The 72,089-nt window shown below is 45.6% G+C and overlaps 1 protein-coding gene across 1 annotated transcript; it reads left to right on the top strand.

Moving 5' to 3' along the window:
- Window positions 1-29,649: 29,649 nt before the first annotated feature.
- LOC115464378 (zinc finger protein 2 homolog) lies at window positions 29,650-63,429 on the top strand. The gene is made up of 8 exons (XM_030194764.1): window positions 29,650-29,804; window positions 31,091-31,248; window positions 49,824-49,937; window positions 50,076-50,189; window positions 51,279-51,407; window positions 53,002-53,109; window positions 61,946-62,644; window positions 62,804-63,429. The coding sequence occupies exons 1-8, from the start codon at window positions 29,650-29,652 to the stop codon at window positions 63,427-63,429; spliced, it is 2,103 nt and encodes a 700-aa protein (XP_030050624.1).
- The last annotated feature ends 8,660 nt before the right edge of the window (window positions 63,430-72,089 follow it).

Here is a 72,089-nt window from a genome sequence, read left to right as displayed (position 1 = left end):
GGCCGGGGGGGGGGGGGGGGGGTACGGTCTAACCTCCACCGCTCAGTCTTTCACAGGTTCTGCTCCAAGAATTCCACTCACACACCAGGTTTTGTAAAAACAGTTCAATATCACTAACAGAAACAGAATCTCGCTGACCCTATTTTTGTCCTATCTGACATAGCTCTTATGTCATTATCTTCTTCCCCCATGAGCCAGCATGTCTCCCTTTCTCTCCCTTCCTTCCTTCCCCTACCCTTAGGTCAGGAATACTCCCTCTCTCTTCTCTCTTTCCTGCCCTCCTCCCTAGGGGTCCACCAAGTGTCCCTCTCTCTTTTGTCTCCCTTATGGGGTCCAGCATCTCTCCCTTTTCCTTTTTTATCTTTATCTCCTCCTCCCCCCCCCTCAACAAACTCTCTCTTCCTTTTCCTTCCTCTACTCTCTTGTCCCAGCATCTCTCTTACTTTCTCCCCCCCCCCCCCCCCAGCCCCCATGGTCCTCCAAACTTCTACTTGTGTAACCTGAGATTTCAAAAATATATAGAAAAATAGAGGAAGGCTCACCTGGGGGTGCAGATGTAGCAGAAGACAGCTGCAGCTGTCTGGAGTTGGCCCTGGGTGGAGTTTGGTTGCCGAGGCCAGCACTGGGGCAGCTGTGGGCAGAGCTGGCATTTGGGAGGCCTGGAGAAGCGGAGAGGAGGAGGAGCTGCGCACCGGAATAGTACATTTAATATGAATCGAAGAAAATGTTTATTCACTCAATGTGTAAGTAATCTCTGGAATTCGTTGCCAGAGAATGTGGTAAAGTTGTTTAGCTTAACGGGGTTTAAAAAGAGTCTGGACGACTTCCTAAAGGAAAAGTCCATAGACCATTATTAAATTGACTTGGGGAAAATCCAGTGCTTATTTCTGGGATAAGCAGCATAAAATATATTGAACTTTTTCGGGATCTTGCCAGGTACTTGTAACCTGGATTGGCCACTGTTGGAAACAGGATGCGGGGCTTCATGAACCTTTGGTCTGTCCCAGTGTGGCAATACTTATGTACTTTTAAGTGCTCGTGGCTATGCAAGCCCATAGCACTCCAGGTTGATCAGGGCTCTGGGAGACAGCAGGAGGCAGAATCGGGCCTGGTAGGAGGAGCCCAGGCAGGCAAATGGCTGGAGCGCTGATTTGTGCCTCCTGGCAGGACTGTCCAGAGTCACACACACATGAGAGGGGAGGGCAAGTGGAATCCAGGGCAAGGAAAACCTGCTGCGGAAGAAGCAGATCACTAAGGGAGCAGGAGCCAATGCGTGAGATCAGAGCACAAATGTGTGTGAGCTGGAGAAGGGGTCTGAATGACTTGGCATGTCAATGAACCAGGTTTAAAGAGCTTAAACCTCTTTGAATATCATCCCTTTATCTTGTATACAGAGCTCAGAAATCCACTTTAGTTTTCTTTTATATGGAGACATTAACACAGAACTGTTTCCATACCATACAGTAAATTCATGAGGCCTGAGGCCTTCTACTGGTTTCTGAGGCTTTGGAAATGCTTAGCACAATAATTATATTTGTTTTATTTATGTATTTATCTGTTTCTATTTGTGTGTTTATATTCTGCCAACAACATCCTAGGCAGATCACAGTTTCACATAAATCTCCCTTCTCTATTAGCCCCTCCCCCACTGGTCCAGCATCTCCAATCATTAAGCATCCCTTTTCCTCCTTCCACAACCCCTTATGGTCCTCCCATGTCCAGCTAGTATGTGTTTCCCATCTTGCAGCCGCTGGAGCACGGACATGGTACCCTGTATCTAGAAACTGTGACAGTGGTGCTGGCACGTGAAACAGAACCGTGGCGTAGCCAGACCTGACATTTTGGGTGGGCCTGGAGCTAATATGGGTGGGCACTATGTATATAGATATGAGTAGCACTAAATGATGGATTTCTAAGTAGTCTGCTGAACAGCTGCCCTGCATCAATATAAACCACATATATACTTAATAGAAAAACAGATATTTGTTATATTATCCCATATCTTAAACTTGACCAGACATAAGTCTGCAATGATGGCAAACATCTCAATACATATGACAGGATCCTGCAATATAATTATTTTTTTTTGTTACATTTGTACCCTGTGCTTTTCCCACTCATGGCAGGCTCACTGTGGCTTACATGGGGCAATGGAGGGTTAAGTGACTTGCCCAGAGTCACAAGGAGCTGCCTGGGCCTGAAGTGGGAATTGAACTCAGTTCCTCAGGAGCAAAGTCCACCACCCTAACCACTAGGCCACTCCTCCACTCCATAGTATATAGTATATAGTATATAGTATATATCCTTCAAATTTTGCTTTATAACAAATGCCTGATTAAGTAAACTTTGAAGTCCTTATCTCCCATCTGATGCTGACAAGACAAAATGACCACAGTTTGGCACATATCCTTCAACTTTACATTATAATAAATATATATGCCTTATTAAGCTGTATTAATCAAACATTTAAAATTTGGTAAATACCTTTGAAGACTTCTTCCTTTTCTACCTACTGTGGCACTTGTAGCATACAGAACATAGAATGTTTCCTCTTATAGCTTTCCATAGGAAAAATTGATTTAAATTCTGGTAGCACCTCAATAATAGCATCACAAAATCCCTTCACCTCCAGGTACTTTGTAGTAACAGGAAAATCCTGCAAAGAAGCTTCTTAGAGCCTATGTTGCAAACCTTAACCAATTCTGAATACAAATACCAATAGCAGTACCTTTAAAAAGGCAGCAGTGAATACACACAACAGCAATAAGCATCCCATTGGAAAGGTCAGACAAGACAGAGTCCTAGATCCCCCACACAAACTACATGCCAAAAAAATCTCTCACCTGCTCGATCACATGCAGAACACAGACCAACCCTCATCAATTAGAGAATTAAGGACCAAAAATCAGAAACTGTCCTGTAACCCGGCATCAGCACCCCCTAGCCATCCCTGTAGCCCGGCATCAGCCTTTCCTTTTCCCTATCCCCCCTCCATCCCCACAGCAGCCCAGCATCAGTCCTTCCCTTCCCTACCATCCATCCGATAACTACTGTTTCTACTTACCACTGTCCGTGCGACACGCACGTCCCGTCCACTGCTGGCACAAGTGGTGTAACCGGTCGTCTGTATTGGCGCGCTAATGTGGAAGCACGTTACCACTCCTGTGAACACAATCGCCGGCCGGCCCATCCAGTACTCCCTGGATTCAATCAATTTTCATCTTCCCGAGTCGGCTCAGGCGTCCCTGAGTCGATGACTCCTTCTGGAGTGCTCCCGGTATTTCACTTATATATTTTCTCCCCTCCTAGGATTATCACTGTCTTTCCACTCTCACTCCAGTGTCCCAAATATCCACTACTCAGTATTGTGGAGTGTTGAAAGACTAGTGGTGTTTAGTATTTTTACCACCTGTCTAAACTATCTCTGTATATAAAAGGCAACACCAACGTTCTATGAAGCCTCCAGCCGGAAGTGTGAAGGGGGCGAGATATCCGGTTTCCCTATGAGTGTCTGCCCCGCCCTCTCTGTAACACAGTCAGTGAAGGAAAACAGCAGAGCACGAAATCAAATCGCTGGCTCTGTAACAGTGAAGGACTCAGAGGGGGGAGGGGAGAGAGGCCAGAGGGCAGGGACACACACACTCCCACATGCACACAGAAGAAAACATTGCTAGCCCCCGTTTCATTTGCATCAGAAACGGGGCTTTTTTACTAGTAACATATACAGTGGTGGAAATAAGTATTTGATCCCTTGCTGATTTTGTAAGTGTGCCCACTGACAAAGACATGAGCAGCCCATAATTGAAGGGTAGGTTATTGGTAACAGTGAGAGATAGCACATCACAAATTAAATCCGGAAAATCACATTGTGGAAAGTATATGAATTTATTTGCATTCTGCAGAGGGAAATAAGTATTTGATCCCCCACCAACCAGTAAGAGATCTGGCCCCTACAGACCAGGTAGATGCTCCAAATCAACTCGTTACCTGCATGACAGACAGCTGTCGGCAATGGTCACCTGTATGAAAGACACCTGTCCACAGACTCAGTGAATCAGTCAGACTCTAACCTCTACAAAATGGCCAAGAGCAAGGAGCTGTCTAAGGATGTCAGGGACAAGATCATACACCTGCACAAGGCTGGAATGGGCTACAAAACCATCAGTAAGACGCTGGGCGAGAAGGAGACAACTGTTGGTGCCATAGTAAGAAAATGGAAGAAGTACAAAATGACTGTCAATCGACAAAGATCTGGGGCTCCACGCAAAATCTCACCTCGTGGGGTATCCTTGATCATGAGGAAGGTTAGAAATCAGCCTACAACTACAAGGTGGGAACTTGTCAATGATCTCAAGGCAGCTGGGACCACTGTCACCACGAAAACCATTGGTAACACATTACAACATAACGGATTGCAATCCTGCAGTGCCCGCAAGGTCCCCCTGCTCCGGAAGGCACATGTGACGGCCCGTCTGAAGTTTGCCAGTGAACACCTGGATGATGCCGAGAGTGATTGGGAGAAGGTGCTGTGGTCAGATGAGACAAAAATTGAGCTCTTTGGCATGAACTCAACTCGCCGTGTTTGGAGGAAGAGAAATGCTGCCTATGACCCAAAGAACACCGTCCCCACTGTCAAGCATGGAGGTGGAAATGTTATGTTTTGGGGGTGTTTCTCTGCTAAGGGCACAGGACTACTTCACCGCATCAATGGGAGAATGGATGGGGCCATGTACCGTACAATTCTGAGTGACAACCTCCTTCCCTCCGCCAGGGCCTTAAAAATGGGTCGTGGCTGGTCTTCCAGCACGACAATGACCCAAAACATACAGCCAAGGCAACAAAGGAGTGGCTCAGGAAGAAGCACATTAGGGTCATGGAGTGGCCTAGCCAGTCACCAGACCTTAATCCCATTGAAAACTTATGGAGGGAGCTGAAGCTGCGAGTTGCCAAGCGACAGCCCAGAACTCTTAATGATTTAGAGATGATCTGCAAAGAGGAGTGGACCAAAATTCCTCCTGACATGTGTGCAAACCTCATCATCAACTACAGAAGACGTCTGACCGCTGTGCTTGCCAACAAGGGTTTTGCCACCAAGTATTAGGTCTTGTTTGCCAGAGGGATTAAATACTTATTTCCCTCTGCAGAATGCAAATAAATTCATATACTTTCCACAATGTGATTTTCCGGATTTAATTTGTGATGTGCTATCTCTCACTGTTACCAATAACCTACCCTTCAATTATGGGCTGCTCATGTCTTTGTCAGTGGGCAAACTTACAAAATCAGCAAGGGATCAAATACTTATTTCCACCACTGTAAGTTAACAGCTTTAGAGAGATAAAATACAAGGCTACACTTATGAGAAAGTAATTTCACTTATATATTTTCTCCCCTCCTAGGATTATCACTGTCTTTCCACTCTCACTCCAGTGTCCCAAATATCCACTACTCAGTATTGTGGAGTGTTGAAAGACTAGTGGTGTTTAGTATTTGTACCACCTCTCTAAACTATAACATATAATTTAACAGCTTTAGAGAGATAAAATACAAGGCTACACTTATGAGAAAGTAATGTTAAAAGATTTATGACTTACCACTAAGAAATCCTGACCTCTCCTTTAGAGTCGGAGGGCACCAAATGTTTTTAATTAAAATAAGGCTGCTTGTATCACCTCCCAAATTAGTTCTCACCAACCACCCGCAATTTAGAGAGAGATAAAAGACTATGAGGGCCAGCATATGAGAAAGGCAATTCTTTATTATTCTTACCAAGAGAAAGTACATTACAAATGCTAGTTTCTCATGGGGAGCACAGGGGACCCAAACATGTGGGCTAACTCTGCATCTGCCAAAATATTCTTCTAAGAGGTCAGTTTAAATACCTGTTTCAGACAATAGTTCCTTCTTCTGCAAGACTGTCTTTCTCAGGGCTTATCTGATTTCCAAAGTCTGGCAACATCTTACTATTTACACTAGTCTCCTTCCCAGGACTGTTTGTTGGGACCCCATAAATTCCAGGGACCATAAATCCCAGAGATCATGTAAGCTCTGTCAATTTGATAATTTCCAGAGCTGTACAGACTTTTATCAATCTCTAACCTTTTTAACCCTATAATGCATAACTTGTGCTCATAATTTCTTCATTAGGCATCTGCCCCCCAGCCCCCTACCCTTCCCTGTAGCCTAGTGTCAGCCCAGTCCTACCCCCTTACCCATAACCCCCCCTAGTATGGCATCCCCCGCCCCAAAGCACACCAGCATTAAATACAAAACATTTTGTTTTGGTTTTTTTTTTTACTGTCCTGGGCACTGCAGACCTCACCCCCCACCCAGAAATCTGCCCACATTAAATATAAAGCTTTTTAATATTATTATTATTTTAACCTAGGCACTGCAGAGACCAACCCCACCCAAAAACCCACCAACATAAAAAATACAGCTTTTTTTTAACTTGGACATTGAGCCCAACCCCAATCAAAAACACAACTTTAAAATTTATTGTTGGTGGGTTTCTCACTGTCTAGGGGTGAAAAAGGTATATTTAATGATTAAATATACCTTTTTTTCCACTCTAGGCAGTGAATAACCACACCACCAAGAAGCCCACCACTAGCATTACACTGTACAAAAATATATGCATATATATATATATATATATATATATATATATATATATATATATATATATACTAGAAAAGAAGGCCCGTTTCTCAGAGCAATGAAACGGGCGCTTGCTTGTTTTTTTTTTTTTGGGGGGGGGGGGTGACTCACATATGGAGAGCAGTGTGTGTGTGTGCGCAAGTGAAAGTTTGAGTCTGTTTGCCTCACCGGTATACAGGAGCTTTCCTGTGTCCCTTGCCGTCTCCCGAAGTGGAACCCTCTTTTGTCACGCTGCCACCTTCTTCCATGCGGGGTCCTCCTAAACGGACATGTCAGCGTGTAAGGTTTCCGTGTTAAAGCGTTGCATCGTTCTGCCGCGCTTTAAGACGGAGGCAAGAGAGGCTGACATGTCAGTGAATGCTGTCCGTGACGGAGGGAGGAGTGAGCGGCGGCGATGATGGTTGCTGGACACAGGGGTAGGGCAATCGATTTTGTCCTTCACGGAGGGTTGCGGGTTTTTGGATGTCATTTGTGAAGGTGCCTGTAGAGTTTTGCGGGTCCGGGTGGGTGGAGGTTGTTTGTGAGGGGGCGGGATTGTTTGGTGGGTCCGGGTGGGTGGAGGTTGTTTGTGAGGGGGGCGGGATTGTTTGGTGGGTCCATGTGGGTGGAGGTTGTTTGTGAGGGGGGCGGGATTGTTTGGTGGGTCCGGGTGGGTGGAGGTTGTTTGTGAGGGGTGTGGTATCGTTTGTTGAGTCTGAATGGGTGAAGTTTGTTTGTGAGGAGGGGCGGGAGTATGGTGTCCATCACGGAGGGAGGAGTGAGCGGCGGCGAGGATAGTTTATGGTCAGGGGGGTAGGGAATGTATTTTGTCCTTCACTGAGGCTTTGCGGGTTTTTGCAGGGTTTTTTTGAGGGAGGCTGGAGTGTTTTGTGGGTGGAGGTTGTTTGTGAGGGCTGCGATCTGTGCTGGAGGGTTGAGTAGTGGGTGCGGCGATGCGATTCGCTGTCATAGCCACGCCCTCGATTTCATCCCGTTTTGACGCGAGGGCGGGGCAGACAGTCATGGGGAAAAATTCCGATCTACACCACCATGCAAGCGGAAGTTGCAGCTTCATTAGAACGTTGGGGTTGCGAATTATGTGCGGAAGGGGCGTGGCTGAGGGCGGGTCTATGAGTGACAGTGAGTGGTGCATGAGTGACAGTGAGTGGTGCTGACAGCCTAGCCTACCAACAGTGCAGGGCTTCAGTGTTTCCCTGCCACAGAGTGAGCTTCAGAATGTTTCAGGTGAGAATTATATATATATACATATATATATATATATATATATATATAACCTGGGCAGCTGGGCCTGAGTTTTCAAAATTTGTGTGCACATCTTGGCAGGTACCTCAGACAGTACTGCAGACTGTGCTGTGCTCTGTGTGTTGGCTGGGTCCTGTTCCTGTTTGGGGCCACAGAGGCATGCTGAGGCCTTGAGGGCTCAACTAAAGGCTAAGTGGGCTCAGAGAAGGCCCAATAATGTCTTCTCCAGCTGAGCTGCAGCACTGGCGGCCGAAATTTCCTTGTGGCACCGGCCTGCGTGCTGTGGGGCATGGGGGGGGGTAAGATAAGGCAGGCATCCTGACTGACGGTCGGCGTTGGGGCAAGAGAAACAGAGCACTCAACAACTTCAGTGGCGGTGTGGCACCAGAGGGGCTGACTTCCCAACCAACATTAAAAATTAGGCTGGTTACCGGCCGCAGGTAGAACTTGAGATTTCTCCTGGGTTTTTTTGCTGCCGACTGCATGTGTGGCTGTGAGTTGAGTCAATGAGGATGGAGCTGTGGCAATTTCCTGAAAGACTGTGCACGTCCACTGCAGCCTAAGACTGTGTTGATTGGAGGATCAGAAGAAACTGGGTGGGCCTGAGCCAAGATTGGGTGGGCCTGGGCCCCTGAAAGAGAAAGAAAGCAGAGGGGATGTGAGGCAGCAAAGCCTCCTCAGTGTGCGAATGGGCTCAAAGCAGAGTCCTGCACTTTCTTTTTTTAACATGCCAGCGCTGCTACTGTATCATGTCTCAGCGAGATGTGGCGGCATTAGCGGTTGAGGCTGGAAAAGGCAAGAGATACCAAGTAACCCAGTTCCAAGGTGAAGATTGTGGGACAGTCCTGGATTTCTGATCAACCCATCATGGTGCATTGTGGGACCTTCTGCACTGATTTCAATGGGCAGGGTCAGGCACTACAAATCCCACAATGCTTTGGGATGTAAGTTCAAAACCAGAACCATCCTAAAATCTCCAGCCTGGAACTGGGTAAGTTGGCATCCCTGAAAGGGTGGAACTTGGGAGTGATTGGCAGTTGGCAGAAAATTGGCACCTACACTGACCAGTGTTTTGCCCTGCTAGCCACTGGCCTCCTCTTTGAAAATCTGATCAGGTCATCCAAATACAGGCCAGTTGACAACTTCTGTGAATCAGAGAGAGAGAGAGACCGCCTTTTCAAACCATCATTTTTTAAAAAGTATTTGTGCTAACTCAGGGCTTCTCAACCCAGTCTTTGGCACACACCTAGCCACTTAAGTTTTTAAGGATATCCGCAATGAAAATGCATGAGATACTTTTGCATGCACTACCTTTCTATGCAAATTTATCTCGTGCAGATATTTGCATTTGGTGTGTGACGCATGCATCCGGGCCCCGACTCCAGTTCACACTCATAACCACGTGAGTTTCATCCATTGCTAGCCTCTTCCTTTCCTGCCCGTACTCCCACAGCCTGGCCCACATCTCTCATTTTCCTGGATCTTGGCGGTCTGCCGAACTTGCTTGATGCCGCCCTGTAGCGCTGAATAGATGCTGCTTCCAGCCAACACGGGACCTTTCTTCTGCTGCTCCTGCATCCAGAAATTGGAAGTAGCAGCAGAGGAGGCAGAAATGGCAGAAGAAAGTCCTGTTCTGGCTTGAAGCAGTGTCTATTCAGTGCTACAGGTGGCATCAAGCAAGTTCAGCAGACCACGGTAGCAGGCAAGTGGGAGCTGCCAGATGGGCCGCTGGGGAGCAGGAGAAAGTGGCAGGGGGAGGTAAGATAAAGGGTGCCAACATGCTGATGGGGAAGGGAGGAGAGAGGAAGAAATGCCAGGACGGTAGTGCTGGGAGAAAGAGGTGCCAGGATGGTGAGGGGTGGGGAGCAAGAGAGAAAGAGATGCCAGGAAGAGGAGGAGAGGGAAAGAAGAGAAAGAGATGCCAGGATGTAGAGGAGGTGGGGGAGAGAGAAAGAGATGCCAGGATGGGGGAGGGAAAGAGAAAGATGCAAAGATGGTGCAGAAAGAGGAAGAGGGAGAGGTGCTAGAGTCCTCCAAAGGGGAGATGGAACAGGAGCGTTGGAAGAAAGAGGAACACTTGCTGGACCTCTGAGGGGGGGGGGGGGGACAGAAGGAGGGGAGAGATGCTGGCCTGACAGGAGGGAGAGGGAGAGATGCTGGTATGTTGGGGGCGGGTATAGGGACACAGAAGAATTATGTTTGACAGGGCAGGAATAGAGACACAGAGGGGGAAGATGCTCAACATAGCAGCAAGATAGGGGCAAGGACACAGAGGCGATGCTGGGTAGGATGGATAGGGATATAGAGAGAAGATGGATGGTGGACATGGAGAGAAAAGAAGTGCCAAATGAAAAGAGGTGCTAAATGGACAAGGAGACCCTGGCAAGATAGTTAAGAGAAGACAGAGAAAAGTAGAAACCAGGGACTAGGACCAACATGATTAGAAAAGTAAAATTACAAGAGAACAAAGGTAGATTTTTTTTTCTATTTATTGATTAGAACATGTTAGTTTTTGGAATGTACATATGCTGGAGCTGTTTAAGACATGTCGGGCATGCCAGAGAAATCTCACTCACTGGCTTTAAATCTCCAGCTTTGGGATGGGCCACCCTTGGCATCTCTGTTCATGCATATTCATTGTGGATATCCTGAAAACCTGACTTGCTACTACTACTACTTATCATTTCTATAGGGCTGTACACTTGAACATGAAGAGACAGTCCCTGCTCGGTATGTCACAAGAAATGGATTGAGAACCTCTGTGCTAAGCTAACTGATAGTGACTTTCCTGAACCCACTAAAATTACAGGTTTCGGATTCTCAGGACTCCCCTCCTGTAGACACCTTTCAGCTCTTTGCTATCTCTGCGGTTCCACCTTAAAGAGGCTGGCTCTCCCATCATGACCTAGGCTGGGCAGCTCTGGGCATGCTCTGCAGCTCTCCTCTGTCCTCTTGTGTCTGCAGCAGTGACAGAATGAGAAGAAAATACAGAATAAAGGCAGAAACTTTCTTCTTCTTCCCCAAGCCTGGAAATCCCTGCAAGCTCCAGTTCTGCAGAGAGGGCAAAAAGGGACTTTTATCTAACACCTGTAGGAATCAGACCACCAGCTTGCTCCTGTCTTATTCATCTTTCCAGGAATAAGGACAGCGCCAGCCTGAGCCCATCCCAGCAGCTGCAGAATTCTGAGGGCGAACAGGAGGGAAATGTCTGCCCCGGTTTCAGACCAGGTCAGGAATTCTCTATTGTCATGCACCACTTTTGTCTGGCACACAAACATGCATTTCTGCTGTGCTTTAAACAAATTCCTTCCTTCATTCATTCACATGGAGTGGAGGAGTGGCCTAGTGGCTAGAGCACTGGTCTTGCAATCCAGAGGTGGCCAGTCCAAATCCCACCTCTGCTCTTTGTAATCTTGGGTAAGCCACTTAACCCTCAATTGCCTCAGTTTAGAAACGTAGATTGTGAGCTCTCCTAGCACAGAGAAATATCCAGAGTACCTGAATGTACTCACCTTGAGCTATTACAGAAAAAGGTGTGAGCAAAAAATCTAAAATAAATATGTTTGTATACTTTCACACACAAGTATGAAAACAATCTCTCACACATACAAGGTGCATAGTAAAAAAACATATGCCTATATCTGCTCTTCACACATTGTCTCTTTTTACCTGACCCCTGCACTCATTTTTCTGACTTAAGACACCAGCTCGCCAGCCTCTGTCCAGGGCAACTGAGAGGGGGGGAGGGGCAAAATTCCAAGGGCCCGGGCCTCCAAGGGGGCCCAGCACGTCCCTCTCTCTCTCCTGCTCCCGAGGGGACCCGGGTGATTGCGTCTCGACAGGAGAGAGAAAACTCCGGCGCTGAACCCCCTTGCATTGCCTTCCAAGCGGCTGCTGGGCCATCAGGCTGCGCATGCTCAGTTTTGTGCGACCTGAGAGAAAAGCAGGGGCAGGAGCAGTGCTGCCTGGAGGAAGATTTCTGCTGGCGGGGCCTCGGGATCCCTGCCTGCCAAAGTACTGCAGGCGGGCAGCAGTGGCAGCGATCCGGGGGGGGGGGGGCGGTGGTGGCGATCCTGAGGGGGTTGGTGGTGATCCTGGGGGGGGGGGGGCATCCCTGCCCCGGGCCTGGCTCAGTCTCTCGGTGGCCCTGCCTCTGTCAATCCCACCTGTTCATCAGCTGCAACTTCTGCTTCATTCAGCCTGCACAGACCAATCCTGACATCTCCCACCCTCATGTGCTGATTCCTCCTCCTCCTGAACCAGCGTTTTCCAAACCTATCCTGAGAGAACCCTAGCCAATTTGGTTTTCAGGATGTCTACAATGAATAGTCATAAGATTGATTTGAATACATTTTCCTCCCCCCCCCCCCCCCCATAGTCAGCACTATTTAACTAGCCAGAACGGCTGTTGAATGGTTAAATAGTGCTTAACCAGCTATCTGCTGCTGTAGGGGGGGGGATAACCGTCTATCCCCCGTTGAATATCCATGGTTAGCGGCTAGCAGATATCCAGTTACTGTATATCACCTGATATAAACGGCTATCTGCTGATTTTTAAAGCTGGTTTAGTGGCCATGTGAAAACATGGGATACTTTAAACCAGTCAAAAATAAACAGGATATTCAACGCCGGTAACCAGAAACGGCTCAGCATTGAATATCTGGGCACAGCACCGACTATGGGAGTTAGTTGGTCTAACTCCCGTGGTCTGAATATTGGCCCCTATGTTTCCTTGGTATGCAAATATGTCACATGTATATTTATTGTACATAAGTACATAAGTGTTGCCATACTGGGACAGACTGATGGTCCGTCAAGCTCAGCATCCTGTTTCCAGCAGTGGCCAATCCTGGTCACAAATGTAACCCTATGGGTTAAATGTTAAAAGATTACCTGGCTCCTTCTAGACCTGGTGTAGAGACAGTGAGCAGTGCAGTGAAACTGAGTAGTCTGTGTGCATGCGCTGAGTGTTCCGCATGCTGATGGAACTCTCAGGAGAGTGACAAACAGCTCAGGCTGGCCGTTGGGAGAGAGCTCTATTGGTGAGAACTTGTTACTAGGGAAAGACTGGAAGAAAGTTGATGCTGGAGATCATCACCTGAAAGAAAAGGCACCCACTGTTCAAGAGAGCCAGAGAGAGAAAACAAAGAGAGCAGCTAAGTGACTGAAACTATTTTCAAAAGTGCACATAAGAAAAGATAGTAAAGGAAACCTGAACAATAAGTGAGAGATAACTAAAAGAAGAAAAAAGAGTAGAGGAAAACTTACATGTTGGGATCCTTGGGGGTCTCCGGGGGTCTGAGGGACAGGAGAGGGGAGAATTTGAAGAGTCTGGTGTTTTGCGGAATTGAATGTATTTAAATGATTTATGTAACTAATATTTATACTTATCTGAGGATGCTCTCAGTGTTTCTAGAGACTAAACTGATTTGTGTTGCAAACCTGTAATTGAAATACATATGTTAAATTTGCAAGTTGGTAAGATTTCATTAGCATTTAAATATAATTCAAATAAAAAAAAATATTTTCTTTTTATTGTTAAACTCCCTGGTTGGTGTTGAGTCATTTTGGGGAAACACTGTGACATATTTGGTACCATCATTGTAATATCTTGCTCTGCCACCAGGGGGTTTACACAAATACCTGGCAACATCCCAGAACAGTACAATGCATTTTATGCTGCTTTTCCTAGAAATAAGCAGTGGATTTTCCCAAGTCCATCTTAATAATGGCTTATGGACTTGCCTTTTCGGAAGCTATCCAAACCTTTTTTAAACCCTGCTAACTGCTTTTATCACATTCTCTGCCAACAAATTCCAGAGTTTAATTACACATTGAGTGAAGAAATATTTTCTCCAATTCGTTTTAAATTTACTACTTTGTAGCTTCATTGTGTGCCCCTTAGTCCTAGTATTTTTGGAAAGAATAAACAAGCGATATCCTGAAAACCTGACTGGTTGAGGTTCCCCCTGGACAGGTTTGGGAATCATTGCCCTTAGCATGTAGGGACCAATGCAGCAAAAATGTGTGGTTGTTGGCGCAGGGTTTGCGTGACGTCTGCACACAATTTTGTGGGTGCGTAATGCAGAAAAGGGGTTTGCATGGAAGTTAACCCTACGCAAAGTGGTGCATTAGACAGCGCAAAGCATATTAAAATCAGTGATAATGAGGGTATTAGCGTTCTCCAAAGACAAGCAGGCCAATATTCTCACTGATGGGTGACGTCACGTCGGCCCGGAGGACTTTCCAGCAAAGTCCATGACAAAGTCTAAAATGTCCCCCGTCGCGCGGGCGGATGCAGTGCGCATGCGCGCGTCCACTTTCCCGCCCGCCGCGCGGGCACATTCCTCAGTTTTTTCTTCTCCGCGTCTGAGGTGACACGGAGCTCGACGATCTCGTCTTCGTGTTCCTCCTGTGCCCGGAGGTGAAGAAAGAAGAAAAAAGCGAAGTATCCTTTTTTTTGTTATCTTAGATTCTTTTCGTTTATTAAGTTTCCTTTATTTTAGTCTGCGATTTTATTTAAATCGCTCGGTCGGGTATTTTTTCCCGTCTTTTTCTTTTGTTTTTCTGTGTCATTATTTTTCTAGACACAATCGCGTCTTTTGATTTGGCAGGGACAATTTTTCCCGAGATGTCAACGAAGACGCCCAGCGGCTTCAAGCCTTGTGCCCGCTGCCATCGGGCCATCTCTGGCACTGATACACACTCGTGGTGTATTCAGTGCCTTGGGCCGGACCACCGCTCGGAGAGTTGTAAATTGTGTCTCGCCATGAAGAAGCGGACACTGCTCTCTCGAGACGCCCAGAGAGAGAAGATTTTTGGGCCCGGTGCTTCGGCGTCGGCGCCGTCAACGTCGGCGCCGTCGACGTCGTCTAAGTCGGCGCCCTCCAAACCGGCGCCGGGCAAGTCGGTGCCGGTGAAGTCGGTGCCGTCGAGGATGATGTCTTCGAGGCCGACGTCGTCGAAGTCGACGTCGAAGGAGGCGTCGGCACCGGGAGACAGGGGACAGGCTGCCTTTAGACCCATGCACGCTGGGAGCAGTGATGCATCGAGTGGGTCTCCACCCGCCTCGGCGCCTCCTGCTGTGCAGGCCCCCCGGGACCGTCCTGCGTCGGACCCGGCCCCGAGGAGACGTGTGGATTCCACGTCCTCCTCTCCGGTGCCGAGGAGTCTCGATGACATGCGTCGGGCGAAGGCCAAGAAGCATCGTCGTCGATCTCCTTCGAGACACGGCACCGGGAGCTCCGGGTCATCGATGCACTCGATACCCGAGAAGCGTCGGTGCCGAGAGGATCGCTCTCCCTCTATTACTGAGGTTCCGACGCGTGGGGTCGCTGGCAGCCGAGTCCCCACTCCCCAACCTCAGCAGACTTTGCCTCTGGCACCTCAACCGACCCCGCAGCCTTTTCCGACTCCAGCTGTGGATGAGAGTATGCAGGCCATGTTCCTTTTTTTCTTGAACATGATGCAGCAGTGGCAGTCGGCATCGAGGTTGTTGGTGCCGACGGCGTCGACGGGGCCGGTGCCGATGTTTTCAGAGGCACCGGTGCCGACGGCGTCGAAGGTGTCGACATTGCCGATGCCGGATGTTCCTGCATCAGGCCTTCAGCCTGTGGTGAGGTCTGTCTCACCGGTGCCGTCTCCGGTGCCGGTGCCTTTGACCTCCCAAGTTGACTCTCCCGAGGCATCGGAGCAGGAAGCTTCCCCGGAGCCTCAGGGACCATCAACTTCTCGGCACCATCATAGAGGCCATCAAGCCTCTTTGTCGAGACGGGCTCAGATTCGGGCGGCTCTGTCTGAGCTTTTAGCCCCATCTGATGGTACCTCATCCGAGGATGATGAAGGAATGCATGGGGAGTTCTCTGGCGAGGATTCTCAAGGCATTCCATCTGACTCCACTCCCTCGCCACAAAGGCAGCTATCTCCTCCCGAGAGCTTGTCTTTTTCATCTTTTGTTCGGGAGATGTCTGAGGCCATCCCCTTCCCCGTGGAAATTGTGGACGAGCCCAGAGCCAAAATGCTTGAGGTTCTGGACTATCCATCTCCACCTTCATCTTCTGCCACAGTTCCTTTTCATGAGACTCTTAAGGAACTTATGCTAAGGAACTGGGAGAAACCTTTTTCAAGTCCAACCGTCCCTAAGAAAGCTGAGTCCCAATATAGGATCCACGGGGAACCCAGTCTCATGCAGACCCAATTGCCTCATGATTCAGCGGTGGTGGATTCTGCCCTCAGAAGAGCCAAGAGTTCCAGAAATTTCTCCTCGGCGCCCCCGGGGCGAGAATATGCAACTCTGGACTCTTTTGGGAGGAAGGCGTATCAGGCTGGTCTGCTCGCTTCCAAAATCCAGTCTTACCAGCTCTTCACGAGTGTGCATTTACGGAACTCTGTGAGGCAACTTGAGAGTTTAGTAGATACACTCCCTGAGGAGAAAGCTGAACCCTTTCGCCAAGTGATCAGGCAGCAGAAGGCGTGTCGCAAGTTCCTGTCCAGGGGCATTTTTGACACTTGCGATGTGACATCTCGCTTTTCCGCTCAAGGTATAGCGATGCGCAGGCTCTCATGGCTGCGTGCCTCTAACCTGGAGGAAAGAACTCAGCGGAAAATAGCAGATATCCCATGCCGGGGGGATCACCTTTTTGGAGAGAAGGTTGAAGAGATGATTGATCATCTCTACCAGCGTGATAACGCTATGGACTCTCTCTCCCGCCGGGCGCCTTCTGCAACCACTTCCACTGCTAGGAAGTTTTTTAAGGGAAAGAGGAGTGCTCCCTTCGCTTCTAGAAATCGTAGGTACACTCCTTATTCCCATCAGCCGGTTCAGGCTCGACCCCAGCCCGCTCGCTCTCGTCAGCAGCGGGCACCGAAGCAGCCCCCTGCAGCTCCCCAGCAAAAACCAGGGACGGGTTTTTGACTGGCTCCAGCAGAGCATAGCCGAAGTCAAAGTACCTGTGCCGAACGATCTGCCGGTCGGGGGGGAGGTTAAAATTTTTTCACCAAAGGTGGCCTCTCGTAACCTCCGACCAGTGGGTTCTTCAAATAGTCCGGTGCGGGTACACCCTCAATTTGATTTCCAAACCTCCAAATTGCCCACCAGGAGCTCAGTCTTTCAGCTCCTACCACAAGCAGATACTTGCAGAGGAACTCTCCGCCCTTCTCAGCGCCAATGCGGTCGAGCCCGTACCACCAGGGCAGGAAGGGCTGGGATTCTATTCCAGGTATTTCCTTGTGGAAAAGAAAACAGGGGGGATGCGTCCCATCCTAGACCTAAGGGCCCTGAACAAATATCTGGTCAAAGAAAAGTTCAGGATGCTTTCCCTGGGCACTCTTCTTCCCATGATTCAGAAAAACGATTGGCTATGCTCTCTGGACTTGAAGGATGCTTACACTCACATACCGATACTTCCAGCCCACAGGAAGTATCTTCGGTTTCGGCTGGGAACACAGCACTTTCAGTACTGTGTTTTGCCTTTTGGCTTGGCGTCTGCACCCAGGGTTTTTACAAAGTGCCTGGCCGTTGTGGCAGCGTCGCTACGCAGACTGGGAGTGCATGTGTTCCCTTATCTGGACGATTGGCTGGTGAAGAACACCTCCCCGCAAGAAACTTTGCAGTCTATGCGGATGACTATTCAGGTGCTAGAGATGCTGGGCTTTGTCATCAATTACCCCAAGTCCCATCTCGTCCCTGTGCAGAAATTGGAATTCATAGGAGCTCTGTTGTGCACACAGACAGCTTGTGCTTATCTCCCAGGACCCAGGGCAGACAGACTTCTGTCTCTGGTTTCCAAAGTGCAAGCATCTCAGCAGGTCACAGCTCGGCAGATGTTGAGATTGCTTGGCCACATGGCCTCCACAGTTCATGTGACACCCATGGCACGTCTACACATGAGATCGGCTCAATGGACCCTAGCTTCTCAGTGGTTTCAAGCCACGGGGAATCTAGAGGATGTTGTCCGGCTGTCCACCAATTTTCGAAATTCCCTCAGTTGGTGGACCATTCGATCCAATCTGGTCTTGGGACGCCCATTCCAAATTCCTCAGCCTCAAAAAGTGCTGACGACGGATGCATCCCTCCTCGGGTGGGGAGCGCATGTAGATGGGCTTCACACTCAAGGAGCTTGGTCTCTTCAGGAGAAGCATCTCCAGATCAACCTCCTGGAATTGCGAGCGATCTGGAATGCTCTGAAGGCATTCAGAGATCGGCTAGCCAACAAAATTGTTCTCATTCAGACAGACAATCAAGTGGCGATGTATTACACCAACAAGCAAGGGGGTACCGGATCCCGTCCTCTGTGCCAGGAGGCCGTGCAGATGTGGCTATGGGCCTATCAAAACGGAATGTTTCTCCAAGCCACTTATCTAGCCGGTGTAAACAATGGTCTGGCCGACAGGCTGAGCAGAGTTATGCGGCCTCACGAGTGGTCCTTGAACATGACTATTGCCAAAAAGATCTTTCGAGTTTGGGGAACTCCGTCGATAGATCTTTTTGCTTCCCAGGACACTCACAAGGTTCCTCAATTCTGTTCCAGACTCCAGGCCCACGGCAGACTAGCGTCGGATGCCTTCCTCCTTTTTTGGGGGACAGGACTCCTGTACGCTTATCCTCCCATCCCTTTAGTGGGGAAGACTCTCCTGAAACTCAAGCAGGACCAGGGAACCATGATTCTGATAGCGCCTTTTTGGCCCCGCCAGATATGGTTTCCTCTTCTTCTGGAACTTTCGTCAGAAGAACCATGGAGATTGGACTGTTTTCCGACCCTCATTACTCAGAACGAGGGGGCGCTTCTACATCCCAACCTCCGGTCTCTAGCTCTCACGGCCTGGATGTTGCGAGCATAGAGGTTGCCTCCTTTGGTCTCTCTGAGGGTGTCTCCAGAGTTTTGTTTGCTTCCAGGAAAGATTCCACACATAAGTGTTACTCTTTTAAATGGAGGAGGTTTGCCGTCTGGTGTGACAGTAACGGTCTAGATCCTTTCTCTTGTCCTGCACAGACCTTGCTTGAGTACCTTCTGCATTTATCCGAGTCCGGTCTTAAGACCAACTCGGTCAAGGTTCACCTTAGCGCTATCAGTGCTTATCATTCACATGTTGATGGCTTGCCGATTTCTGGACAGCCTTTAGTCATGCGTTTCATGAGAGGTTTGTTTTTGTCAAAGCCCCCTATCAAACCTCCTCCAGTGCCATGGGATCTCAATGTCGTTCTCACCCAGCTGATGACAACTCCTTTTGAGCCACTGGATTCCTGCCATCTGAAGTACTTGACCTTGAAGGTCATTTTCTTGGTGGCTGTTACTTCAGCTCGTAGGGTCAGTGAGCTTCAAGCCCTGGTAGTTCATGCACCATTCCTTGTCTTTCATCATGACAGAGTAGTCCTCCGCACCCACCCAAAGTTTCTACCGAAGGTGGTGTCGGAGTTCCATCTGAACCAGTCAATTGTCTTGCCAACATTCTTTCCCCCTCCTCACTTGAGCCCGGGCGAAAGCAAGTTGCACACTTTGGACTGTAAAAGAGCACTGGCCTGTTACGTGGAGCGGACGCGCCCCTTCAGAAAGTCCGCCCATCTGTTTGTTTCTTTTAATCCCAACAAGAGGGGAGTTGCTGTCGGAAAACGCACCATCTCTAATTGGCTAGCAGATTGCATTTCCTTCTCTTACGCCCAAGCCGGGCTGACTTTGGACGGTCATGTCACGGCTCATAATGTTAGAGCCATGGCTGCGTCGGTGGCTCATCTAAAGTCAGCCACCATAGAAGAGATTTGCAAAGCTGCGACGTGGGCTTCGATCCACACATTCACATCACATTACTGCCTTCAGCAGCATAGCCGACGCGACAGTCGGTTTGGGCAGTCGGTGCTGCAGAGTCTGTTTGGGGTTTAGAATCCAACTCCACCCCCCTAGGCCCATGTTTATTCTGTTCCAGGCTGCACTCTCAGTTAGTTGAATTTGGTTTCAGGTCAATTTTGTTTTTTGTCCTCGCCGTTGCGGGACCCAATTGACCATTCTTTGTTGTGTTGAGTGAGCCTGGGGGCTAGGGATACCCCATCAGTGAGAATATTGGCCTGCTTGTCTTTGGAGAAAGAGTAGTTACTCACCTGTAACAGGTGTTCTCCGAAGACAGCAGGCAATATATTCTCACAACCCTCCCACCTCCCCTTTGGAGTTGTATTCCTCTAATTCTTGTAATTAACTGAGGAATGTGCCCGCGCGGCGGGCGGGAAAGTGGACGCGCGCATGCGCACTGCATCCGCCCGCGCGACGGGGGACATTTTAGACTTTGTCATGGACTTTGCTGGAAAGTCCTCCGGGCCGACGTGACGTCACCCATCAGTGAGAATATATTGCCTGCTGTCTTCGGAGAACACCTGTTACAGGTGAGTAACTACTCTATCCTGTCTAAATGCAGAAAATGTGCAAAAGTCTTTAAGACTGAGAGGAATGCAAGAGATTTCACACCACGGCCGAGGAGGGGTAGGTGGGTTAGTTTGGTCTTCTGCAATAGGGTCTGCAAGAATTTAAGGCCTTTTTTTTTTCCTGTGAACACTGTTTTTGTGACCTCCGTGAAGATTACAGGTGAAAAAAATAACAGAATGAGGGGCCCTTTTACAAAGGCACGTAAGGCCTTATGCACGCCCAGCGTGCGCTAGATCGGCATTACCACCCGGCTGACACGTGCTCCGGGCAGTAATTCTGAATTTGGAGTGCGTCGAAACCACGTGGTAGAAAATATTTTCTACCGCGTAGTGGTTACCTGACAGTAAATGGCAGTGGACACGTATTGCATGGCTACCATCCGGTTAGCACATGAGACTTTACCGCTAAGTCAACGGATGGCGGTGTCAGGCCGAAAATCGACGTGCGTTGTTTTTTATTCTGATGCATGGCCATTTTCTGGCCCCTTTAAAAAAGGTCCTTTTTCCAGGACGTGGCAAAAACTGGCCCGGTGTGCACCCAAAAGACGTGCTCACACTGCTGCAGGCCACATTTTGCTGTGGCTTAGTAAAAGGGCCCCTGAGAGAGGTGTTGATTTTGCACCAAGGGCAGCTACAGCTGTGCAGAGGTCTGAGCAGAAAATAATTTGCATTGGCACACATCCACTGTGAGGAGAGTACGTGGATGAGAGGGAGAGCAAGGCACCCCAGATAAGCCGGAGAGCCCTTTTCCCGAAGGGGGGAAGGAAGGTAAAGACTACAAGACCCAGCAGCCCCTGGGAGACTCCCACACTAACATTAGAGACTATCATTCCCAGCAACCCCCAGAGGCGGCTCAAGGAAGGACAGGTGAGGGGAGTTCGCAACACCCGGCCTGAAGAGCCAGGGGAAGGGAGGAGACTCCAGCCTGGGCTAATCAGGAGGATAAGGAACAGCTGGGGAACAGAGGGTTAGAAGAACCAATGGAGTGGCAAGAGGAGAAGGGAGAGGAGGAGCCCATGGATGTCTCTGCTCTTGGAGGGAGGGAGAGAGTTTAAAAGGCAGGTAAAAGTCTGGTTTGGGGGGTTACTGAGAGGGGGAAGGAGGTGGTTAACCTGTAGGAAGGGTTGTGGGAGCACATGTTCCAGCCTGAGGCCATGAGGAGTTGTTGTCTTGAAGGGAGTGCTGGCAAAGGAAGGGCAGGCTTCTGCATACTTCAGACTGGTGACCGGGGGAGTTTGGGGCCGGGAGGATTACAATATATTTCCTTTACCTTGTGGATAATATATCTTCTTTACTTTATGGATTACAAGACATTTCTTCTACCTTATGGATTGCTGAGTATACAATAAATTTTCCTTAGCCGGGTGGAGTCCAGTATTTTCTTTAACCGGTGTCTTATAAGGAGTGGCGGCTCTTGGGGGGGGGGGGGCACTGTTGTTAGAGAGAGACCAGAGACTATACAAGACCGGACCCCCAGCACTAATCCGCTCGGTGGAATCACAAATGCTATTCTGCGCATAATTATCAGTAGTGCAAAAATTTAATGCACAGATATTGTTGCAATGTCAATACTAAAGCACAGAATAGTTAACACGGTGTTTCCCAAGTCCAGTCCTGGAGTACCCATTGCCAATCAGGTTTTCAGGATATCCACAATGAATATGCATGAAAGAGATTTGCATGTAATAGAGGCAGTGTATGCAAATCAAGTTCATGCATATTTATTGTGGATATCATGAAAACCTGATTGGCAAGGAGTGCTTCAGGACAGGACTTGGGGAAACTCTGTTCTAACACATGCACAGAGGTGTGCCAATACTCTTTTCTGCTCCAACATGGCACTGTCTAGTAGCGCTATAGAAATGATAAGTAGTAGTAGTAGTAGTCTTTAGGATTCCAGACTCTTTGGGATTCTGCACAGAATCTAGCTACTCTTTGGGATTCCGGAACCTTATTGTCACGCCCCTTACCTGTGCCGCCCTGCCCGCAGTGATGCCTCGCTCCGCAAGCAGGAGAGAGCGGGGTATCGCTGGCTACGGGCGGCGTGTGCAGGGTATCGTGCTGGCCTCCTGGACGGCGCCGGTTCGCCGCTTTTGCGCGGTGGCGGCTGGGGAGCGCCGGCGCTGCCATTATGGCCGGCGTTCTCAAGCTGGAGAGTCTCTTCCGGGCGCGGGGCCCGGGAGCAGGGAGAACGCCCCTTCTGGGCCTGGATTGGCTGGTCGCGGCGGGACTCCGCCTTCTCTCGGTGACCAGCCTATCCAGAGCCCTGGAGCAGGTTGTAGGCTCCACCCCCCGGACAGCTGAGGATTGTCTTCCTGATGGGAGGGGCTACTTAAGGACAGAGGCTAGCAGAGCTCTTTGCTTCGGCTTCTGCTTGTGTGGTTCCTGAGTTCTGTGGTTGTGGATTACCTGCTTTTGAACCTGTTTTGTCCTGGACTTTGCTTTTGTCTGCCGCCTGCCCTGAACCTTGGATTGGACCTGGACTTTGCTTTTGCCTGCCGCCTGCCCTGAACCTTGGATTGGACCTGGACTTTGCTTTTGCCTGCCGCCTGCCCTGAACCTTGGATTGGACCTGGACTTTGCTTTTGCCTGCCGCCTGCCCTGAACCTTGGATTGGACCTGGACTTTGCTTTTGCCTGCCGCCTGCCCTGACCCTTGGATTGAACCTGGACTTTGCTTTTGCCTGCCGCCTGTCCTGAACCTTGGATTGGACCTGGACTTTGCTTTTGTCTGCCGCCTGCCCTGAACCTTGGATTGGACCTGGACTTTGCTTTGCCGGCCGCCTGCCCTGAACCTTGGATTGGACCTGGACTTTGCTTTTGCCTGCCGCCTGCCCTGAACCTTGGATTGAACCTGGACTTTGCTTTTGCCTGCCGCCTGCCCTGAACCTTGGATTGGACCTGGACTTTGCTTTTGTCTGCCGCCTGCCCTGAACCTTGGATTGGACCTGGACTTTGCTTTGCCGGCCGCCTGCCCTGAACCTTGGATTGGACCTGGACTTTGCTTTTGCCTGCCGCCTGCCCTGAACCTTGGATTGAACCTGGACTTTGCTTTTGCCTGCCGCCTGCCCTGAACCTTGGATTGGACCTGGACTTTACTGTTGCCTGCCGTCTGCCCTGTAGTTCTGGTTTGTCCTGGTGCTGGGTTCTGGCCATCTGTCTGCTGTCCTTCCTGGGTTCCAGTCCTTCCTCCCTGGAGAAGTTCCTGTCCTGATTCTCCAGGTAAGATCAGAACTGTCTGGCTGCCAGACGTGTTTGGCACAGGGGCTCACTGATCGTGGAAAAGGCCTGACACTTATTTATTTATTTATTGCATTTGTACCCCACATTTTCCCACCTATTTGCAGGCTCAAAGTGGCTTACATAGTACCGTCAAAGGCATTTGCCCAGTCGGTGGATTACAAATACAAAGTTGTATAGTGATCGTATGAGGTATAAGTGGAGGGTCAGAATGGATGAAGATTGCGTGTTGTCCTGTTCGATCATAGTCATGCTGTGTTGGTAGGTGAAGAGGGTTACGTGGGGTCGTTGGGGTAGGCCTTTTTGAAGAGGATGGTTTTTAGTGATTTCCTGAAGTTCAAGTTGTCGTGGATTGTTTTCACAGCTTTTGGGAGCCCATTCCATAGTTGTGCGCTTGCTACTTGCTACTCTTTGTCCTTATCCCTTATTTGTCCTGTTTGTCTGTCCTGATTAGATCTGTCGAGCAGGGACTTGTCTCTTCTTGTTCAAGTGTACAGCGCTACATATGTCATAGAAATGATTACCCTGTTTCCCCGAAAATAAGACAGTGTCTTATATTAATTTTTGCTCCCAAAGATGTGCTAGGTCTTATTTTCAGGGGATGTCTTATTTTTTAATGAAGAAGAATTCACATTTATTGTTGAACACAAAAAATGAACATTTATTATATAGTGTACTGACAATTTTGTATATCAGTAGAGTTTTTTACCATGTCATTTCCCAGAGAAGTCATTCTGTCTTCTAATTCAGGTATTTTCCCAAGTTCAGAATTAAATTTCTGTGTTACCGTAGTTGGGTAAATTTCTGTGTGAAAGAGGCTTCCAATCTCACAAGTGCCTCCCATATGTTATCCAGGGTAATTGAGGTTTGGTAGGTGAAAAAGACTTACTTGGAGAATCCAAGACAGGCAAAGAGGAAAGCTTCGAGCAAACCCCTATCTCTGTGAGATCTCCTCCAATGTCATCCACTCCTCCGCTCCGCACCCGCCTCCAACAGGTTCATCGGCGTCTCTGGCAACACCATGGCGCCCGCTCCAGGAAACCCCGTCGATGCTCGCTCGTCCGGGGAACTCTGGGCCGCAGTTGACGCCGTCGCTGGCATTGGAGGAGGAAATCTCTCCTCGGGACTACGTAAATGATGTCTCCGCCTCAAGCCGGGGGAGCGAGGACCCTTCCCCTGAACCTCCTGGCAGCGAGGTTAGTCCCGCCATCACACTCGATGTTAGGAAGCGGTCCATAGTAGCAATTCTCGGCAATACAGGAGTCGCGGGTCGGATTCTCTGTTTGCCTCTTCGTTTAGGCATAGTAACACAAGGGAAAAAGTGGTTTTAAATGGAAAAGCGAACTGCAAACCTTCGGAGCAGCTTCCATTGCTACTCATACAGCCGCCATCTTGCTTCCCCCGGTAAGATGACCTTTAAATTCTTGCCGGCATGCAGGAGAGGGGCAGGCGAGAGAAGGGAGTGGGAGAAGCCAGCGATCGGGCTCGAACTCGGAGGGAGGGAGAAGAAGAGGGCGAGCAGCGGGCTGGCTCCTGGCTGGAAACTTCCATTTCTGGCAGCAAAATTATTGGGGGTTTCTGTGTCCATGTCCCATCGGGGCCAAACAAAAACTTTGCTAGGTCTTACTTTCGGGGGAGGCCTTATATTTAGCAATTCAGCAAAACCTCTACTAGGTCTTATTTTCAGGGGATGTCTTATTTTCGGGGAAACACGGTAGTAGTAGTAGTAGTAGTAGTATTTCTCTTCACTAGTACCATCACACTGATCAGAGAGCAGAATCAGAAGCCTGGAGTACAGGGTCTGTGGCTGGTAGTTTCTCCTGCTGACTTTGTTTTAAAGCTGTGGTATATAGGCCTCTTGTCAGACAGGATACAGACTTAAGTATATGTGACCCATTGAGTGAAAAGGTACCAAAAGTGAGGCATGTGACTTATTTATACCACAAGATAGAGCTATATTAACTGCATAATCCTGCAAAATTTCAGCCTGAGGTGTGGACTAATTATATCTTTAAAAAATGAGCAGTATTTATAAAAAATTAATCCCAGAAATCACATACCCTACTTCAGGTACCGGCAGTTTTTAGACTGTAGAACACAATGAAAGAGGAGCAGGATTTGTGTGTCATCATATTTGATGATCTTAAGGTGGCCAAATAGGTAGAAAAGGCAACGGGGAAAGCTAGAAGGATGCTTGAATGCATAGAGAGAGGAACAGCCAGTAGGAAAAAGATAGTGATAATGCCCCTGTACAAGACTCTGAAGAGACCTGTCCTATAATTTTTAGCTATAAGCTATAAAGTTCTACTTCAGATATGCTGCAGGAATTTCTGGCTGGTCACCATTGCTAAGGCAACTCAGCTACCTGGTATATCCTGTTACAAAAGTAATTTACTGAGAAGAGGTATGGCAAGGACACCAATTGCAAGTCTCCAGCACATATGAAAGACTGAATTGCAAGTCTCCAGCATATATGCAGCACCTATGATTGGTCCAGGGTAGAGGAGAGTGGATGCTCACCACAGCCTATAAAACCACACTGCAGACAAAGAAACTCTGAAAAACTAGGCATGCTTGGAAAGAGTGTTTCAGATCTATCCAAATGGCCTGCTCTCCCCCCTTCATAGAAACTAATTCTCTATATCTAAGAATCTTTCTTTCTTTCTTTCTTTCTTTCTGTTCTATGACCTTTGTATGAGGAACAAACTTTCCTTCCTTCTTTTTCTCTTCTTTATATAATTAGTCTAATTATAATTACCAGAGGTACTGATGTTAAATTTTGTAAGTCTATTATAACTTTACAACTGATATCTGATGCTGTGCTGGTGGGTGCGTAATTAAAGGGAAGGGAAATGGGACTTGATATACCACCTTTCTGAGGTTTGTGCAACTACATTCAAAGTGGTTTACATATATTCAGGTACTTATTTTGTACCAGGGGCAATGGAGGGTTAAGTGACTTGCCCAGAGTCACAAGGAGCTGCAGTGGGAATCGAACTCAGTTCCCCAGGATCAAAGTCCACTGCACTAACCACTAGGCTAAAAGAGTTTTAATTCTCTCTAATTCCTGTTGAATTTTTTGCCTGTAAAATTTTGTAAGATGTTTAGAGAATAGCAAACCAAATACGCAGCCTAGTACAAATGGTAACCCCGACGTTTCGTGGAGCACTATATATTTTTTTCTAGTATAGACCTCATTTACAGACCTCATTTAGATTATTGTGTACAACTCTGGAGACCCACCTTCAAAAATCTGTACATAATCTCCTAGATGTTACGCCGGTCACTTCAACTAATTCAGATACCCCATCAGCAAATGATCTAGCCACATACTTCAATCAAAAAATCATTAAACTAAGATACACCTTATCAACTAACTCCTCTAATTATGAAACATTTATTGATTACTTAGACCCAAACACCGATGAATATCCAGTAGACCGAATATGGACAAATTTTAACTCTCTAACTGAAGATACAGTCACCCAAACTATCAATAGATTCACCCAATCCCTTTGAAAATTAGATACACGCCCTAGTCATTTAATAAAATCTGCTCCTCAATGTTTCTTAGCCGATCTCACCTCTTACTTAAACCATATGCTCCAACATGGATCCTTTCCTACGGATAAAGGTAATATATTACGTACACCAATCCCCAAAGACCAGAAGAAAAAATTAAATGACATAACCAACTATCGCCCAGTTGCATCCATCCCTCTTGTAGTCAAATTAATGGAAAGCCTAGTAACTAAGCAACTTACTGATTACTTGAGTAAATTCTCAGTATTACATACATCCCAATCTGGATTTCGTGCCAATCACAGCACTGAAACAGTTCTTATAACACTCCTGACTAAATTCAAACAAATTATTGCAGCTGGCAACAATGTTCTCCTCCTCCAATTTGACATGTCTAGTGCTTTTGACATGGTTAACCATGGTGTTCTATTAAACATCCTTGAATACTTTGGGCTGGGTGGAAATGTATTGAACTGGTTTTATAACTTCCTAACTATAAGATCTTATTCAAGTGATATCTAAGTCGATCATATCATCACCATGGAGACATGGATGTGGAGTGCCTCAGGGCTCACCGCTTTCACCAATTCTCTTTAATTTAATGATGTTACCATTGGCCAGATCACTTTCCAACCAAGGCCTAAACATTCCTCTAATAAAGGTTTCATTTACTTATCACGAATCCAAAAGAATCCATGGTAATCATTGAGCAGTCTGTGTTAGTGAGACAGGCTGTAAATCCATAGCGGTACAGAATGTTACTAAGAAAATGTTTTTTGCAATGTGGAAGCTGAAAAGAGTGAAACCTTTTTTTCCCAAGGGAAGTATTCCGCACACTGGTGCAATCACTAGTACTAAGCCATCTGGATTACTGTAACTCCATTTACGCAGGATGCAAAGAAAAAACCATTAAGAAACTCCAGACTGCCCAAAATACTGCAGCTAGACTCATATTTGGAAAGGCGAAATATGAGAGTGCTAAATCCCTCAGAGAAAAATTACATTGGCTTCCACTAAAAGACCGAATTGTATTCAAAATCTGTACCTTAACTCATAAAATCATCCATGGAGAGGCCCCATCATACATGTCAGACCTAATTGACTTACCAGCACGAAATATCAATCATCACGTACCTTCCTAAACCTCCACTACCCAAATTGCAGAGGACTTAAATACAAATCAATGCACGCATCTACCTTCACATACCTCTGTACAAAATCATGGAATAAACTACCGAATACTATAAAAACAATAAACGACTTAACAACTTTCCGGAAGTTACTGAAGATGCACCTGTTCGAAGAGACTTACAATAAGAATCCTCCTTATTGACTTGATTCCAATCTATATCTGAACCAACTAATATTGATCCCTTCTAATCTGATTGTTAAAAATATTATCATTACTGATCATTATATCTTACCTGTTATTACTTTTATGTTATGTATATCATTGTTAGGTTTTCCAGGCGGAGACTAGGTTCATGAGCCCTTGGGCCACTACCGAGGAGCGGCAGTGGCAGGAGAAACACCCAAACAAGAGACAAGGCAGAACACAGTCAGTTAGATACAACCAGGACTGGAGCAGCCGGACTGAAGCTGCAGCTGAAGTAGAGCAAGCTGGAGCAGGCCAGGCAAGGCACAGTAGTAGCTTCCAGAAAACCCAACAGAGTCTTAGGTGGGCGGCAAGCAGTAAAACCAGGAAACACGCAGAGTCTTGGGCAGGCAGCAGGCAGTAAAATAAACCAGTAACATGCCGAGTCTTGGGCAGGCAGCAAGCAGTAGAATAAACCAGTAAACACGCAGAGTCTTGGGCAGGCAGCAAGCAGTAGAATAAACCAGTAACATGCCGAGTCTTGGGCAGGCAGCAAGCAGAAGAATAAACCAGGAAACAAGCAGGGCAGGTCCAAAGCAGGATAAGAAGAACAGGTAGCGCAGCAACAACACTCACCGACGAGAAGCTCATCAGATGACCTCTGTTGCCAAGGCAAAGTAGAAAGTTCCAGGTCGTTCATGAAGGCAACGTATAGGTGCTGCAAGGTTCCAAACATCTCAAGACAGTCTGGGAGGCTGGAAGATCTGGACCGGACCGGCATGACTTCTGGGACATGGAAAACAGTAAACAGACAGTCCATCGCAGCCACCAGGTCTGACCACCAGGTGGCGAGATGCATGAGAGCATGAAACAGGGGCACAAACATGACATCATTCTACTGACCCTATTTACCTAATTTCTTACACAGTAATATGTAAAATTAGGCCAAACCTCTTACATTGTTTATGATAATGCCTTTGCAACATAATGTAAGCCACATTGAGCCTGCAAATAGGTGGGAAAATGTGGGATACAAATGCAGCAAATAAATAAATAAATATAAACAGGATAGAGTCGCTTCAGAGGGCAGCTACTAAAATAGTCAGTAGTCTTCATTATAAAGCAGATGAGGACAGACTTAAAGATAATATGTATACTTTTGAAGAAAGGTGGGAGGGGGCGATATGATGGAGACATTTAAATACCTATGTGACATAAATGCACAGGAGGCAAGTCTCTTTCAATTGAAAGGAAGCTCAGGAATGAGGGGTCATAAGGTGAAGGTGAAAGGTGGTAAACTCAGAAGTAACCCGAGGAAATACTTCTTCACGGAAAGGGTGGGGAACTCAAGGAACGGCCTCCCGGTGGAGCTGGTGGAGACGAAAACTGTTTCTGAATTTATGAAAGCTTGGGACAGGTACATAGGATCTCTAAGGGAATGAAGGGGAGGGTAGATAGCTTGGATAGGGGCAGACTGGATAGGCTATATGGTCTTTGTCTGCCTTCATTTTCTGTTTCTATGCAGCTTCCTTTAGTATCCTTCAAGTTCTTGACTTCTGTATGATACCGAGGGACATTTTCAAAAGTGATGTCCAAGTTGCAATTTAGACGTCCTTGCAAAACGGCAAAATCCAGGGGCGGGGAAACCCGTATTTTGAAAACAAGGTGGACGTCCATCTTTCGTTTTGAAAATTCCGTCAGGGACGTCAAAATCCTTAAATTTGGACATCCCTAGACATAGACGTTTCTGACTTTCGGCGATTTTCGAAACCAAAGACGTCCATGTCAAAAACATCCTAATGCAAGCCATTTGGGCATGGGAGGAGCCAACATTTGTAGTGCACTGGTCCTCCTGACATGCCAGGACACCAACCGGGCACCCTAGGGGACACTGCCGTTGAGTTCATAAATTGCTCCCAGGTACATAGCTCCCTTACCTTGTGTGTTGAGCCCCCCAAAACCCACTACCCACAACTGTACACCACTACCATAGCTCTTACAGGTGAAGGGGGGCACCTAGATGTGGGTACAGTGGGTTTTGGAGGGCTTGCTGTTTCCTCCACAAATGTAACAGGTAGGGTGGGTAATGGCCTGGGTCCGCCTGTCTGAAGTGCACTGCAGTACCCACTAAAACTGCTCCTGGGACCTGCATGCGCTGTCATGGACCTGAGTATGACATCTGAGGCTGGCACGACATATTTTTAAAGATGTTTTTTGAGGGTGGAGGGGGTTAGTGACCACTAGGGGAGTAACGGGAGGTCATCACCGATGTTCTCTGGTGGTCATCTGGTCATTTCGGGCACCTTTTTGTGCCTTAGTCGTAATAAAAACACGTCCGGGTGAAAACATCCAAGTGTTCGTCAGGGACGTCCTTGTTTTTTTTCAATTATGGGTCAAGGACGTCCAAGTGTTAGGCACGCCCAAGTCACGCCTTCGCTACACCTCTGACACGCCCCCTTGAACTTTGGCCATCCTTGCAACGGAGTGCAGTTGGAGACGTCCTAAATTGGGTTTCAATTATACCGATTTGGACGTCCCTGGGAGAAGGACGTCCATCTTCCGATTTATGTAGAAAGATGGACGACCTTCTCTTTCGAAAATGAGCCCAACCATGAAACAATCTGCACTCAGATCTTCAGTCTTCAGCCAATAAAGGAATAAAAATTTAACTACTGAATACTATACAAATGAGCTTGATCTAAGCAAGTATCCCAACTCTATTCCTAATACACAGGTAATGGTCACATTCAGGGATGTCGCTGCTTATTTCTTGGAAATGGAGTGGGACATTCTAGGAGAAAGGCAGAAGGAACTGTACAAGAAGATCATCAAGGAAATTCATGGCTTCCTGATTTCACAAGGTAAATATGCTAATCTGTCACCTCCCCCACTGTTACTTTGTAGTATTCATTTATTCACTAAGGAACTGATATTTAAAATGAGAAGCCTCTGGCTGCTTAAATCTCTCTTCTGGGGCTAATTGGGCATATTCAGCAGCACTTAACAGGATAGTGTCACAGAAAATGTCTGGTTTATTTATATATTTTATTTATTAGGATTTATTTACCATCTTTTTGAAGGAATTCACTCAAGGCGGTGTACAGTAAGAATAGATCAAACATGAGCAATAGACAATAAAAATATTCAAATAACAATACAAAGTATGGCATAGTTACTACTTACAATGTCAACACAATACGTAATAGAACATTTTAACTGATAGTGTAGGGTACGAGCAAAGATGGAACATATAGTTAAGAGAGTAAGAGGAGTTAGAAAATCAGGTGACTAATTTAAAGAAAGGTGCACATGAGGCAGGGGCGTAGCCAGACCGGGATAGGGGGGCCAGAACCCAAAGTGGGGGAGCATATTTTGGCCTGCCTCCCTGCTGCCACTCCCCCCGCCACCGCTGCCAACCTCTGTTTGGCTCTAATCTTAGTTTCTGTTCATGAATAATGTAGCTGCTTCCTCATACAGACATTATTCCGACATAGCGCTACGTTTCGCCCTCTTGGCTGCATCAGGGATTCTTCAAATTCTTTCCTCCTCCAGTTTGTGGTCTTCTCAATCCCCAACATCAGCCGTCTTCTTTCACTGCTACTTGCCAGCATAAGCACTCTTCTCTCAGCCCCAGGACACATGTCAACCCCAGCATGAGGTACTTCTCCCAAATCAAACCCAGTCATCTCCCTTCTCCCATTACCAAGCACTGCCTCAGCCCCAGCATCAGACCTAACATGATGGCCCCTTCTCCCACCCTGCTGTCAGCTTCAGCTTCCTTCCCAGTCCAGTTCTCCCCTTTCCCTATTCCTTCCTCCCCGTATCCAGCATATTTCCTCTCTCTTCCCTCCCCCCTAATATGGTCCAGCATCTCCCTTCTTGCCACCCACACAACATAGTCTGATATGTCCCCTCTCCTCCACTTCATCTCCCTACTCCAGTGTGGTCCTTCATCTACCCCTCTTGACCCCCCCCCCAAAAAAAAAATAAGGCCCAGCATCTTTCATCTCATCTCCTTTTGTTTCTGTTTCCCTTCCTGAACTAACACCTACCCATCTTGCCTCTCCTCCCCCTATATTGTCCACCACCTTCTATCTACTCTCCTTCTGCCTACCATCACATGCTCTAGCATCTCCCTCTCTCTTGCTCCCTTCCCTCCCCACTCTGGTATCTTCACTCTCTTTTCCTCTATGCCACCTCTATATTCCCATATGGTAAAGCATATTCCCACACCTAGTCTAGCATATCCTGCCCCATTTAGCACCATCCCTTATTGTTCACCTCCCCCCCCCCCCCCCCCGAACATGGTCCAACATCTTCCATCTCCTCTCCTGTTCTCGATCTCCATACCCCTAGTGCTTCAGCATCTCCTTCTCTCTCTCCTCTCCCTTCAAGTCTCTTTATGCTGCACAGTGTCCCTCCACATCAACCCCGCCCTGCCCAATCCACCCACCTTCCCTCAAACTACTCCTTGCTTGCCAGGCGCCAACAGCATCGACAATAAAAAGATCAGTGCAGTCCACAGTGCCTCCAGCCTTCACGCCTAAGTACTCTATTTCTGCTGGTTCAGAGGCCCAGAGAAGAAGCTGAGGATCAAGGTCGTCCGGAAGAGTCCCGTATGTTGGCTATGATGCATCAGATGACGACAATGTTTTCTAGAATCTGTGAAAGACAGGAGGAAGAGTGGGAGAGACAGAGACGGGAGAGGAACAGTCGGGCATATCCTAGCCTTGATTCGAGGGGAGAGTATCAAAGGACCAGTCAACCCGGTAGTGCTTCTAGAATGAATACAGGAGAGGTGATTTGTTTCCGGTGCTGGGAGCTGGGCCATTTTGCGAGAGATTGCCAGAGCGAAAGAATCGTCCGCCCTGGTCCTGGTGAGAGCAGGGATAACACAGAGGAACAACCAAGTACGAGCGGGAATCCTCGTGTTGAAGGTCCCTCGAAGGGGGGTGAAACCTATGGTGCAGATGCAGAAGCATTCTGAGAGTGAGGGAATGCAGGAAGAGAAACTTCATGGTGAGCGGGTCATTGGAACCAGTCCGGTCATAATGGTGAAAATCAATGGAGTAGATACAGAATGCACGGTTGATACTGGCTCCAGCGTATTGACAATACTCGCCAGTTTTTTCTACAAGAATTTCAAGAATACTGATCGCCTGCAGGATGCCAGCCAACTAACGCTGGTGGTGGTCAATGGAACAGAACTGCCGGTTCTAGGGTACATTGATGCTGATGTGCAGTGTCTTGGACAGCTTGTTCCGGAGAGGTGTATTTTTGTGGTGAAAGATAACTTCAGAGATGGTCAGGTGGAAAGGTGTTCAGTACAGGGCATCGTTGGCATGAATGTACTGCAACACCTCGAAAGTCTGTTCAAGGATTTATCTCATTTCACGCTAGAACCGGTGAAGATTGCCAGCATCCTGTCTAAAATACCGAAGAAGTCTGTTGCAAAATCTGGTGAAGTACGGGGTATGGTGAAGTTGCAAGAGAATGTTGGGCAGATAATCCCAGTTATGTCTGAGAGAGTATTGTTAGGAAAATGCCAACAGATCCGGAAGAATGCAGATGTGGTTTTGGTGTCTGCCTCACGGAGAATTAACCTACCCGATAAAGTAATGGTTGCCAATACTCTGGTTAGACAACAGCGAGGCAGTGCATTGGTCAGAGTGATAAATGTGGGAACAAGGGATATCATGATTCCCGGAAGATGTCAAATTGCGGAGATGCAGAAAGAACCGAGTCACCGGTAGAGAAGAGTGATGATTGGGAATCAGAAATTCCAAAAGTTAAAGTGAATTGGGAAAACTTACTTCCAGATCAGGTCAGGAAGTTAAAAGACCTTTTATGGAAACATAGAGCGGCATTTTCCAGCTGTGACACGGACATCGAGTTCTCTGATCTGGTCTCCCATAAGATCAACACCGGAGATTCGTCAGCAATCAAACAGCCATTCCGGAGAGTTTCGCCCCACATTTTCGAGCAGTTTAACTCCCACGTACAAGATCTAGTAAAGCAAGGAATCTTGAAGTGAAGTTATAGTCCATGGGCTTCACCAGCCGTGGTTATAAAGAAGAAGGACGGCAGCCTCAGGTTCTGCTGTGATTACAGGAGATTAAACGTTGTCACGATTCGGGACGCCTACCCTTTTACCTGAATTGATGAGTCCTTGGATGCGCTGGGAGCGGCAAGTTGGTTTTCATCCCTGGATATGACGTCGGGCTACTTCCAGATGGGAATGTGCCCGACTGATAGAGAAAAGACAGCTGTTACCACACCTTTCGGTCTGTTTGAGTGGACTCGCATGCTGTTTGGTCTCTGTAATGCGCTGGCGAGTTTTCAGAGACTTATGGAGTCAGTCCTGAGCGAATATGTTCTCGAGATCCTCCTGTTGTACCTCGACGACATTTTGGTCTTTGCTCCAACCTTTGATGAACATCTTAGAAGACTGGGTTTGGTTCTCCAGAGAATGGAGGAGAGTGGCCTGAAGTTGAAACCTTCAAAATGCAGGTTACTTGGACGAGAAGTTTGATTCTTAGGGTACATCGTGTCAAGTGAGGGGGTGTCCGCTGACCCCGAGAAGGTGAACGCTCTGCAGAACTGGAAAATACCCTCTAGCAAGACGGAAGTACGAAGCTTCATGGGCTTCGCTAGTTTCTACAGATGGTTTGTAGAAACTTTTGCCCAGATCGCAGCCCCTTTGCATGCCTTGACCGGGAAACATGTCCAAAACCGAGCTCCTCGTCTTTCCACCTAAACCCACTTCTCCTCTTCCTCCACTTTCTATCTCAGTTGATTACACCCTCATCCTCCCCGTCCCATCTGCCCGCAACCTCGGAGTCATCTTCGACTCCTCCCTCTCCTTCTCTGCGCATATCCAACAGACTTCCAAGACCTGTCGCTTCTTCCTCGTCAACATCAGCAAAATTCGCCCTTTCCTCTCTGAGCACACCACACGAACTCTCATCCACGCTCTCATTACCTCTCGCCTTGACTACTGCAACTTACTCCTCACCGGCCTCCCACTTAGCCATCTATCCCCCCTTCAATCCGTTCAGAACGCTGCCGCACATCTTATATTCTGCCAGAGCCGATATACTCATATCACCCCTCTCCTCAAGTCACTTCACTGGCTTTCAATCAGATACCACATACAATTCAAGCTTCTACTCCTTACCTATAAATGCACCCGGTCTGCGGCTCCTCACTACCTCTCTACCCTCATCTCCCCCTATGTTCCCACCCGTAACCTCCGCTCACAGGACAGATCTCTCCTTTCAGTACCCTTCTCCACTACTGCCAACTCCAGGCTCCGCTCATTCTGCCTTGCCTCACCCTATGCCTGGAACAATCTTCCTCAACCCCTACGCCAAGCCCCCTCTCTAACCGTCTTCAAATCTCTGCTTAAAACTCACCTCTTCAATGCTGCCTTCGGCACCTAACCTTTCGAGAAATATAGTATGCCCTATCAGATTGACTCTACACTTGTCTTTTAGATTGTACACTTGTCTCCAGATTGTACACCTGTCTTTTAGATTGTAAGCTCCTTGAGCAGGGACTGTCCTTCCATGTTAAATTGTACAGCGCTGCGTAACCCTAGTAGCGCTTTAGAAATGTTAAGTAGTAGTAGTAGTAGTAGAATTTTGAGGTGGAATACAAGCCCGGAAGGAATAATGTTGTCGCTGATGCACTCTCTCGTCTGCCTGAGTACGAGGAACCAGAGAGAGAGGAAGGAGATATGGAGAAGGATTTTCTGAAGTTCCCATGTGCGCTAATTTCGGTGAAATGGGGTAAAGAAAAAGTTGGAGCTCGGAAGGAGTGCAGCAGGGTGTTTGTGGTGGAACAGATGGCCGAAATTTGGAAGATACAAAGAGAGGATAAGGTTTTGAAAGGCATTATATCCTGGTTGGAATCGAATCACCATCCTGGGGCGGAAGAGCTGGACGACTCAAGAAGAAGGTCATTGTGGAAGCACTGGACAAGGCTGCAGCTGAAAGAAGGGGTGCTGTTCCGAACTTATGAGAACTGTCGGAATGGGGCGGATATGTGGCTGTTAGTTGTACCTGAGAGTCTAAGGGAGAGGTCCTGGAGAGGTATCATGATCAAATGGGCCATTATGCAGCTGAAACAATGTTTAAGAACCTAAGGAAGGAGTTCTTCTGGGTGAACATGAAAAAGGATGTTGAGGAGTGGATACAACGTTGTAGAAGATGTTGTTTCTCTAAGGAACTCTTTCCCAGACAACGAGCGGAATTGTGCTGTTTTAATGTGATACGGCTGCAGGAAGTTTTGGCAGAGAGACAGCGGGGGATTCGAGAACGTATTGGTAATGACGGACATGTTCTCCAGGTTCACCATAGCTGTGCCGACCAGAAATCAAACGGCTCGAACGACCGCGAGGGTGTTGGTAACATGCTGGTTCGCTGTTTATGGGCCCCCAGAGAGGATACATTCGGACCAAGGACCGGCGTTCGAATCTGCTGTGATCAAAGAACTGTGCAATTGGTACGGGATCTGAAAGACCAGTACGACACCATATCACCCACAGGGGAACAGGAGGTGCGAAAGATTTAACCGCACACTTCATCAGATCTTGCGCACATTCCCCAACCAGAACAAAATTATTGTATTGTTATAATGTCAAAAGTTGTTTTGGAAAGGAAAAGTTTGGTTATGAATATATGTAAATTAACCAGGTTAGCTGGGTTGGGGAGGAGATTATATGGGGTTATAAAGAGGGTTTTGAGTTTTGCTTAAAATGGTTGGTACAGGTTGTTTGCTTGGAAGGGATATTTGAAAACTGAAGGGTGGTTATATGGGTTGTTAGGTATGATTAAGGTGAGAGGTTGAGTTATGCTGGGTGATAGTTTGTTGGTGAGTTTGGTAGATGAAGGAAGTGGATGTAAATGATTAGAATGTGGTTGAGTGAAGGTTGGAGTTCATGAATGTTGGAGTGTATGAGAATATTGAGGACAATATTCATTTTTAAGCCAGCGCGAATGTAACAAAGGGTTAATAGGGTTAATTTAAAAAAAAAATATATATATATTTTTATATATATATATATATATATATAAATACTTACCCGGGGAATCATCTTGGGGCGCAATGCCAGCTTCGAGGCCGTTAGATGGTCTTTCTGAGGTGGTTAAGGTGACAGGGCATCTGCAGGGTGGTTTGGGGGCCATTTTGAGCCATTTTTAGGTTTGGGCTGGCTGTGCTGGTGGTTTGGGGAGAGCGGAGGTAAGCTGGGAATTTTCAGGCCCATTTTGAGTTGTTTTTGGGTAGCGGAGCGCTGACTGGGGAGACAGCGCTGCGTTTTAGGAGTTCGGGGCAGAAGGAGAGAGAGAGAGAGCGGCGAAGGAGATGCTGCCTGGGGCAGTGGTGCATTTTTTATTCCCAGAGACAAATAGGCACGTCTCCGGGAGCCTAGGGGCAGCGCCGGCATCGTCGGGGCCTGTCGGAGGCCGGTGCGGTGGCTGTGGACGCTGCAGGAGGTAGTGCTGAAGTTTTTCAGTCTCCCGGGGACGCTTGGGCACGTCCCCGGGCAAGTGGATGTCCGGGAGGGTCATTGGGCCCGTTTTTGGGGCTGAAGAGGAGCGCTGCAGAAGGCAGTGATGCGGGGGAAGGCCTGCATCCCAATGAAGAAGATGGCCGGCGAGAGGAGGACGTCGCGAAGCGAGGGGGCATGTGCATGGGGTGGCGAGCCTCATGCAGAAATCGGGAACGCGCGTTTTTCCATGTAGGCCGAAGCCGGGGCCTAAATTTTGGGCCGGGCTTTGGATGTTTTTTATTTTTGCTTCCGTTTTTGTTTTCGGACGTCCAGGACCGGATCCAATGGGAGGCGTTGGGTGTGGAGAAAATCAGCAATCAGGTGAGAGGGTTTTAAACCCCAAATTTTAATTGGTTAATTTTTAAATTGTATAAATAGGTTTTTTTTATTTTTTAAAAATCAGGGATTGGTCGGATTTAATTTCTGTTTGCTGTTTTGGGTTTGGGGGGTTTTTCTTTATTTTTCTGATGGTTTAGTTTGTGAATTTTAATATTTTTAGGGCGTCTTTTGAGGGGGGGGTCCGGTTTTAAGGGGTTAGGAAAGAGTTAATTTTTTAAATTTGACGTAGTGTGTCCGGAAGGTTTTGGAATTTTTGAGGGAGGTTTTAAATTTTGGGGGAATTTTTACAGGGATTTTTGGAAGGTTGTTGTGAGGCGGGGGTTAAAAGTGGATATTTTAAAATTTAAAAAACATAGGTTAATAGAGCACAGGAAGTTTGATTTTTGGTGAAAATTTGGGATAGTTTGGTGAAAATTTGGAGGGTTTTTATTGTAATTATTGATTATCCCATTGATTCCTATGGGAATTTTCCAATTAAAATGGAGATTGAGTAGTGCTGCTCAACATTCCGCTTGTCAGCAGGAAGTTTCGGAATGTTGAGCAGGACTCGGGATTGGCTGGCTGGGTTTGGAACCCCAAGCCAAGAGTCCGTTTCCCAGGTAACAGTCAGTGAGGCAGTTGGCAGAGCGCTGGTGACTGTGGAGGTGAGAGGAAGTGTTTTTGGTGGTGTGGCTGAGGTGTGGTTTTGGAGTGGGTTTGTGGAGGTTGAAGGTGGCTGAGTTGTGAGTTTGGTGGCAGAGGAAGTATTGTATGAAGGTTGGATGCTGGAGAGAGGTGATTTATAAGAATTTTGTGATTTTTGGGTGAAATGTTATATGAGTGGAGATAGGTGGGTGTTAATGGTGAGAGGTGGTGTATATATGGTAGTGCTCTTTAGTTTAGAGATTATATAAGTAAGACTAGGGGGTATTAGCGAGGGTATTGTTATTTTAATTTTGTTAGTTAGTTGTTGCCCAATGTTTTAAAATCCAATTTTAATTAATGACATTAGTGTGTGTGTGGGGGGGGGGGGGGGGGGGGGAAACATTGGTAGGGAGTTAGGGTTTTTCTTCCTTTTGATTTGCTTAACAGTGAGGTGTAGGTACAGAGGCGACGGTCGCAAGGAAGTTCCTGAAAATATCTTGGGCCCCAATGCAAGACAGATCCCGAGCAAAATCAGCGCGAGGTGGTGGCTGCTACTGTGTGGTGCCTATTTTGCACAAACATAAAGACTAATACTTACCTGTGGTGATCACTGTTCAGAGTTCCTGCAAGATATAACAAGTGCACACAAAGTATTATTCTCTTGTGATTATATGTTTAAAATTTAAAGTTAGATAAGAATACATTTGACATTTAGGGTTATGGGAGAAATACTTATCTGATCTAAGCTGCTATTTTAGTTAAGCTGAGCAGCATCTGTAATAGAAGAAAACAAACAGGGAATTATTTACTGCTAAAAGAGATATTAATTAAGTTTTCCATTTGCTCTTAATAAAATAAATGTTAACTTTATGGTAACAACTGAACTGCATTTGTGTCTCCTTAACACAAATAGAATCCAATTTTAGTTTCTTTTCCCTGTGCACTCTTTGAGAGCGTACAGCGTGGTTAGTGAACCTGTATCACCTCCTGTGTTCTGTGGTGTAAAATCCCTACCTGGCGCGACTACAACCATCAGGGTTCGGGGGTACGCACCTACCCAACGGAACACAGAGGGGTGATTACATTACCTGGCTCCTTCTAGATCTGGTGTAGAGGCAGCGAGAAGTGCAGTGAAGCTGAGTAGTCTGTGTGCATGCACTGAGTATTCTGAAAGGCTGATGGAACTCTCAGGAGAGTGATAAACAGCTCAGGCTGGAAGTTGGGAGGGAGCTGTATTGGTGAGAACATGTTACTAGGAAAAGACTGGAAGAAAGTTGATGCTGGAGATCATCACCTGAAAGAAAAGGCGCCCACCGTTCAAGAGAGCCAGAGAGAAAACAAAGAGAATAACTAAGTGACTGAAACTATTAAAAATAGTGCACATAAGAGAAAATAGTAAAGGAAACCTGAACAATAAATGAAAGGTAACTAAAATAAAAAATAAATTTAAAAAAGTAGGGGAAAACTTACCTGTTGAGATCCTTGAAGGCCTTCTGAAATCTGAAAGATAGGAGAAAAGAAACTTTAAAGAATCTAGTGTTTTGCAAAATTGAATGTGCTTAAATGATTTATGTAAGTAATATTTGTACTCATCTGAAAATGCTCTCAATGTTTCTAGAGACTAAACTGATTTATTATGTTGCAAATCCGTAATTGAAATACATATGTTAAATTTGCAAGTTGGTAAAATTTTACTAACATTTAAATATAATTCAAATAATAAAAAATATTTTCTTGTTATTGTTAAACTCCCTGGTTGGCGTTGAGTCATTTGGGGAAACACTGTGACATATTTGGTACCATCATTGTAATACCTTGCTCCGCCACCAGGGGATTTACATTATTTTTCTGGTATAAGATCTCTTCCACTTCCATCAGGCGAGGATCACATTTCCGGTGCAACAGTTCCTCAACAGTGTACCTGAATATAATTTTGCCTTCAGTAAGGGACACGGACACTGATGCTGGATGCAAGGGTAGTGAAGAGAAAGGGAGGGGATGCTGCACATAGATGGAGGGGGAGGGAAAGAGATTGAAAAGGAGATAGATTTGAGAAGGAGGCAGGAAAATGGAAGAAAACTGAATGTGAAAAATCAGTGCCAAAGATGGACGTAGGACAGAAAGTGAAGAAAGGAGAGAATAGATATAGGCCCTGGAAACAGAGTTAAGAGTACAGACAGAGGAAGCAGAACTAGAGGCTGGGATCAACATGATTAGAAAAATAAAATCAACAGACAACAAAGGTAGGAAAATGATTTTATTTTCAATGTAGTGATCGAATATGCCAGTTTTGAGAATTTACATTGGCGATCTTTATATTTTGCACTGTTCAGGAAGAAATGCATTTCTTTCTATTTCTATGATGTTGCAGTGCATGCAGACTGTGACATATTAGGGTTTCATTTTTGAAGAGAGTTTACTTATATATTTATAATATTTATGTATTTACATAATTTATATACATAATAATAATTTATATACATAGATGAAGCCTTCACCTCTATAGAGATCCTTCTCTCTCATCCCTCCCTCCTCCCTCAGTCAGTGTGGGTCTTTCTCAGCAGCACCTCACCCTCTGCTTCCCTCTGCCCCCCCCCCCCCCCAATCCAGCAGCAGAATTTTGTGACACAGAGATGTCTTTTTTTGTTTTAATCTCTTTATTGAACAAAATAACTATGTAAGACACACAAGAATATTTAATTCCAAGTTTATTGAAAGTTTATTTAAACGTTTACATTTCTTCTTCTTCATAGTTCACATTTCTTCCTCTCTGTGGTTTAAAGAAAGAGAAAATGGTTATAAGTATTGCCCAACCCAAGTTTAAGATCCCTCCAAATGGAATAAATAACAGTTATGTAGCTGTTGCTTCTTTTGGGTAGAGACACCCCGGCAGCTATCCCCAGTGCTGAAATGGCTAGGGATTGGAGGTGTAGCCGATCGGGCTTCCTCTGGCATGGGCCTCAGAAAGAGAAAAGGATGGGGAGAGCCAGGAGGAGATGGCAGTGGCATTGCCTAATAAAAAATGCCCCCTAGCGATGGTAGTGCTTGGGGACAGGCCATAGAAGGAGACCCTGAGAACAAGTTCAAAGGTGTCTCCTTCAAACGCCGGCTTCCATCACCTCCGGGCTCTTCATTTCCTCTTCCTGTTTAGACGGGAAAGACAAGAGTGCGACCGCCGTGGAACGGCAGGCAACATTTGTCTTCATGCTGGAAGCGTCAGAAATGCTGCTTTCCGGCTCTGGAGGGAGGTCCACCTGTCTATAATGCCTAAATGCCTACGCCTGCTGCAGGCCTATCCTGGTCACTGCAGCTGGGATGGTGTTCCTGCCTCCTAGACGTGCTGCATCCTTCCACCACCCCTGCGGTGGAAGAATCAGGAACAGCTGCAGTGACGTCTCTACCCCCCACCCTCAGATGGGGCAATCTTAGCATTGCGTAAGCAACAGCAATGGCCCATGGCTCTTTCCAGAGAATCTGGTCGGCAATGAAGATCAGCCTGACTCTTGGTCTTGAAGCTGCTGATACTCTGCTGATGTCACAATGTTAGCCCCTCCTACTCAGCCCCCACCACATTGATGATGTCATGATATGATAGAGGTGTACAAAATAATGAGTGGGGTAGAGTGGACTGATGTGAAGCATTTGTTTACACTTTCTAACAATAATAGAACCAGGGGACACAAGATGAATTTAGAATGTGGTAGGTTTAAAACAAATCGGAGAAAGTTTTTCTTTACTCAGCGCATAGTTAGACTCTGGAACTCATTGCCGGAGAAGGTAGTGACGGCAGCTGGCCTTGCTGAGTTTAAAGGGGGTCTGGATATTTTCCTGAAGGAAAAGTCCATTGACCGTTATTAAATTTTGGGTTTTTGCCAGATTCTTGGGGCCTGGATTGGCCGCTGTCGGAGACAGAGTGCTGGGCTTCATGGACCTTTGTTATTTTCCCAGCGTGGCGGTGCTTATGTGCCTGATTTACCCTTTCCTGCCTGCACCTCTTCTGAAGATATGTTTTTTTACTCAGCTTTTCTGAAAGCTGTGTTGAAATAATTATACAGAGAGGGGAGGATGGGGGTTATTGGAAAAGGCAGACAGAGAGAGAGAGAGAGAGAGAGAGAAAGCAAGAAAACTCTATACGATTGAGAGATTTTGGGGCCATAATGATTCTGTCTAAAGACACATCCACAAAAATACCTCAGTAGCATGTGTTAAAAAAAATATCCAGATAAGTCAGTGGTACGCACTAGAGAATGACATGGGGACAAAGTTTGCCCCATCCCCACCCCGTCCCGCAAACTCTGTCCCCGTCCACAGAAGCCTCAAACAGCTGAATTTATATTTAAATGTTTTTATTGCAGTATAAAAAGAACAAACAATATTCTGAACTGCCATTTATGAAGCAAAAATAGAAGATACATACACCCCCACCCCCATCTTCCCTCCCTCCCCCCTTCCCCCCCTTTCACAAACATCCCCTCCCCTACACTTCTTCCCTGCCCCACTTACAAAGCAGTCCAAAACAAGTAAAGTCAGAAACAACACAGTTTATACCTAATTGTTTAACCACCCTTAGAATTCACCTTTGGGTTTAAAAAGCAAAATGATGTGCATGTAAGGACTGAATAAACGAATTAAAACAAAGTTTAAAACAAATGCCCTTAATATGTAATACTGGCAGCAAGCAATAATGAAACAGTGATGGAAATATTCATTTACTTAGCAAAGAGCTTGAGCCAACAGATTTATTCTCCATTGAACATAATTAACTTTGTATGAACTTGGCGCTGCAGCTAGTAGTGAGCTGAAATGGACAATGTTGCCACCTTTTAGACTGACTGAACTTAAGTTCAGCACAAGTCAAGCCCTTCCCTTATTAGCTCTCTGTGAAACAGTAGTAATAAAATAAGGCAAGTGCATTTTCAAACATACTGCAGGGGCAGGGAAATAACTGCAGTTTGCATCCATGGTAAAATTCTGGAAATCTTTGCCGGTCCCGCGATTTTTACCGTGGTTTACCTGTTTCCCCCCTCATAGATTAAAAGAGGGCAGGTTTAGCAGTGTGGGATATATGTAGAGGCTGGGTGGGGGCCTTCCAATGATGCTGTTCTGCTGTGTGGGGCTAGCTCTCAGAAGCTTCAGCTTGGAGAAAATAGGGCTGAGGGGAGATATGATAGAGGTGTATAAAATAATGAGTGGAGGAGGTCACGTGATGCTGTGATGGAGAGTAGACGTGGGTGAATCTCTCTCCGTCGCCAACCTTCTCGTTCATAAATCTGCAAGTGAATTTATCTCCCTGAAGTGGATAAAATCCGCAACGCAAGACTTTGGGAGCGATCCTAATACTTCAAATATTGTCGAAAGCCGAAAATGACAGCGAGATCAGCGCCGAGAGACAAACAGAAGGGGAAGACGGCCGACTACAAAATGGCGGCGTCTCCTCTCGACACGGGGTCTTCGGTTTCATCGGCTTGGGTGGCTGAGATCACGTCCGAGCTCAAAGAGGTGATGGAGGAACTACTTGAACGGTGACTGGCCCCGATCGACCAAAAGCTAGATGGCAAGTTGGAACAGTTAAATGCCAAGATCGGTGAGTTAACTAAAGAATGTGTTGCATTTCAAACTCGGACTAGCGAAGTTGAGGACCGTGTGGTGGGACTGGAAGACACTCAGAAGGGCCTAAAGAAAACAGTGGCTGAATTGGAGAGTAAAATCGAGGACTTAGAGAACCGGTCCAGGCGGAACAATATCCGCCTGGTGGGCCTGCCAGAAGCTCTGGGTGTCCGGCAGTTGGAAAGAACCTTGGAACAATGGCTGACAACACAGATCGAATTTCCAGCAACACTGGGGCCTCTACGCATAGAACGTGCCCATCGCCTGGGGCCTCGTCAGCTGGAAAATGCCAAACCACGAGTGGTTATCTGCAAGATATTAAACTTCATGCATAAACGGTGCATCTTACAAGCAGCGCTCTCTGCAACCCATTTAACATCACAGGAACATGCTAAGCTTAAGTCATGGTGGGTAGGTACTTTGATAGAGGCTCCAGCAGTGGGGAAAAAAGCAGGGGTGGTGATCTTGACCCACAAAACGCTACAGGTGACCCAGAATTATGTTTATACAGACCCTGAGGGTCAATACATCATAGCAAAGGTGATGGTGGATGGAGTACCGATGTTATTGGTAAATGTGTACGCCTCAAATGTGTATAGCAAAAGGTTCTTCTGGACCTTAATTACACGGGTTCAAAAAATTAAATTACAAGAACCACATATACGGACAGTGATTGAGGGAGACTTTAACAGAGTGGCAGACGCCAGCATGGATGAAACATCTAATACGGGTGGTGGGATAGGAGATCATATGAAAGGAATCCCTTTGATGTGTGATACATTGGAAGTAATAGATGTGTGGCGCATTTTAAACCCCGACATTAGGGACTATACTCACTACTCGAGAGCACACCACACTCAATCTCGGATTGACTATATCTTGATCAATGAGGGGGGTCTCACAGATATACAAGAGGTGGGAATAGATCCTACTATAATATCCGATCATGCGCCAATTTATGTAACCTTTAATAGGCAAGGATCGCAGCATAGACGGCAGAAATGGATGTTTCCCCTAGAGCTTTATTATGATGACGAATTTTTGAGGTATATCAAAGAGAAATGGATAGATTATATAAGATCCACAATGAGAGTCATCAATCAGAACCTATATTATATTGGGAGGGAGCAAAGGCTGTACTCCGAGGAGAAATAATAGCATACTGCAGCCGAAAGAAAAAACGGAGAGAACAGGAAATACTTAGGCTAGGTAAACAGCTAGTCCCATTAAGGCGTAGCTATAGGGACAAAACCCAAAAAGCCATAAGAGAGCAGCTGTTAGCCACTCAGACAAATCTAAATATCTTAATCCACCAAAGAGCTCTTAAATCTGCAGTGTATTATCGGTATCAACTATATAAATTTGGCCATAAACAGGGTAAATTGCTCGCAGCCATGATTAGAAGAAAAACGGGCCCACAAAAGGTTCTCACATTACAGCATCCCTCAGGGAAAGTCATGCACTCTGATGATAAAATTAGACAAATATTTTTGAATTATTATACCAAGCTTTATCAGCCCATCACAGAAGATCAGCTAGACCCTGAGCTGTTTTTAGGAAACATAGAACTGCCCCAAATAACAGAGGCCCAAAGGGGAATGATTAATAAACCTATAGATATAGATGAACTTACAAGTGCCATCAAAAGAAGTCCTCTACATAAGGCCCCGGGGCCTGATGGATATCGGGCTGAATTTTATAAGCTGTTGGAGGCTGAGATCTGCCAACCAATTCTGCAGTCGTTCCAGCGAGCAGTAGATCAGGAGAGATTGCCAGAGACATTGCGAATGGCGGATATTGTGGTATTTCCTAAACCAGGGAAGGATTTGGTTAAGCCAGAGTCATATAGACCAATATCCTTAATTAATTATGAAGCTAAAATACTTGCGGGGATCTATGCTAGTAGGCTGGCAAGGATACTACCAGATATCACAGCTACACCTCAGGGGGGATTTATTAAAGGAAGACAGATTGTCAAGAACATCAGACAGATATTGGCCTCATTGGAATGGGTGCGAATGAAACAAGAAGATTCTTTACTCATAATTTTTGATGCTGAAAAGGCGTTCGATAGAGTAGACTGGGGATTTATGTTTCAGACAATAGAAGCTTATGGCTTTGATGGGACATTTGTAAAAGTAATAGCCACACTATATAAAGAACCTTTAGCAAGGCTGTATGTCAATGGGGATTATGCTACAGCTTTTGAGATTGGTAGGGGCACGAGGCAAGGATGCCCACTATCCCCTTTATTGTTTGCACTGACTTTAGACCCACTACTGCGGACAATATTGGAGGACCGTGAGATCACCGGGGTACAAATGGGAAATCACGAATTTAAAATCTCGGCTTTTGCCGATGATCTATTGGTTCACCTTACAAAGCCACAGTTGGCACTGCCGGTGCTGCTGGAAAGATTTAAAGAATATGGATCGTTTTCGGGCTTTAAACTAAATATGCAAAAGTCTGAAAGTATGCCAACACATGATGCGTTACCGGCATGCTGGAGGGGGGAGTTTCCTTTACGCTTGGCGATAGGGGAATTTAAGTATTTGGAAATAATATTAACAGTGGACCCACAAAAACTCTATAGGAGGAACATAGATATTCTTCTGAGACACACGAAGCAGACATTAACTCAGTGGCATAACCTACCACTGACTTTAAGTGGGCGAATCAGTTTGTATAATATGGTCCTATTTCCCCGCTGGCTATATGTGCTTAGACAACTACCGTTATATTTGCAACAGAAAGATTTAAACAAGCTGAAACGAATGCTGTCTTATTTCTGCTGGGGGGGGGGGGGGGTGAACCAAAAATTAAATTTGAGCAATTGCGTGGACGGTTGCAGATAGGGGGCTTGGGGATGCCTAACTTACGAGAATATAATTGGGCATGTTTGATGCGGCATGTTGCAGATTGGGTATTAGGAACAGAAGAGTTCACCCCATGGGAGATAGAACGTATTTTGTTTAAACCATACCATCCCTATTATCTCTTACATGCCCCTACTCACAAGATACCCCCTACGTGGCGGCAACATCTTTTGTTGGTTCCAATGAGACGGGCATGGCATTTTGTGGTCCACCTCCTGGGAAAAAACCCAAGATGTACTGATATGATTCCATTAATTGGGAATGCAGATTTTAAATCCGGTATTCAGTCAGCTAAATATTACAAATGGGCCAAAGAAGGGGTGGTGGTTGTGGCGGACGTACTACACAATGCAGGACGGATTCGGACAAAAGAGGAATCAGGACAGATAGTGGGGGACGATAATGTGGATTGGTGCTCCTACCTGCAGGTGAAGGTATATATTTCAAAATTGACCAGAGAGGGATGCTCTAGAGAGATGTTTCCCCTCTTAGAAAATTTTTTTTACCTCCAGGGACTGAGCAGATAACGATGTCAGGATTATATGTAGCAATAACAATGCTGAGGCCGCCTAAAAACTATACAGGGGTGGCACAGAGGTGGACGAATGATTTAGGTCTGACAATTAGAGAAGAAGACATTTTAACTTATATGACAGAGATCAAAGACAATTTATACAGTGCAAGACATAGAGAGACTCAATTTCGAAAAATCATGAGGGCATATTTTACACCTAAGCAAGCATATTATGCGGGACATATATCAGAGAGCAAGTGTTCCAAATGTGGACATACAGACCCGTCGTTCATACATATGCTCTGGGACTGCATCCATATCCAGAGGTACTGGACTAGTATACAACAATATTGTGCATACATATTAAATAAACCAGTCACTATGACTCCTCAGGTATGCCTCTTAGGATATAGAGGAAGTAGGAAAACAATGAGGCGTTCGGAATGTCAGTTCCTGTATAAAGCCAGTATAATTGGGAAAATGTGTATAATGCAATATTGGATACAGGATGAACCTCCCTCATTCTGGCACTGGCGCAATGGGCTCCATGTGCTAGTCATGTGGGAGGCCGATGATGCCAGAGGAACTTCAAAAAAGAAAAAAGAGTTTTGGGCACTATGGGAACCCTATATTCAATCGCTTGGTGGTAGAGCCCGCAGTCTAATACTGAATATATTGCAATTGTATAATCAATAAAGTGGTGACTGATGAATGTGCATATGAATGAGGGGGAGAAGAGATTCGACATGGGGGGGGAGGGGGGTGGGCTCGGGAAGAACAGAAAAACTTGATGATGATGTTATAGTTGGTAATTGTTAGAAAGTTGTTTCGATGGAGTGGATTGTTAATCGCATACAATTGTAATGCTGAAGTACATTTTCATCAATAAAAATTATGAACTATAAAATAATGAGTGGAGTGGAACAGGTAGATGTGAAGCGTCTGTTTATGCTTTCCAAAAATACTAGGACTAGGGGGCATGCGATGAAGCTACATAGCAGTAAATTGGAACTGTATGGTCTAAACCTTCATAATTGCACCCACATCAACAATGGCATTAAATATACGGTTGTAGTTTATTTATTTATTTAGATTTTGCTCACACCTTTTTCAGTATATATAGATTACATTTGTACCCCGCGCTTTCCCACTCATAGCAGGCTTAATGCGGCTTAGTAGCTCAAGGTGAGTTACATTCTCTGTCCCAGGAGGACTCACAATCTAAGTTTGTACCTCAGGCAATGGAGGGTTAAGTGACTTGCCCAAGTTCACAAGGAGCAGCAGTGGGATTTGAACCGGCCACCTCTGGATAAGACCGGTGCTCTAACCACTAGGCCACTCCTCCACTAGTTGTTAGAGAATAAAGGGAATGCATGCCAAATGTAGGCACTTACATTTGTACCACGTTTATAAGCGTGCCTTATAGTGCTTTTTTCTGTTCTGATTTGTTTGGTGCCATATATGGAATCTACCCTAATGGGGTATATTTATTTATTTGTTACATTTGTATCCCACAGTTTCCCGCCTATTTGCAGGCTCAATGTGGCTTACAATAGTACCGGAGAGGCATTCGCCAGTTCCGGTATAAACAGTTACACAGTGATTTTATGGTAGAATAGGGCTCATGTGGAACAAACATGTTAGGGAATCATATAGAGGAAGAGTTACGTTATGTCCATTACGTTCTTTGGTTTCGTCGTGTTGCTGGGTTCCGGTGTTTAAATAGGGTCAGTAGGTTATGCCTTTTTGAACAGGTACGTTTTATTTGGAGGCAATATCTGGTTAAGTTCCACTGAATATACCTGGTTAGCCCCGGCCAAGCGCTTTAAATGACCAACAGCCTCTCCTGATGTTTAAATAATTTTGAATATCGACCCCTACAAGTGTAAATTGAAATGTGATTTTCCTGTTTGTTGTTGACAGGTTATTCAATTATTAATCCAGATATTATTTTCAAGATCAAAAATGAAGATGAGAAATATTTAACTCAATGCTGCAAGTGGGAGGGAAAAGAAAGCCAGAATGACCCCAACGCAAGTAAGTGTATGGTTTGGATTTAAAAGGTTCTGCATTTTCAGGTCACATCAACTGCCGAAGGTTTTAATGCCTGTTTTCTAAGACAATTAATAGGCCCTTGGTGAATCCTTCTAAACGTGTTTATTTTTTGCATCACAGGCCTTCCGGTTGTAACATCTGTGTTCTCGCTGAACATTAAACAAGAGGAAGATTCCCCTTATATGGATCATCCTGAATCAGGAGCAACTCAGCAGATTCACTCTTCTGTAACAGGCAGGTATAATTTAAATTTAAAACCTTAACGCTGGGGTTTACTAAGCTGGTAGCGCGGCTGGCTGTGCGCCAGTGTGGATATAGCCCATTCACTTTGAATATATGGTACCTAAAAATCGGCGTGGAAATCAATGCCAGCTAAGCGTATTCTATAAGCAGCGCCTACATTTATGCACGGAATATATAATACGCTGAGTTGATATATCAGCGCCTAAATCTACGTGCATCCATTTACACCAGCAGAAACAGGGCGTAAATCCCGGCATGTAGATTTATGCTCACTGGGCCATATTCTATAACTATGCACCCAAATTTCAAAACGCCCATTTCCCTGCCCATAACCATGCCCCTTTTTTGCCTGCGAATGTTAGAACTTAGGCGCACTGCATTACAGAATGCGCTTAGCAAGTTATGCATGTAAATTCTAATCATTGCCAATTAGTGCTCATTATTGCTTGTTACAGAGCTGTTATCAACGCTAATTAGCTTGTTAAGAAATGCGCTTTGTTATAGAAAAGCTTAGATTTCAGCATAGATCTCTAGGCGTGCTATATAGAATCCGGGGTTTAATGTGAGCTATAAGAATAAAATGTTGTTAAATGTTAGTCTTTGCGTTTTATGATTAGCGTACTGCAAATAACGTGCACTAATTGGCACTTTTACAGTTAGCGTAGACCACAAACCAAGCTTCACCTCACTCTATTATGTTTTTGGAAAGTTATTTTGCCCCCAGACGGACATTTTCAACCCTTTTTGGATAATTCTTTCCAACTTCTGTTGAGTTGGAAAGAATAATAAAAGGTCCTTCTGGCAGAACTTTTCACTGTATTTAATGCAGTAGCAGTATCCACACCAAACCTTTTGGCAGGACTAGAGGAACTGTTGTTGCCCACTTTGCTGTTAAAATACTCAATGTCCTGCTAGAATGGATTTCTGATGATGATCAGCACAGCTGCACCCCTCTGTTCTTAGCCCTGCACTGGTGGCAGTGTCTTTGGAAACTGCAAATTCCTGAGCTCATTTGCACAAATAATATAGGTTGTGAGGCATCTTTTCTAAACATATTGTAACCGTTTTTTCCCATAACAGGCTCTTCCAGTGTCAAACCAGATATTTTAATCCGGTTCAAAGAGGAGGGATTCAAAACTGAACCTCTTGAATCTGAGGAAAAGGCAAACATGTCCAGTGCAGGCATACGTGAAAAACTGCATGAAACAGGTGATGTTGCTTAGACTGAATGTACTAATACCTGATCTAAAAATTTCCTACAAGGAAGATACATCCGCTGAGCTTGTTTGCCTTCTCCCCTTCCTCGTAGAGTCATACCTTTCTTTCATTTCTGTCCCTCTTTTCCCATTATCTTTTTATCATCTACTGTCTATAATCATAAGTACATAAGTATTACCACACTGAGACAGACCAAAGGTCCATCAACCCCAGCATCCTGTTTCCAACAGTGGCCAATTCAGGTCACAAGTACCTGGCAAGATCCTGAAAACGTTCAATACATTTTATGTTGCTTTAGGCTTTTTATAATCTTCCTTCCATCCTTCACTCTTTCTGATCGCTTACAGGCCTGGAAGACCTGGAGGAAAGGAGGAAACCTGCCCCTCCCCCATTTGTCTGGGATAAGCCAGAAAAAGGATGTTCAACTTGATAGCAGAAAGGAGGGAAGGAGGTGGGAAGGACTGTACAGAGACCAATAGGATGTGGAAGGAAATTGAAAGGCCAAGCTAGAAATAGCAAGAGAGAAGGAAGCAGGGTGACCCTCCTGGCAGTGGCAGGAGAGAAGGGAAGCAAGAAGGCAGCTTGGAGGGAGGTACATTCCACAGAATTGTGTGAACCTAGGTATAGAGAATGACATGGGGACAAAGTTTGTCCCTGTCCCTGTGGGTACTATCTCTGTCCCCATCCCATCCCGGCAGGCCCTGTCTCTGTCCCCACTCCGTCTCTATAGGTTCTGTCCCCGCCCCGACCCTGTGGGCTCTGTCCTCATCTGCAGAAGTCTCAAACAGTTATGATTTTATATTTAAATCTTTTTATTAAAGTATAAAAAGGAACAATATGCTCTTCAACTGTTGTGTATAAATTACAAATAGAAAACAATACTAACAGCGAGCAGCTATAATAACCCTCCTCACCACCACCTTCTACCCTTCCAACCTCAACAATAGCTAATTTCTACTACCCCAAGGAATCCTAATCCAGCCTGTTAAAATGTCCAGGGGTATAAAATACAACCCATTCTGTATGCCCTAGAGGGGACAAATATGCTCTATGAAGCACTGTTATAATTTTTTTAATCTGTGGATGAATAATAAGTCATTAACAATCTCAGGATTCAGTCTAGCTCTCCTGTCTTCCACAGTCCTTCCTGCAATAGAAGATGTCTTCTTAGAAGATGTGCTGGTAGCAGGATGTACAGGATCCCCCATGGCCAGCATGTTTGCTTGTTTTTCCAAAAAATCAAAATATTGTTGTCTGTATCACTCAAACATACATAACGGTCCAGTTCATTAACAGGCTTCAAAGTAGAAAATGACACGGGGACAAAGTTTGGCCCCGTCCCCATGGGGTCTGTCCCCTCCCCATCCCCGCGGTTACTGCGGGTCCCCGTCCCTGTATCATTCTCTGCCTAGATATGTTCTAGTTGTGGCTCTTTTTCATAGCTACGGAGGGTTTTTTACTACTTCCAATAGGATACTTATATTTTCAGAGCTTACAGGACTCCCATCATCCCACTTTTAGCCAAGTATTGCTTTTCTTCCATCAATATCCAAGTCTATTTCAAAGCTAAACAATTTTCTAACAGGCAGCCGAGGTTATGAATCTGACCCCTTGGTACAAACCCTGAAAGTGGAAGACCTTCACGTCCGTGTCCTGCTGGAGGAAGGAGAGGAGGATACCGATACCGCACACGGTGAGCAAAACATTCAATACGTTTTATAATAAACCCTCAACGTGCGTTGTGGACCGTTTCTAACTTTTTTTTTTTTTTTCTTATTTATTTATTATTTTATTAAACTTTTAACAAACATAATTTCACATTTATGAATGATAATACACTATATAGAAATATCCAACAGAAATAATTTCTAAACGCAAGTTACAAACTTTATATCGACCACAAATTAAAGAAATGATCCAAGAGGAAAGATTATTCAAATAACCTAAAAAGAAATAAATCAATAACACAGTTTACAATGGTGCGCCCGACTTGGGTAGTTCCACCAGCTCCGGTTAATCAGTGTACATATAGGATTACACCTTGACATTTACTTCCTCCCTACTTGTTACAAATTCCTCCAACTGTTTGGGATCAAAGAATTGAAATTGTTTAGACTGAAATACAATTCTACAAACACAAGGGAATTTCAACAGGAAACCAGCTCCTATTGCCAAAGTTCTTGTACGCAAAGCCAAAAAGGCTTTACGTCGTTTTTGAGTTTCTCTTGATAAGTCAGGATAAATTCTTATTTTAGACCCCAAAAAGTTTGAATCCAAGTGTCTTAATGAGAGCCTCAAAACTGCATCCCTATCAATCTCTAGAGCAAAGGTAACTATTAGCGTTGCTCTCTTCGTAATGACCTCCAGTGATGATTCCAAAAAGGCTGTTAGATTCATCTCTCCACCCTCTTGAGGAAATTTTTCTGAAACCCTAGGGTCAGTTTGTAAATAAAATGCACGAGTAATGGGTGGAAGAGAAGTGTCCAACATACCCAGTATTTCTACAAGATATTTTTTTACCATTTGTACTGGAGATACTAGAGGAGAGCTAGGAAAATTTATTAACCTTAAATTAAGTCTTTTAGACTGGTTCTCAAGATATTCCAACCGTCGTGAAGTAAAATTCTTTTCTTTAATCAGTGATTGAGCCAAAAGTTCCATCTTAGAAGTTCTTTCAGTAAGACATTTTACTTCTTCGGTTTGAGAGTCAGTCTTTTTCATTTGTAATAATGCAGCCTCTGATAAAGTTTTAATAGTCCCCGCATTTTTAACCACCAAAGATTGTAGGGAGGCATATGCAGTAAAGGTTAAATCCCATAGTGACTCTAAAGTCACTACGGCTGGCTTTTCCATTTTCCCAGCACTAAACTCAGGGAGTGGTGCATTAGCAGCCAGCTCCAGGGTACTCACTGTCTGTGAGGACAGCGTCAAAGATGGTAACATCACTGGAACTTCTGTGCTAATAGCACTTTGGTCTTCATTCGTCTCCTTCTGGCTCCCTCCCTGTGCACATCGATCTCCATTCCGGGCCGAGGCATCTGGGCTCTGAAGAAAACGTTCACTTCCTGGTTGCAGGGGCGCCGCACGTTCGACAGGGCTCAGAGAAGCCCCGTCTTCACTGACGACCAGCGTCGAAGCGCCAGCCTCATCGGAAGGAGTAGAAACTCTCCCAGGACCCAGCGCGATGTTGAATTCCTCCATTTTCGCTTGGCGTAGCTGGTTGGACCCGCCAGGGAGAGAGGGAATCTCCCTGACTTTGCCTCTCCTTTTTCCCATAACGAGAATCAGGTAAGAAACCGCTAACCGCCGCGTTTCAAGGAAGGAGACAGATCGCGTCTGGTCGCGCACCTCAGACCGTCGCCATCTTGGATCGAGGACGGACGCTTCCCAAAAAAAAGCAGTATGTTCTGGACCGTTTCTAACTTTACGCATAAAGTATTAGGTTCAGTAAATGGCGATGAAAAAGTGTCACCAAAAAAATCCATGCCAACCCCCCACAGCCATGCATACCCCGGAACACACTCTTCCCATCTCAGATAACCTGAAAATCCTCTGCATTATTATTGACATCAACCTAACGCTAAAGAACCAAGCCACCGCCATTACAAAGAAAATGTTCCACACAACGTGGAAACACAAATGGGTAAAACAATTCTTCCCGAGGGAAACTTTTCGCACCATGATTCAAACAATGGTATTGACACATGTCGATTACTGCAATGGAGTATATGCAGGTTGCAGGAAACAAATCCTAAGGAAACTACAGACTGCTCAGAATACGGCAGCCAGGCTTATCTGTGGAAAATCTAAATTTGAAAGCGCAAAACCACTCCGGAAAAAAACTACACTGACTACCAATCAAGGAACGTATCGCTTTCAAGATTTGTACCTTATATGTCTGAACTAATCGACTTACTAATTAGAAACTCAATTCAGTCAGCCAGCACATATTTAATTCTTCAATTCCCAAGTTGTAAAAGCCTGAAGTATAAATCAACACAGTGTCAAGTTTCTCTTACATATGCAGACAGCTGTGAAATTCTCTACCAAAATGCCTGAAATCTACAAATAATCATCTAGAATGCCAAAAAAGCCTAAAAACTCACCTGTTCAAGAAGGCATACCCCACAGTATCTGACATAAACACCAAATAATGAAATATGGCATTTTAATCAGGAAACGGACAGTTTTCAACCCTGACGCATGATCACACCCTAACACTTTGTCTGAATCACCCCAACCTATTTAGCGATACTTCTTTACTGTATTTGTCACTGTAATAGTACCCCTATACTGTATTTGTTCACACCGGAGTCTGTAGCCACCTCTCCGGAACTATGTAAGCCACTTTGAGCCTACTAATAAGTGGGAAAAGGTGGGATACAAATGTAACAAATAAATAAGTAAATCTTTGCATGTAAGTCGGACACGGCTCCCCAGTATTCCTAATACTATGAGCATCTTTAGTGAATGCCTCTGATTGGTGCATGCCCCCTTTTGAGATGCACGCTACGGGGGGGGGGGGGGGGGGGGATTCTATGTATGGTGCCTAAAAAAACTCTGCATGGAAAACATTTTCGCCTAAGCGTATTCTATAAGTGGCACCTAGATTTAGACGTGGTATATAGAATTACGCTTAGTTAATATCTCAGCACCTAAAATGACATGCATCCATTTACGCCAGTGAAAACGTGACATAAGTCTCGGCACATAGGTTTAGGCGCAATGGGCCGTATTTAATAACTACATGCATAAATTTCAGAATGCCCATGAAACACTCATTTCCATGCCCCTTTTTTGGCAGCGCGTGTTAGAAGTTAGACACACTGCGTTATAGAATAAGCTTAGCGAGCTGTATGCGTAAATTCTAATTATTGCCAATTAGTGCTCATAATATTGGCACTTGCATTGCATCCGTTCCTGACACACACATGAACAAAGAATACTATGGCAACCTTATAAATTGGAAAAATAATTTTGGCCGCAGCTTTAGTAACCAATCAAAAAATTCATAACCAATACAAATAAAAATGTTATTATCAATATTTCAATGCAACCTTCACTTTTCTTATTACCTTTTATAAAGCTAGTCGGTGCTGACCTAGCTGCACATATTTATTTCATGAAATGTATTAATACTGCATGAACCCCTTGTAAGTGAGACCTGCGGTGATGTCAAGGCCTCACTTCTGCTTCTGGCGGTTTCGCACACAAGCAGATTACACTGTAAAATCCATATAACCAGTAAATTCATTGTCCTTAAATGAAGGCTGCTTGAAAAATTCTCATTTAAATTACCGCAGCTGCGACTTAAACTACCCCTTTTAACATCCCTAAACATTGCTATCCCAACTACAAAATTACCCAAGATCCCGATCCCAACCCTCACTCTTCAAAATTTTGGGAGGGATTGGGTGGGATGAAATTTCTTGCTTCAGTTCCCTCAGCTAGCTTTCCTCCTTGCTGCCCATCAGTTCTCCTCAGCCCGGAGCCCGCCAATTTTCCTGACGGTTCGGTTCTCATGCTCTTTTGCTCAGCCCCCAACCTTAAAAAAAACAAACCAAAATTTGCATACCCTTTGAAGTCACCATTCTTTCTGCTCAAATTTGAATGCCTTACTAAAACTGAACATCTCTTCCCAGTAATCCCTTCTTATTTTGTTTACCCCTTTTTGCTAATTAATTTGTTAATTAATTAAATTACATCAAAATTTCATTAATTTTAATTCCTAAGTCTTTATAAGAATCCCATTGCAAAATAATTAAATTATCTTCTTAACGAGTATATATCTCCCCCGCCACCACCCATTTTTCTTTTATCTGTTCACCATAACAAAATATATATAGGCACTACTGCAGCAATGCCAATATCCTATATAATAATTTGCACCTCCAACGTTCTGTCTGGCTGCCTGGGTTCGTAACATCTGATGACGTCAGCCAGCCTCCAGCGTTCCATTCCCCCTCACTGCCCCGCCCTCGCGTCAAAACGTAATGACGTCAGAGGGCGGAACAGTGAGAGGGAAGGGAACGCTGGAGGCGAGCTGACGTCAGGAGGGATGTTACGAATGGAACGGAAGTCAGCGCCAGCCAGCCAAAGAATGTTCAGGTACAAATCGAGGGGAGGAAGGGAGGGGAGGGGAGAGGAGAATTGATGGACATGGATGGGATGGGAGGACAGTAGAGGAGAGAATCGCGGGACACGGATGGGAGGGCAGGGAAGAGGAGAATCACTGGACATGGAGGGGATGGGATGGGATGGGAGGGAAGAATCGCTGGACATGGAGGGGAGAGGAGAGACAAAAAATCGCTTACAAGAGAGCCTTTCTAGGGCCCGTTTCATTGTTGAGGACATGGGCTGGGTTCCACTAGTCTACCCATAATTGATCTTATGGGTTTTCTTTATTGCTTGTTAAGTGCTGTTATCAATGCTGATTGGCTTATTAAACCAATTAAGTTACGTGCTGATTGCGGTGCGGATCTCTAGGGTCGCTATAGAATCTGAGGGTATATCATTCACACCTGGATCGCAAATCCAAAATTTTGCGGATTAACACCAGTAATTGATTGCTAGCGCCCAGTTATCTAAGGATATCACACAATTTTGCATGAGGAAACGTGCGTGCCATTTATAGAATCCGAGGGAAAGGGGTTTTTGTTACCAAATCATTATAAGAAGAGTGGAGGAGTGGCCTAGTGGTTAGAGCACCGGTCTTGCAATCCAGAGGGGGTCGATTCAAATCCCACTGCTGCTCCTTGTGATCTTGGGCAAGTCACTTAACCCTCCATTGCTTCAAGTACAAATTTAGATTGTGAGCCCTCCTGGGACAGAGAAATATCCAGTGTACCTGAATGTAACTCACCTTGAGCTACTACTGAAAAAGGTGTGAGCAAAATCTAAATAAATAAGTTGCAAGGAGTACTGGTGGTGGAGCTGCAAAGCAATAATGATGATAATGCTTTCAAACTTGTTGAGGGAGGGAGGGTGATAGAAAGGGGCTTTTTTGCTATTCAGAGAGAGGTGGGAGGGGAGGAGGGGGATCGGAAAGGGTTTTTGAGCTGTTCGGGGGATGGTGGGAGGGAAGGAGGAGTATCGGAAAGGGGGAAGGAAGGTAGGGGGGAAGGAATTTGTACCATATTTTCAGCCAAACTTAGGAGGCCTTTTACTAAGCCACGCTAATTTTTATTTCTGCCGTTAATGGCCATGCGCTAATTTCCAAATTAGTGCATGTACAAAGACAGTGGGAAGTGGGCCGATGACTCAGGAGACCAGGACAACAGTCTGGTGTCTAAAATAATTTTATTATTAAAGACTCAACACAGATCTGTGTTTCGGCCACAGGCCTGCCTCAGGAGTCTGAACACCCATACCGACCATCGGAACAAGCCTTTGTGCAATGCTCACAGCATACGCTATACATTTTGCTTTGCTATGGAGAAGCTGATGCAATTAACTCGAACAGGTCTATAGAAAATATTTGTTTTTGTTGCGAGAACGAGAAATGTCTTAGATTGAGACCGCCGGCAGCTCGCACGACTGTTGTCCTGGTCTCTTGAGTTCACCGGCCCACTTCCACTGTCTTTGTACTCTTGTTCTCTTCATGGGATTTTGGTGTTCGTCCTCCCTTGGCGGACTTTTCACCTAATCCTCAAATTCGCACGCAGCCATTACTGCCTGAGCCCTTACCGCCTCTTATTTAGCAATCGATAAAGGCTGTGATAATCGGGCAGCACACGGCAATGTGTCCGTGCTGCCCAATTACCGCCAGGAACGCCTACTCCCCGCCAACCGCACTAGAAAATAAAAATTATTTTCTAGCACAGGAAACAGCGAGTGGCAAACTCAGAACTACCACTGGGTGTGCCCGATGCTATTTTGCCATGCACTACCTGTGCGGTAGCCCTACCGCCGCTTGGTAAAAGGGCCTTACGTTTTTTGCCATTGTAGAACTGCGCTAAAAAGTGGCTAGAGCACACTGGAAACCCATGCGCTAAACCTACCACCAACCTCATTTTAGCATGGCTAAGTTTGGCTGAAAATATGGTACAGATTTCTCTACCATCCTGCCCCCTTCTGATATTCCTCCTTCCCACCCAACACCCCTGAACAGCTCATAAGCCCCCTCTGATTCCCCCTCCTTCCCTTAATTTAGGAGCTTAAAAATTATGCTTATAAACTGATGCCTGCCATTCATTTGCCTGCAGTTTTGACTAAGGCCCAGATGCACTAAACCTAATGAGCCCGCAACGTGGTTTTTAAACTAGTTCTAGCCGGTTTAGCAAGCAAGTAGTAAAACAAGATATGCACAAAAGGGTTCTCTGAGCCATTTTCCTGTCACAGTAGCAGATAACAAAAACGGAATGCAAAGTTATTTTAATGTGCATGGAAGGCGATGCACAACTGTTTTCCGACCTCATGCACAAAAGCAGTCCCTACCTTTACGTGGAAAATCTAATGGGAGGTCTGCAGCTCTCGTTAATGGACTGCAGACCATCTATTGTTGGTGCAAGGAAGCTGATCTTCTGGGTTTTGCTCCTCCCGATGGCCGGCAGCTTGAAAGAGCAAAGGATGTGGGGGGATGAACAGCAATTGAGAAAATTTCAGCCAGCTGTGTGGAGATTCCTGCCTGCTCCAGCCTCTTTACTGGCTCTCTCTCCCCTCTTTTGTAAGGGAAGCTGTGTCAGCTGGAGCTTACATTCATCAGAACAAGTGAAAATGGATTTGCAGCTCGGAGCCAGCCAACCCTGGAGCTCCCTGCTCCAGCTGTTCCAGCTGGTCTCTCTCAGCCAATCACACCGCGTTTAGCTGACACCAGTGCCAGTGAAACGCGCTGTGTCTGGCAGGCAGGAAAGAAGGTAAACAAAAAAGGCTGTAGATGGCTATTATACATGCAGCTTGTCTGCGTGTATTGTATGAAGCCGTCTGTGACAGACACAGAGCAGCCACGCTTAACGCGTGGCTGCTCTGCGCATGCTCAGCTGACCGACTGGCTGGAAGGAAATCGCATGCAAATGAGCTAACAGAAGCTCATTTGCATGTGATTTCCTTCATGCATGCCCGTTGTTTTCAAAATCGGTAAGCAGAAACCGGGGATCGGTAAGAGAAGGGCTTTTAATATGGAGTTAGTGTATCTGGGCCTTAGTTATAAGCCTATTGCTGAAAAACAGTGCTGAGTGCCTAGCTTTATTTTTCACTGCCATAAATCTGACCCATTTGCCACTCACTTTTTGTTAACCTAAATTTAGGAGTTTAGTGACATTTTCGGCTGGATTTTCAAAGGATTCATGCTTCCAGCTTTGAATGTTCTGCTCCTAAATTGGCCTGTTTGAAAATTTACTAGGGCCAAATACCTACATCTATGCTCAAAATTTCACCAAATTCCTAAATTTAGGAGCATTAAAAGTGGGTGACAAAAGGGTCAGATTTAAGGCTCCTTTTACCACACTGAGGTAAAAGGGGGCTTGTGGTATCATCAGCGCATGTTTTTGACATGGGCCAAGGTAAAAAGCTGTTGGGGTTTTTTTTTAAAGGAAATGAGTATGCATTAATCACAGGGATTGGCGTGTGGTCATTTCCAGGTGGATTCCTTACAACCACTTGTTTGGGTGATGGTAAGGGCTACTGCACCAACCTGAAAATAACCAGGTAGTTACTGCCGGGTAAGCCCTGGCGCTACAAAAATGTAAGATATTTTTGTAGTGCCGGAAATGGTGCGTGCCGGCAGCGGGAACTACTACCAGGCTTCCGCTGTAGTTCCAAATTGCCGCTCGCCAAGCACTTAGGAACGTGGCACTGGTTTTCAGCACTGGGGTCATAAATAGGAGTGGAGGAGTGGCCTAGTGGTTAGGGTGGTGGACTTTGGTCCTGAGGAACTGAGTTCGATTCCCGGCACAGGCAGCTCCTTGTGATTCTGGGCAAGTCACTTAACCCTCCATTGCCTGCCGCATTGAGCCTGCCATGAGTGGGAAAGCACAGGGTACAAATGTAACAAAAATAAAAAAAATAAATTAGGCAAATGAATGGAAGGCCTAAATTTATGAGCATGGGTTCCCCAATTTTTTCAGTTCACAGCACCCTTAGTGCCGCTTCCTTCTTCCCCCGTCGCTGCTGCAGTACTTGCAGCTTACATTTTCAGGCCGACCGCAATTCACACAGGCAGACACTCCGGGTCCTTCCCAGTCTGCCGCATCGGACCCTGTCTGATGCAACTTCCTGTTACGAGGGCCAGATGCGGCAGAGGGAAATCCCCGCAGTGCCTGTGTAAATTGCGGATGGCCGGAAAATGTAAGCTGCAAGCACTGCAACGGCAGTGGAGGAAGAAGCAGGAAGTGGCAGATTCCGGACCTGCGGGAGGGAAAGTAGGGAGCGATGCTGGATTGTGGGCAGCGAGAGGTAGGTCAAGATTTGCTGCACCCTGAGAGTTCGCTGCGGTGCACCGTTTGGGAATCGCTGGCATAGGGTATATTTCTCTATATATTTCCTTCGCATCTATAAAACTAATGAGCGTACTTTTTATTTTTATCCAGCAGATGATGGATTCAGGAATAATACTAAGAGAATGAGAATATGGGATGGGAAGCAAAGGGAAGATTGGAAACAGAATGAAGCCACCAGAGACAGCCCTGATTCTTCACACTACAGAGTAACACCAACCATAGCGAATGAAAAAGCCCAAAATGGAGTAAAACCAAATGCACACAAGACTAATCGTTACTACTGCCCAAATCTCATACAGACGCAGGGCCTCACTGAAAGTGCAAAACCTTTTAGAACTGTTGATGCCTGGGGAAATTTCACCACAAACTCACATTTTGTTCAGCACCAACAAAAGATTGAATGCAGGAACAAGTTTAATGGGGAGTTAAATCGCACATATATCCAAGAATATCATGGAAGGGAGAAAAAATGTACAAGTGCTGATGGTGAGAAAAAACTAAAGAAAATAAACCTTAGAGCACATAGGGAAGTTAACATGCAGAAGAAACCTTTAAAATCTAGTCAGTGCGAAAAATGCTTTCTCTGCAGAGTGGCACTGAAGAGGCGTATTAGTATTCACTCAGGAGGAAGACCCTTTCAATGTACTGAATGTGAGCGAAGGTTTAGTACAAGGTCAAAATTAATAGAACATAAAAAGATTCACGGAGGTAAGTCTTTTAAGTGTACTGGCTGTTTAAAGTGTTTTACATACAGATCACAGCTTAAAATTGATGAGAAATTTCACAAGGGACGGAAAAGGTTTTCAGAATGTGATAGAAACTTCAATCAAAAATCTGAACTAACAAAACTTGAAACGATGAACACTGAAGAACTGTGTGAATGCTCTGAATGTGATAAATGCTTAAGTCGAAAAGGCAACCTACGGCTGCATAAAATGACGCAAACTGGAGAGAAACCATTTAAATGTTTTGAATGTGATAAATATTTCAATGGGACACGAAATTTGCGACTACATGAAAGGACCCATACGGGGGAGAAACTGTATCAATGTTCTGAATGTGAGAAGTGTTTCAGTAAGAAAGACAAACTTCAACTGCATAAAATGACCCACACAGGAGAAAAACCATTCAAATGTTCTGAATGCGACAAATGTTTCAGTCAGAAAGGCAATCTGCGCTTGCATAAGATGACCCATACAGGAGAAAAACCATTCAAATGTTCTGAATGTGAAAAATGTTTTAGTGGGAAACGAAACCTGCGACTGCACGAAATGACACACACAGGAGAGAAGCCGTTTAAATGTTCTGAATGTGATAAACGTTTCAGTCAAAAACGAAATCTGCAACTGCATGAAATGATCCATACTGGAGAGAAGCCATTTAAATGTTCTAAATGCAATAAAGGCTTCAGTAAGAAATCCAATGTAACACGGCATGAAAGAATTCATGAGAGAGAGAAGCCATTTAAATGTTCTGAATGTGAAGAAAGCTTCAGTCAGATATATAGCTTGGCACTGCATAAGCAGACCCATACAGAACAGAAACCTCAAAAATTAGCAGTAAATTTGAGAGATTAAGAGCATACTTTTTATATCCTGCTTTAGGAGTGAGATTAATTTTCTTCACTGTATGTGCAAAAGAAACCCATTTGGAGACACAGTTCCAAGGAAAGAAACACTTAAATATTCTGAATGTGAGAAATGTTTCAGTCAGAAAAGCACCCTATGACTGCCTGAAAGGACCCATATACCACAGAAAGAAACTATTTAAAAGTTCTGAATATAATAAATATTTTAGTCAGAAAATGTAGCCACTGATCACCGGAAGATAGCTGTCTTTTGACAACACGAGGATTAAGATGGATGTTAGCAATAAATTTGAGAAACCGAGACCTACTCCACATTCCCTATCAGGAACAGATTCATTTTTATCATGGTAGGTACCAAGTTCAGGGCCGTGCCGATGCGGTAAGCGAGGTAAGCGCCGCAGGGGGGCGCCCACCTCTGGAGGGCGCCGCCGCGGTGCTTACCCTCGCCCCGCCGAGGCCTTTAAATCTTTTGGTCGCCCCGGGTGTCACCAGAAAGGGGGGTGCCGCCGCTCCCGCTGCTCTTCATCCTGGCACCCCCCCCCCCCCCCCGCACCAGCCCTTTAAATTTATTTGCCGACGCGTAGCGAGCGCAGCACCTCGTGTGGAAGTAAAGGAAGCGGATCCGATCATCTCATTGGGCCTTCCCTCACTGTCCCGCCCTCCTCTGACGCAACTTCCTATTTCCTCTAGGGCGGGACAGTGAAGGAAGGCCCAATGAGATGATCGGATTCGCTTCTTTTACTTCCACACGAGGTGCTGCGCTCGCTATCGCGTCGGCAATTTCTTTTTAAAGACGGGTGGCAGGGAGAAGACGAGGCAGGGTGAGGGTGGGGGAGAGATGGGGTGACCGTGAAGGTGGGGGAGGACTCGGATAGCAGAAGGGACTGGGTGGGAGACAGATGGGGTGAGGGGGACTCGGATGGGCAGAAGGGACTGGGTGGGAGACAGATGGGGTGAGGGTGGGGGGCACTTGGATAGCAGAAGGGACTGGGTGGGAGCCAGATGGGGTGAGGGGGACTCGGATGGGCAGAAGGGACTGGGTGGGAGCCAGATGGGGTGAGGGGGACTCGGATGGGCAGAAGGGACTGGGTGGGAGACAGATGGGGTGAGGGTGGGGGGCACTTGGATAGCAGAAGGGACTGGGTGGGAGCCAGATGGGGTGAGGGGGACTCGGATGGGCAGAAGGGACTGGGTGGGAGACAGATGGGGTGAGGGTGGGGTGAGGGTGGGGGGCACTTGGATAGCAGAAGGGACTGGGTGGCAGCCAGATGGGGTGAGAGGGACTCGGATGGGCAGAAGGGACTGGGTGGGAGACAGATGGGGTGAGGGTGGGGGGCACTTGGATAGCAGAAGGGACTGGGTGGGAGACAGATGGGGTGAGGGGGACTCGGATGGGCAGAAGGGACTGGGTGGGAGCCAGATGGGGTGAGGGGGACTCGGATGGCAGAAGGGACTGGGTGGGAGCCAGATGGGGTGAGGGGGACTCGGATGGGCAGAAGGGACTGGGTGGGAGACAGATGGGGTGAGGGTGGGGGGCACTTGGATAGCAGAAGGGACTGGGTGGGAGACAGATGGGGTGAGGGGGACTCAGATGGGCAGAAGGGACTGGGTGGGAGCCAGATGGGGTGAGGGGGACTCGGATGGGCAGAAGGGACTGGGTGGGAGACAGATGGGGTGAGGGTGGGGGGCACTTGGATAGCAGAAGGGACTGGGTGGGAGCCAGATGGGGTGAGGGGGACTCGGATGGGCAGAAGGGACTGGGTGGGAGACATATGATGGGGTGAGGGTGCGGGGCACTTGGATAGCAGAAGGGACTGGGTGGGAGACAGATGGGGTGAGGGGGACTCGGATGGGCAGAAGGGACTGGGTGGGAGACAGATGATGGGGTGAGGGTGGGGGCACTTGGATAGCAGAAGGGACTGGGTGGGAGACAGATGGGGTGAGGGGGACTCGGATGGGCAGAAGGGATGGGTGGGAGACAGATGGGAGAAGGGGCATGGAGCTGGAACTGGGGTCTGAAAAGTGAGCAGGAGGGAGAATGGGGTCATGCCTGGGGCAGGGGTGGATGGGAGAATCAATGGATCTGGAACTAGGGGCAGCCGCAGGTGGGAACTGGGAGCCGAAAAGAGGGGGCAGTGAGAGAGGGGGGATAGATCCTGGATGGAATGGGGAGTGAGAGGGAGGGCAGACCCTGAATGGATGGGAGGGGGAAAGAGAGAGGGCAAATGGTGAATCGAAGGAGCAGAGAGAAAGGGCAGACAGTGGATAGAAGGGAGTGAAAGAGCAGACAGTGGATGGAAGGGGGCAGAGATAGAGGGCAAATGCTAGAGGGAAAGGAGAGAGAGAGGGCAGATGGTGGATGGAAGGGGGAGAGAGAGATGGCAGACTGGGGCAGATGGTGGATGGAAGGAGCAGAAATAGAGGGCAGATGTGGATGGAAGGGACATTAGAGAGGGCAGACACTGGAGAGCAGAGAGAGAGCGAAGACAGATGCTGGATGGAAGGAAGACGGTGAAAAGAAGATAAGGAAAGCAGAAACCAAAGACAACAAACTGTAAATATATATTTTTATTATTTTGCTTTAGGATATAGTATTTTAGCTGTGTTAATAAATGTTTATAAATAGAACATGTAAATAAGGTAATCTTTTTATTGGACTAATTTTAATACATTTTGACTTAACTTTCAGAGAACAAAACCCCCTTCCTCAGATCAGGATAGGATACTGTAACAGCACTATACTGTATTGACCTGAGGAAGGAGATTTTGGCCTCTGGAAGCTAAATGTATTAGTCCAATAAAATGGTATTATTTTATTTTCTGTATTTGTTTTATTTCTATTTGTTAATTTGTAAAGTGGTGATTGGTATTTGTTAGTTTTTTTTCAAATTTACATCTGCTGTCTTTATATTTTGCACAGTACTAGGGGACATTTTCTGTTTCTGTGGTGTTGCATTGTATGCAGAGTCTGGCATCGGGGGTTAAGTTTAATTTTTGTCTAAATAGAAAGTTTATGATTACTTATCCTATAGTGGATTAGGGTGTATCTGTGTTTGAAAAAGACATGGCTTTCAGTTGGCATTGACTGTGCAGGATCTACGATCTGTACTATTCTGTCTGGTTTCGTTTTACAATAGGTGAATTGATGTTCTAGTGCTCACTGTAGTGTTTAAGATGCTTTCCTTTTCCTTGTGTGACTCGTAGAAATGACTGCTTATGGTATGGTAAAATTGCTCTATAGGTCGTAAGTGTTTTGTATTCTCGGTATGCCTAGTACTGGATTTGGGGGGGGGGTGTTAAACAATGACCGGCCCCGGGTGTCAACTACCCTAGCTACGCCACTGCTGCCGACGTCTCCCTTCCCTTGCACTCGTTGGTTCCCTCAGTGTCCCGCCTTCTTCTGACGTCAGAAGAAGGCGGACACTGAGGGAACCAAGAGCGCAAAGGGAAGGGAGATGTCGGCAGCGCTCCGCTTTCACTGACGCTGCTGCGACCAGAAGTAAAAGATTTAAAGGCCCCAGGGTGCGGAGGGAAGGGCAGAGAGGCATGGATGGGAGGGCAGGGCCCAGGGAGAGGACAAATTGCTGGAAGGGAAGGGGAGGGGAGAGAGGATTGCTGGCTATGGATGGAGGAGGGAAGGGCAGAGAGGGACAAGGATGGACATGGGGGCCCAGGGAGAGGACAAATTGCTGGAAATGGAGGGGAGGGGATAGAGGAGGCAAGGATTGCTGGCTATGGATGGAGGAGGGAAGGGCAGAGAGGGACAAGGATGGACATGGGGGCCCAGGGAGAGGACAAATTGCTGGAAATGGAGGGGAGGGGAGAGAGGATTGCTGGCTATGGATGGAGGAGGGAAGGGCAGAGAGGGACAAGAATGGACATGGATGGGAGGACAGGACCCAGGGAGAGAGGAGAAATTGCTGGAAATGGATATAGAGCAAGAAATGAAGAAGAAAGGAGAAAAGTAAAGAAATAAATGGAAAGGAAGCCCTGGAAATGGAGTTAAGAGGACATATAGCAGCAGAATCAGATACTGGACCAGCATGATTGAAAAAAGAAAGTCACCAGACAACAAAGGTAGAAAAAAATTATTTTATTTTCATTTTAGCGTTTGGAATATGTCCACTTTGAGAATTTACATCTGCTATCTTATTTTGCAATGTATAGCAATTTGTTTCTAAGAATATTGCTGACAATTCCTTTCAGTGTGGCAAGTGGTGAGTGATCATTTTCATGGGGGGGGTCGTGATCATTTTCACGGGGGGGGGGGGGCGCCAACTGATAGTCTGCAGGGGGGCACCAGAGACCCTAGGCACGGCCCTGACCAAGTTAACCTACTTGGAGAAATTCTCTAAATCTTGAAGTGAAACACAATATCCTGAACTACTCCTCCTGGAATGGAGGAGTTGCCTAGTGGTTAGGGCAGTGGCTTGGGAATCTGGGGAACTGCGCGCAATTCCCACTGCAGATCCTTGTGACTCTGGGTAAGTCCCTTAAACCTCCATTACACAAGCGGTATAGCAAGTCCCATTTCCCTTTGAGATTCTACATGGAATGTTGCTACTATTTGAAATGTTTTTGAGATTTTACATGGAATGTCGCTACTATTTCAGATTCTACATGGAATGTACCACAGATCTATTCTAAAGCAATCTCCTTAATAAATTGCCTATGCAAATTATATTCTAGGACCCCCAGTAAATCTGAGATCATACTCACATAACCTGGTTTAGGAGTGAGGTTCATTTCTATCACAGTTTGCACAGAACTAGCCCAGAGGGGAATGCAGTAAATTACACTAAGCTTTGCATACAGGAAATGGGCTTTTGTAGAAATGAGTTCTGTACCTGAACTAACCGTGCATAAAGCCTCGTGTAGACATGAGCACACAGCACATTTAAATCTATTCTAATTATGCTATTAGCCATTCTGCACAGATGCAGAGAACTGCACAGAAGACAAGAAAGCTGAGCACAGCACTGGGGCTTACGGCAAGGTCAGGGGAGGAGTAAAAGTTAGCTTGCCCTTCTGCAGTAGCATTGGTGAGGATTTTGCACCTGTTTCTTCCTTTTATAAGGACCTGCAGTTTTTTATTGGCTTCCATGAAGAGCATGAACATAAGAGTAGCCATACCGGGTCAGACCAATGGTCCATCTAACCCAGTATCCTGTTTTCCAAAGAGTGACCAAGCCAGGTCACAAGTACCTGGCAGAAACCCAAATCGTGGCAACATTCCATGTAGAACCCCAAAGAACAGCAAGATTCTGGAATCCTAAAGAGTGACAAGATTCCAGGCAGAAACTCAAATTGTGGCAACATTCCATATTACAAACCCTAGGACAAGTTGCTTCCCATGTCTGTCTCAATAGCAGACTATGGACAGTTTCTCCAGGAATTTGTCCAAACCTTTTTTTTTTTAATTTAAAGAAGTCTTTATTGAGCATCAATAAGCAATACAAAACATATGCAGCTCTATGCACAACCATACAGTATTCCACTCTTATGTTGGTTCAGACATTGAGTGCAACACAAGAAGACAAAATATGCCAACATAATATCAATGCGAAAACAATAACTTATTGTACTTCAAACTTTTTCCATTTTTGTATTATATAAATCCACCCTTACCCCATCCTGACTCACCCCCCTCCCTCCCTCCCACCGCCCCGCCCCCTTTTTAAACCCAGATACACTAACCACTGTAACTTCCTCAAATGTCCCCTACTCTTTGTACTTTTGGAACAAGTAAAAAATCGATTTACTTCTTTATCATTTTAGTCGCTCTTCTTTGAACCTTTTCTAATTCGCTATATCTGTTTTGAGATACGGCGACCAGAACTGAACGCAGTACTCAAGCTGCGGACGCATCATGGAGCGATGCAAAGGCATTATAGTATTTTCAGTCTTATTCACCAGCCCTTTCCTTTTTTTTCACTTGTATTTATTAATTTTTAACAATCATAATATACATCTTATGAATGAAAATACAAAAATTTGGAAGTGAACTGAGGAAATACAAATCAGTTCTCTAAGAATTTGTTGATATTGACCACAATTTTAGGTACATGATCCAAGATAGAAATTAACAAACAAAACTAGATATATTTTCTTATACATCTTAAAATTAAGTAGTATCTAATGACACAGCTTACCCCACTCTGGTGTGGCAACATGGTCAAAAAATAATAAAAGTAAGGGAACAATCAGATTGTGACTCGATTAATGTAATATATGCATGCAGATGTCCATGTAGTAAAATCTACATTGGGCACACAACACGAAAGCTGAAAACGTGAATAATAGAACATAAACATGGCATCACGCATAAAAGACCAGAAGCACCTATGGCATTGCATTGTGTAAAAGAAAACCATACTTTTGAACAGATGAAATTTATAGTCTTAGAAGTGGTATATAAGGGTAAGAGAGGGGGGGATATAAAACAACAATTATAGCAATGTGAACAGCGACTGATATTTCAATTTGATACAATAACACCAAATGGAATGAACAAAAATGTAGAATGGAAGGCATTTTACTGAGAGGTCCCTTTAAAAGGAAGACAAAAGCTGATTGGCCTTGGTCGGTGAGCGTGTCAGTTTAAATACCGCAGCCATCTTGCAGCAGGGAATCGGATGTATAAAAAACGTCAGAAAAGAAAGACATGCAAGGAGAAAGAAAGATTTCCTGAAGTAGCGATGATACTCGAGAAACAAGACCTTCTTGTTGCTTAGAAGATGAATAATAATGTTCTACATGTTTTCAATCCACATGAAACACAACCACGGAAAGCCTGCCGGAGAAATCAGCAGTGCACACCCACAACAAAAGGAAGAAAGCTCACATGAGAGAAAAGCAGTGAGAGGAGATTGACTAACACCAGCCGGCTGGAAAATATAAAAGATACAAGATAAGTGGGGGTTTTGCATAAGGCAGTTCAATTACCGTGATAGAAAAAGTATTGAGAAGTGGTGTAAACATAGAGACATTAAGGGTGAATGTAATGTCCGATAGCTGAAGTAATGTGTTTTCACAGGGTGTAGAAATTTAATAGACCAACAGTGTAACATGGATGGTTTTTCTGGGTAGGAGTTTTTTTCATTGATGGTTACACTGGGGGCAGATAAAATAGGACCTATGATAAGACTAACTCCACACAGTTTCCTAGAATCCTTTTGAAAAAAAGGTTCTTTCACACCCGAAAAGGTGATAGACCAGGAGTGGTAGTATTGAGGTTTGGTTAATAACTACATGTAATTAAAAGTTACGCTTACGTGAAAGCTACATTCAAAGTATCCTTGGATTAAACGTATTATAGATTATAAAGAACCAGGGAACCCTAATAAAAGGAAAAGTAGTATACCATGCCGTATTTTGTATTGGTTCTTGAATATTTTTACTGCTGTAATTGCCTATTGCTCATGTTTGATCTATTCTTACTGTACACTACCTTGAGTGAATTCCTTCAAAAAGGCGGTAAATAAATTCTAATAAATAAATGTTGGTGGACCTTTTACTAAGCCGTGGTAGGCAGTAGTGTGTGTTTACCGCGTGGCAAAAAGCACTTCCTATCCCGTGGTAGTGTGCCCATCAACATGTGCTACTCTGGCAATAAAAAAATATTTATTTATTATTATTGTTAGTCTCACTCACACACACACAAGGAGCAACACGGGCTGCACATGCTGCAACAGGACATGTTTATCTACTTCTACCCTAGGTGAGATAACATTTTATCATCTCATGTGCAACTTTCTTTAAATTAGTCACCTTATTTTCTAACTCCTCTTACTGTCTTACCTATTTATATGTTCCATCTTTGCTTATACCCTCACTGTCAATTAAAATGTTCTATTACGTATTGTGTTGACATTGTAAGTAGTTTACTATGCCATACTTTGTATTGTTATGGAATATTTTTACTGCTGTAATTGCCTATTGCTCATACTGTACACTGCCTTGAGAGAATTCCTTGAAAAAGGTGGTAAATAAATCCTAATAAATAAAAAATAAATAAAAATTATGATATTTCTAACCCACTTTTTCCCAAGAAAGCTGGGGTTCAATGCAGCTTACATAAGAATCATTACAAAACAATTAATACAAGAATACAACTATTTTTGTTTAATTCTTTTCATATTAGCTGAACCCAGATCTAAAGAAGTGGGCTTTAAGTAAGCTTCTAAATGACATATAATCAACTGAGTGTCTGATATACTTAGGTAATGAGTTCCAGAGTTTGGTACTTTGGTAAGAAAAATTAGCATTATGGATAGTTTTCTAGGTTAAGTTTTTACAACTTGGGAAATGTAATATGAGATATTCTCTAGATGATGAGGTGACATTTCATGGTGATAACTTAATGAGATCTATCATATAAGATGGTGTGATACCATACAGAATTTGATGAACAAGAACATAAATGAAATTCTTTCATTGATAGGTAACCAGTGTCATAGGAGCCAACTTTTCAAAATTTTTGGGGGTGCTAAGCCCAATGGAAATGACCCCTCCCTGGACACATACAAGAAATTTTCTCAATATTGAGGGTGCTCAAGCACCCATAGCACCCACAGAGTCGGCTCCAATGACCAGTGTAGATCCTTAAGAAGAGCAGATGCTTTAATGTAATGCGGTGATCTATATATA

Source organism: Microcaecilia unicolor, chromosome 3, assembly GCF_901765095.1.
Source record: "Microcaecilia unicolor chromosome 3, aMicUni1.1, whole genome shotgun sequence".
In the NCBI taxonomy this organism is placed as follows: domain Eukaryota; kingdom Metazoa; phylum Chordata; class Amphibia; order Gymnophiona; family Siphonopidae; genus Microcaecilia; species Microcaecilia unicolor.
Note: the sequence above shows the minus strand (reverse complement) of the source record. Positions and strands in the feature narration are given on the sequence as shown.

What these genes read in the sequence shown, in the direction of transcription:
- LOC115464378 (XM_030194764.1), top strand. Translation starts at nt 29,650, where the DNA reads ATGAGGGGTCATAAGGTGAAGGTGAAAGGTGGTAAACTCAGAAGTAAC. An exon ending in TTTATGAAAGCTTGGGACAG is followed by an intron (nt 29,805 to 31,090) that starts GTACATAGGATC and finishes GCTTGATCTAAG; the next exon opens with CAAGTATCCCAACTCTATTC. An exon ending in TGAAAAACTGCATGAAACAG is followed by an intron (nt 51,408 to 53,001) that starts GTGATGTTGCTT and finishes ATTTTCTAACAG; the next exon opens with GCAGCCGAGGTTATGAATCT.